This window comes from Equus caballus, chromosome 3 (genome assembly GCF_041296265.1).
Source record: "Equus caballus isolate H_3958 breed thoroughbred chromosome 3, TB-T2T, whole genome shotgun sequence".
Lineage (NCBI taxonomy): Eukaryota > Metazoa > Chordata > Mammalia > Perissodactyla > Equidae > Equus > Equus caballus.
The window spans coordinates 1,760,817-1,813,110 of NC_091686.1; the positions used below are offsets into that span (position 1 = coordinate 1,760,817).

Below are 52,294 nucleotides of genomic sequence, written 5' to 3' on the forward strand. Positions count from 1 at the left end.
GCCTCCTCTCTGAGGATTGCTGGGTGCAGCCTGCAGGCTTCGAGCCAGTGATTTCTCACCAAAGCCACTGGCTCTTGGCTGTAACTTCTGGCCCCTGCAGAGGGCCGAGGATGTGGGCAGAGCCACAGGCAGCTCCAGGGGCCAGGCATTGCACAGAGCTCTGGGGAACCCCTCCTGCCAGCACCTGTGATGCCTGCTGTCTCTTAGCAACCATTAGTGGCATCGACAATCAGGGGCTGTGAAAGTGAGGCTGGATCCTGTTTCAGAGCCTCTGAGGTCTTCAGGAGGGATCTGCCCTTTCTCCTGCCAATTGGGTGCCCGCAGCCCAAGGGCAGCCTTGCAGCGCTCAGGCAGGGGCTCGGCGGCCTTGGCAGACCCTGCCCCTGCAGCAAGACTGGAGCTCTGGGCAGCGGAGGGTGGCCTGCTCCTTTCGGGCCTCTTTGCCAGGCACCGGGGTGTGAGCGGCAGAGCTGGGGCACGCTTGGCATTCTGACCCACCAAGGATTCCGGCAGATGCCAAGTCTCTGGTATCAGGGGAAATGACCTCAGAGCTTTGGCTGAAGCTGGCAGGCCACTGCCCAGACTTAAAGGTCCCTGGCAGGCACCTGTCACCCAAGTTGGATGGTCTCTTGTCCTCCCCCTGCCTCAGACCTTCCAGAAGGGAGCAGAAGATTCTGGGAAAGAAGCCTGGCTTCTAGGACAGGGTGAGACCTCAGAATTTCAAAGCCCCTTTTGTGATTGTTTGGCTCCCAGAAGTCTGAAAACAGTTTTCCTCTTGGACCAGTGGAGGAAAAGGAGACCTGCTGGGTGGGCATGGGCAGCTTGCGGTGGAGAGGCCTGAGCAAGAGCTCTCGCCATCAGAGGGCAATCACCGCCGCCCCGAGGGCGAGACACCGAAGTCACCGAAGTCAGGGTTGCTGTTGGTGCTGGCACACCTTCCAGGGCCCTCACCTCCTGCCTTTCCCTCCCCTGAGAGCAGCGTGGAACAGTTCTGTCACGCCCTCATTTTACAGCTGAGGAAACTCAGGGTCAGAAAGGTGGTTTGTGACCCATCCAGAACCAGAACCAAAGCTAGCCGGGGCAGAGCTTGGCCTCAGATGCGTGTTTTCCAATTTTTCCACCATAACCCTGAGCCCTGAGACAGCCATCAGCCAGTTCCTTTAAAAGAAGTCACACTGTGGGTGTGCTCACTTGTAAATTCTTTCACAGGGCCATTTATGTATTCATTCATTCATCACCAACATTTACTAAGCACTTTCTATGAGCCCAGCTCTTGGCTAAGGCCGAGGAGGACCCAAAGGTGGAGAAGGCCTAGTTTCCACCTCAGGAGGAGAAGAATTTGGGGATTAGGGAAAAAGAGGAATGGGTCCTGAACACACAGCGGAGGCTGATGACGCTGGGATGCAAGTAGGGATAGCCAACCTGTGCCTGGGGAGCTGCCAGGGTCGGGGGGTGTCCAGATGGGCTTCCTGGGGGAAGAAAGGGCTCTGTTTGGGAGCTGTGAAGACCCTTCTTCTTGAGGGATGAATTAGGCAACAGGCCTCAGCTCCCTGTTGGCACCATGCAGGCTGACGCTGGGGCTCTGAGCAGCGCTGCTGGCGCCCAGAGGCGTGTGAAGAGGAAGCCGTGGGCGCTGCTGCAGTGCACACGTACCCTGCTTGGCTGGAGTGGAATCTGTTCCAGTCAGCCCAGGATCGGCTCTGAGGAGCAAAGCATGGTGGGTCCCTGGTCAGGGCCCCGGGTCAGGCCCCTGGCCGGGGGGCAGTCCAGAAGCCTTTTCTTTCCCTGCAGCCATGTGTGGGTTCTCTGCCCAAGGCAGAGGGGAAGCTGGCTGGTTGCTCCAAATGCCTGCCCTGCTGGACCGTCTTTAATGCCCCAGTTTCTTCCTAAATAACATTACTTTGTGAAGGAGGCCAGGAAGCAGTGCATGTACGTATGTGTGTGTGTGCGCGCACCAAGAAGAGCAGGGGCAGACCCACCTCTCCCTTCGAAGATAGTCCTTCCAATGACTGCCTCTAACTCAGCAGACCCTCAGGAGGGACCGTGCGGCCAAACGCAGAGAACGCCGTGGAGGTCAGGCCACCTCTGGGCAAGGCTGGCCCTGCTGCTTACCACCTTTGGGGATTTGGGGAAAGTCACATCTCTCTGAACTTCATTTTCCTCCTCTGTAAAATGGGGATACAGTCATGTCTGCCTCATGGGAAGAGGTGTGAGTTTTTCATGAGATAATGTCCATTAAGTGACTGGCACACAGTAGGTCCTCACAAATGGCAGCAATTACCTGGCCAGGTAGATCACACATTTGAGCACTCAGGAAACGTCTGAAGAATGAACCAAACATTTTTCCTTTTTCTTTGCTTTCTCCGAATATTTGTTCTTTTCCTAAAAAGCTAATTGGGATCGGGAAGCTCTGATGCTTGGAAACAAGCAAGGAGGCCAGACTGGGGGCAGGGAGCGTGGCTGCTGTGTCCTCGGGGGGCTTGATCTGCCCAAGCTAAGCGCAAGGCCTGAGTGCGCAGCTGGGCCTGGAATCCCGGGACAGCTCTCCAGGGGGCCTGGGCTAGTGGGCTTTTCAGTTACTTGCCCTTTCTGATAGCAGCATATCTCATTTAAAAAACAACTTTATTCTGTTTTTATTATAAAAGTAGTTAGGTTCATTAAAATGAAAGCTTATATTGGGCTCATGGTATAACAGGCACTGTTCTAACACGTCTTAATTTATTGAATCTGCACAATAATTTTACAAGGTATCATGATTTTCCCTATTTTGTGGATAAATAAATCGTGACACAGAGAGGGGAAGTAACTTTCCCAGAGCCACTCAGCTAAGAAGGAACAGAGCTAGCTGGCTCCAGAGTCCCCGCTCTTACCCACGATGCTATCATGCCTTACTGTGCACGTGTGTGAAAATGCAGGTAAGTAAAAGTAAGTTAAAAATAACTAATATTCTTAATATCCAGGCATTCTTTCCGTTATTGCTAACCGTATAGTGAGGAGTTACACAACGAGTGAAGCCAGGCAAACACATTCAAATGCTGGCTTCACTGTTTATGGGCAGCACGACGTTAGCTTAGAAAGCAGGGAAAAATACTTTCATAACCTTCGGGATGGGGAAGATGTTTCTTAGCATTGATCCCGAAGACAGAAAACAAAGGGAAAAATGGACAGAGGTTACATATGACAGTTAAGAATGTCTGTGTGACATGGAGCACAAAACAACATGTAAAATCCAATGTCAACAAAAATAATAGTTGCTTCATATTTGATAGAAACACAGTTACTGTCTTTACTGTATATGCACAACTCTTTGAAAATTAGTAAGAAGTTGACCTCACTAAGAATGGGAGATTCTACGAAAGAGCTACAGATGACCAGTAAATGTATGTTCAACCTTACTATGGTCAAAGAAATGATCATTAAAATGATGAAAAGTTATTTTCATACATCAGATTCAGCAAGGATTCAAAAGACGGACAAGAGGCGGTGTTGGCGAGGGTTGGGGGGAGAAGATGCTCGCCTAGATTGCGGCGGGATAAAGGCCCACAGCCTGTCTGCAGACAAGTTGATCACATGTATCCAAATCCTTATCCACATGTGCAGCTTTTGACTTAATATTTTAATGCTAAATAATTTATTCTAAAGAAAAAATGTCAAATGGAAAAGATGTATGTGCTAGAATATGCGCTGGGACATTTTTAATAAAAGCAAAAGTTGAAAACAACTTAAATGCCCTTTAAAAGGTGATTTATTATGAAAAATACTGTAAAGCTACGGAGCAGATTATTATACAACTGCTGAAGAGGATAAGGTGGAGTTATATATGCTGATAAGGGAAAACGTCTAGGATAAACTGGAAACGCAAATTGCAGTATGTGGTCTTCTTTCGGAGTAAGAGGGTCTCCCAGCTGAGCCCTGCCTGGATTTTGATTTTGACTCTTCATTCAGCTGGTTTTCTGGTATTCGCAGAAGTTGAAGTGACTGGCATGCCATCTGGTAAATACGAGAGAGAGGTCCCTTTGGAAACGCCGAGAAAGAGTCGGGGAGGCAGAGGCTTTGAGACAAGGCTCACGTCCCAGCCTGTGTAAGTAAAGGGCAGCAGCAAAGATTTGGGGTGTTTTTGCGCATCTATAACTGTATTTATAGGCTTATTGAAGATTGGTATGTAGAAGCTACATTCATTAAAAAGTAAATACATTGAACATAAACATAGAAAACGTACAACTTGACGAATTTCCACAAAGTGAGCACGCTCATGTAACAGCCATTCAGATAGATTACTAGAAGAGGCGCCCGAAGCCCCTCTCACGCCCCCCTCAGCCACTCTGCTCTCCTCTGAGAGGACCACTCCTCTGACTTCTAATATCAGAAATGAATTTGACCTGTGTTTGAACTGTACATCAACGGAACCATAAAGTATGCACCCTTCTATGTTTAGTTTCTCTCACTCAACATTGTGAGATCCATCTGGGTGAACTAGTGGTTTCTTCGTGCTTGTTTCTGTATAGCATTCTTTTTCGTCTTCTCTCTCCTCTCCTTGATAACTGTTGCGCTGGCTAAGACTTCTACTACAAGGTTAAACAGGAGTGGTGAGAATAGGCATCTTTGTTCTGATCTCTGTAGACTGCTTTTAATATTTCACCATTAAGTACAATATTTGCTGTAGAATTTTAAAATTTGAGGTGAAATTCACGTAACATAAAATTAACTACTTTCAAGTGAACAATTTAGTGACATTTTGTAATTCACCACCACCTCTATGTAGCTCCAAAACATTTCTATTAGTCCAAAATAAAACCCGGTACCCACTAAGCAATTACTCCCCGTTCCCCCAAAACCCCCACCTCTGGCAACCACCACTCTACATTCTGTCTCTAAATCTATGGGTTTATCTGTCCTGAATATTTCATATAAATGAAATCACAAAATATGTTATCTTTTGTGTTTGACTTCTTTCACTTAGCAAGACATTTTCAAGATTGGCCCATGTTGTAGCGTCTATTGGTACTTCATTCCTTTTTATGCTGGAATAATATTCCATTATGTGCTATACCACAATTAATTTTTCCAGTCCTCTGTTGATAGACGTTTGAGTTGTTTTCATCTTTTTGGCCACTGTGAATAGTGCTGCAATGAGCGTTCAGGTATGAGGATGTGTTTGGGTACTATTTTCGAGTTTTTGGGGTATGTACACAGCAGTGGAGTTACTGGGCCATCGGGCAATTCTATGTTTAACCACCAAACAGTCTTTTCTTATTTTTTGAGGAATCATCAACCTGTTTTCTGCAGCAGCTGAAACATTTTACATTCCCCCCAGCAGTGTATTCCAGTTTCTCCACATCCTCATCAACACTTGTTATTTTCCACATTTTTGGTTATAGGCATACTCTTGGGTGTGAAGTGTGCTGTAGATTTTTTTTAACATATTCTTTATCAGATTAAGAGTTCCCCTCTGTCATGACATCACTTCGTAACATTCTTGACAAAACTGTATAACCTCAATCTAATCACGGGAAAATATCAGACAAACGCACGTTGAGGGACGTTTTACAAAATGAACTACTCTTCGAAAGTGTGAAGGTCATGGAAGACAGAGACAGGCTGAGGCACGGTCTCAGAGTGGAGAAGAGTAAGCAGACATGACAAGTAAATGCAGGGCGGGTCCTGGCTTGGATCCTGGATCAGAAGAGGACGTGAATGAGAAAACTAGCAAGATTTGAATAATGTCTATAAACCAGTTAATCATACATGTCAATGTTAATATCCTGGTTTCGATAATTACACTATGGGGATGTAAGATGGTAAGATTGGGGGAAGTTGTGTTCAGAGAATACAGGAACTTCCTGCACTCTTTTTGCAACTTTTCTGTAAGTCTAAAATAATTTTTTTAAGAAAAAAGAAAAAATGTTTCCTTCTATTCCTAATCTGCTATGTGTTTATTGTGAATGGGACTGAATTCTAGCAAGTGCTTTTTCTATATATATCTATGTTTTGTGTGATTTCCTCCTTTGTTTTACTAATACACTGAGTGATAGTGACAGATTTTTAACTGTTGGCCTGACCCTTTGCTCCTGGAATAACCTCACTTGGTCTTGGTCTGTTACCCTTTTTATATGTTGCTAGATTAGATTTGCTATTTTCTTGTTTTAGATTTTTTTTGCCCATCTATGTTTCTGAGAAAGATTGGTGGATAATTTTCCTTTGTTGTAACGTCCCTGTCAGATTTTGGGATTAATTTTATGTGATCTCATAACACATGTTGGGCAATGTTCCTTCACTTATTTTCCAAAAGAGTTTTCGTATGCCTGGTGTTATTTCTTCTTTACATGCTTGGTATATCACCGAGGAAGCCATGTGGGTCTGGAATTGTCACTGTAGGAAGGGTTTTAACTACAGATTTGAATTCTTTGCCCTTTTTTGGTGAGGAACATTGTCCCTGAGCTAACATCTGTGCCCATCTTCCTCCACTTTGTATGTGGGATGCCACCACAACATGGCTTGATGAGCGGTGAGTATGTCCGTGCCCAGGATCTGAACCCATGGACCCAGGGCAGCTGAAGCAGAGTGTGCAAACTTAACCACTACACCACCAGGTCAGCCCCCAGATTTGAATTCTTTAGTAAATATGGTTAAGATATTTTCCTTTCTTCCTTTCTTTTCTGTGTGTGAGGAAGATTGTCGCTGAGCTAACATCTGTGCCAATCTTCCTCTATTTTATGTGGGATGCTGCCACAGCATGGCTTGACAAGCGGTGCTAGGTCTGTGCCCGGGATCCAAATCTGTGAACCCTGGGCTGCTGAAGTGGAATCTGCCAACTTAACCACCATGCCACCAAGGCAGCCCAAGATATTTATATTTTCTTTTTTTTTTATTAACCTTGTGTCATTTTTGTAAATTGTGTTTTTCTAGGAATTTATCTATTTCATTTAAATGTTAAAGTTCACTGTTGTATTGTTTATAATATTCTTCTGCTATCTTTTTAATATACGGAATCTGTAATGATGCTCCCACTTGTTCCTAGTGTTGATATTTTGTGTATTTTGTATTCTTATTCTAGATCAGTTTTGCTAGGGGCTTATAAATTTGAATTTTAAAATGTTTATTGTATATTTGTTTTCAATTTCATTAATCTCTGTTGTTATCTTTATCATTTCCTCCCTTCTACTTTCTTTGCATTTAATTTGCTATTTTCAACTACTTGATCTGTATACTTAGATAATTGACTTTTGGTATTTCTTTTTTTCTGATACATATTTTTGAAGGTATACAATTTTCTCTAAACATGGCCCAAGCAACAGCCTAGAAGTATTGATATGTTGTTTTTATAGTATAATTCTTTTCAAAATACTTTCTGATTTCTATTGCAATTTCTTTTCCGACCCATGGGTTATTGATAAGTATACTGCTTTATTTGAACACTTTTGTAGATTTTCCTAGTTTTCTTTCTGTAATTCATATCTAGCTTATTTTCACTATAGTCAGAGACATACACCCTATATGATTTTAATTCTCTGAAATGTGTTGTGACTTGCTTTATGGCTAAGCATACCTTCACTTTTAAAATTTTTCCACATACGTTTGAAAATGTATATTATGCTGTTGTTGAGTGTAGTGTTCTATACGTGTTAATTGGGTGAAATATGTTAACCATGTTTATCTATAAATATTAATATATTAATATCAGGATATAAATATTCTTATTGACTTTTTGTGTATTTGCTTTATCAATTGAGAAGGTTGTGTTCAAATCTCCCAGTATGATGTGAATTTATTTCTCCTTTAAATTCTGTAGACTGTACTTTATATTTTTAGAGAAGATGTTATTAGGTGCTTGCAGACTTAGAATTGTTATACCTTGCTAGCGAACTGACCCTTTTACTATTACGAAATGCCTCTCTTTGTCTGATAATGCTCCTAGCTTAGAGTTGCCTGTGTCTGACATTAGAATAACCTCTCCAAGTTTCCTTTTGGTTAATGTTTCCTATTGGTTAATATTAATGTTTCTATCTTTTCTTATTCTCTTATATCCAACTTTTGTGTATCCTTATATTTAAGATTCTCTCTAAAAACAACATATAGTTTTTAAAATCCAGACTGACAATCTTTATCTTTTAATTAGCATATTTAGTCCATTTACACTTAATATTGCTATTCATATATTGAGACTTTCAATCTACCGTTTTGCTCTTTACCTGACTGGTTTAATGTTCCTTTTTCTCTTCTCTTCTCTTGGATTAATCAATAATTTTCAAAATGCACTTTCCTTTCCTATTAGTTTGTCAGTTATACCTTATTTTATTCTTTAAGGGGTTACATAGGGATTACAACATGCATCTTTGACTATTGGAATCTAACATAAATTAGTACTTTTATATTTTCTGGACAGTGGAAGGTCCTTAGAACATTTTAACTTCATTTATCTTCCTCACTTCCTTAATGCTATTTTACGTATTTTCTCCTGTATTCTATGTATTTGGGGGCTCTGTTGTTAGGTGCATATGTGTTTATAATTGTTACATCTTCCTAACGGATTGACTCTTTCATCATTTTATAATAGTATTTTATAATACTTTTCTTTGTCTTCAGCAAAAATTTTTGTCTTAATGTTTATTTTGTCTGATATTAGTATAACTACTCCAGCAGGCTTTGGCTAATATTTGCCTGGTATATCTTTTTCCATCCTTTTATTCAACCTATTGCATCTTTGAATCTAAAATATATCTTGTACACAGCATAGAATTGAATCATTAAAAAAAAAATCCATTATGCCAATCTCTGTCTCTTGATGGGAGTATTTAATCCATTTATATTTAATGTAATTACTAATAAGATAGGATTTATGCCTGTCATTTTGGTATTTGTTTTCTACATATCTTATGTCTTTTTTGTTACACTACTTTGCAATTACTGCTGCTTTTGCATTAAATAGATATTTTATTGTCTATCATCTTAATTTCCTTCTTGTTTCTGGTACTATACTTTTTTGAGTTATTTTTTAGTGGTTTCCCTGAAAATTATGATTAACATCTTCATTTAAAACAATTTAGTTTGGATTAATACCAATTTCATTTCAATCTTATACAAAAACTTTGCTTCAGTATAACTCTGTCCTCTCCCCCTCCTTTGTGTTATTATTGTCATGCAAATCACATCTTTGTACAAGACTATTAACATAGTTTTGTAATTATTGCTTTATGTGATTGTCTTTTAAATCAGATAGGAGAAGAAAAGAGTTACAAACAAAAATACTTTTATGCTGTCTTTTATATTTACCTATGTAGTTACTTTCACTGGTGATCTATATTTCTTTGTGTGTATTCATGTTATTGTCTAGTGCCCTTTCATTTCAGCCTGAAAGATTCTATTTAGCATTTATTATAGGGCAGCTCTACTAGTGACGAATTCTCTAGTAATGCCTAAATTTTTGAAATATACTTTTCCTGGAAATATAGTTCTTGGTTGATAGTCTCTCTCCACACCCAGCATATTGGCTATATCATTACACTGTTTTCTGACTTCCATAGTTTCTGATAAGTCAGGTGCTAATCCTATTGTGGATCCCCCTTGTTTGTAATGAGTTTTTTTTTTCTTGCTGCCTTCAAGAATTCCTATTTGTCTTTTGGAAGTTTGGCTGTGATGTGTCTTGATATGGATCTTTTTTAGTTTATTCTACTTGGAATCAGTGAGATTCTTGGAAGCATAGATTAATTTTTTAAATCAAATTTAGGAAGTTTGGGGGCCATTATTTCTTCAAATATTCTTTCTCCCCCTTTCTCTTGCCTCTCTCCTTCAGGGGGTTGCCATTATGTATATGTTGGTACACTTGATTGCATCCTTGGGTCAATGATGCTCTGTTCATTTTTCTTCATTCTTTTTTCTTTTTGTTCCTCGGACTGGATAATCTCATTGACCTATCTTCAAGTATGCTAATTTTTTCTTTTACCAACTCAGATCTATTGTTGAGCCCCTCTAGTGAATTTTTTATTTCAGTTATTATACTTTTCAACTCTAAGAATTCCATTTTTCAAAAATAACTTCTTTCTTTTTGGTGATATTTTCTATTTGGCAAGATGTCATTCTCATACTTTTCTCTAATTCTTTAGACAGGGCCCCCTTTTGTTCTTTAAACATGTTTATAACAGCATAAAGACTTTATCTAGTCAGTCCAACACCTGGACTTCTCTGGGACAGTTTCTATTGATGGTTTTTTCCCCCTATGTATAGGCTATACTTTTCTGTTTCTTTGCATGCCTCATAAATTTTTGTTGAAAACTGGACATTAAAATGATATAATGTGACAACTCCGGAAATCAGATTTCTCTTCTCTCCAGGGTTTGTTGTTGGCTTTGATTGTTTCCTTAGGAACTTTCTGCAGTAATCCTCTATTCTTTGTCATGTGTGGCTGCTGAAGTCTCTGTTCCATTAGCCTAGTGCTCAGCAAATGATTAGAGAGATTTCCTTAAATGCTTGAACCCCAAAAACCTCCTGGTCTTTGCAGAGGGGCTCAGTGTTTGTGTTGGGGCACACCTTCAACACTCAGCCAGAGCCTCAGAATCAGCCCCAGGTGAGAAACGAGGACCTTCTCAGGCCCTAATCTTCTTAGCCCTGTGCATGTACATGGCCTTCTAGATCCCTAGGAATATGTTGGAGCTTTTAAAAGCCCCTTATGGACATCTCATTCCCCAGATTTTCCTTTTACATTTTTTTTAAAGATTTTATTTTTCCTTTTTCTCCCCAAAGTCCCCTGGTACGTAGTTGTGTATTTTTAGTTGTGGGTCCTTCTAGTTGTGGCATGTGGGATGCTGCCTCAGCATGGCCCGATGAGTGGTGCCATGTCTGCGCCCAGGATTTGAACCAGCAAAATCCCGGGTCACTGAAGTGGAGCGTGCAAACTTAACTGCTCGGCCACAGGGCTGGCCCCTTTCTTTTATATTTTGGAGGCCAACTTCTTATTTGCCCTTTCTGGTATGACCTCCTCAGGCAGCTGTGAGTTTAAACAATTACTATTGACTGTTTTCAATAAACACCCTGAGGATAAGGTTTTTCTCATTGAGTGAGCTCTGAGTCAGGACGAATAAAGACAACTCCTGAGAATAGGGTTTTTCCAAGGGACTGTCAGACAAGTCAAATGGAGACAAATCTCGGAGGGGGGCTTTGTCAGGAGCTTCGCACCTGTTCCAACTTCTCCAGTGGCTTCTGGGCTACTGGTTTTAAGAGCCACCATGGTTGCAAGGCTCCTAGTTTTCACGCCAACCATAGAGCTGAGGAGAGGGTATGGGAATAGAGCAAGTTAAAGTGCTGCAAAACTCATTCTTGTTTCTGAGATTCAACATCTTTTCTTGAATAAAAGCTCCTTCATTGTTGTAAGCTTCTGAAAAAGCTGATTTTTAAGAATTTCTCTCAGTGTCCTCATTGCTGTTATGAAGGAGTGGATTTCTGGAGATCACTACTCCACCAGAAGGGCATGCTTCCCTCTATCTTGTGTTTTAACCTCTTGTCTACTTTAAACATCAAGAAACTATTATTATTATTTTATTCAGTTTTCATTTAGATTTAGTCATACGCTTACCTTTCTGCTGCTCATCTTTCCTTCTTGCACTATTGTGCCTCTATCTTTAATAATTTTCCTTCTATTAAAAAACCTTCATCAGTATTTCTTTTATTCTCATCTTCTAGAAAAGCATTCTCTTAGTTTTTGTTTCGCTGAAAATATTTTCATTTTACCTGCATTTTGGAAAGATATTTTCATTGAGAATAGAATTCTAGGTTGGCATTTATTTTGTTTAAGCTCCAAACAGATTCCATTTGAGTCTCCTCAAGGCTTCCATAATTTCTGTTGAAAAATTGTCAGTCTTACTCTTGTTCTTTTGAAAGTTATGTGTCTTTTTCCTCCCGCTGTTTGTAAACGTCTTCTTTGTCTTTGATTTTCAGCAGTCTTACTACGGTGTACTTAGAGTGTTTTCCTTTGTGTTTATTCTCTTGACATTCCTAGAGCTTCTTGCATCTATGGCTTGGTGTCTTTCATTACTTGCCATGTTCTCTTCAAACAGGGCTGCTTCCCCTTCCTCTCTTTTACTCTCATTCTGAAATTCCAACTCCATGTATGTTTGGCCTTTTCATCATATTCCACGTCACTTAAATTTTTCACTGAATACCAGGCATTGTGTATAAAAAATTGTAGAGATAATTTTAGACTCTCATGATGTCACTTTCCTCCAGAGAAGACTGACTTTGGCCTCTGCAGGCAGTTCAAATACATGCAGATGACCTTAGTCTACTTTGAGCCTGAGTTTGTTTGAAACCAAGTTTTAGTCCTTTTAAGGGTCTGACTGTTTCCATTTCACCTTTATTCCTAGAGTGTAGCACTTCTGGGGGCTTTACTACTCCTTGGTAAACACTGAGCTCCAACTTCTGTCTCCCTAGTAGTGTCAGACTGCTGAGAACTCTGCTCAGCTCCCAGGCCTTTGGGTCCAACACTGCTTATGAATCAGCTAAGACCCCAAGGGGAAGGCTCGGAGTCTCAGCCCTTGGCCCTTACCAGCCTAATGGCTACTACCTCAAAGGGGAGCCAGGCATAACGAACACCAGCTCACTTCAATGACCTCCCTTTTCTCCATCTTTTGGGAATTAAGCTCTTTAAGTCCTAGCTATCTTGAAACAACAGCAAAAATGTTAAAGTAAACTTCTTATTTTGGAATAATTTTTTAACAACAGAAAGTTGCAAATTAGTGTAGAGTTCCCATATATCTTTCATCCAGTTTTGCTTAATGTTAACATCTTACTTAACCTTGTTACATTTGCCAAAACTAATACATCAACATCAATACAACACTATTAAACAATCTACAGACTTTATTCAGATTTCATTAGGGTTTTCCTGATGTCCTTTTTCTGTTCCAATATCTAATTCAGGGCACAGCATTATGGTTAGGTGCCATGTCTGTAACACAGTCTGTAGCAGTTTTATCAGTCTTTATTTGTTTTTCGTGACCTTGGTAGCTTTGAAGAGTACTGGTCAGGTATTTTGTAGAGCGTCTCTCAGTTTGGGTTTAACTGATGTTTTCTCATAATTAGACTGGGTTATTGGTTTTGGGGAAGAATGCCGCAGATGCAAAGTACTCTTCTCATTACATCATATTGGGGGTACACGTTGTGGACTGGACGCCTGGGTCCCGCACATTTCTAGGTTGAACCACTAACCCCAGTGTGATGATGTTTGGAGGCGAGACTTTGGGAAGTAATTAGGTTTTGATGAGGTCACGAGGGTGGGACCACCATGATGGGATTAGTGCCTGTACGATTAGATACCAGAGAGCTACCTGCTTCTCCCTCTCTGCTGCGTGAGAACACAGCGAGAAAGCCGTCATCTGCAAGCCAGGACCACGGGTCTCACCAGGAACTATGCCTGCCATCGTCTCAACCCTGGACTTCCAGCTTCCAGAGCTGCAAGAAATAAATGCCCATTGTTTAAGGCACTCAGCTTATGGTATTTTGTTATAGCAGCCTGGACTAAGATAGTACATGATGTCAACATGACTTATGACTGATGATGTTGACCTTGATCATTTAGTTAAAGGAGTCCTTAGATTTCTCCACTGAAAAGTTGCTGTTTTTCCCCTTCAGCACTATATTTTTTGGAAGTGGGTATCTGAAAACAGCCCACACTCACAGAGAATTAAACCCTACCCACCGAAGGGAGAAGTATCTATTTATCTCGTTTGAAATTCTCCCGTATGGAAGATTTGCCCCTCAAATAGGTTTTTACTTTTGGTTTTATTAAACCAGTGTTTCTACTTGTTCTCAGTGCAAAAGTTGGTTTAATACAAGCTAGTCTGTTGTGGCTGGAAAAGAAGTCTGCTGCATTTATTTTTAAGAAATATATACGTTTAGAGAAAATTAGTAACAGTGATTATCGCTGGCATCTGTGGTGAATGGGCGTATGCATGACCATGTGTGTGTGGGGAGTTCACTTTCTATAGTTCTATACATTTATATATTTTCTAATAAGTGTGTGTTTTATTTTACAATCAGTAAAAACAATGATACTTTATGCATTTTGTAAAAATAACAGAATGAAATAGGGGCTCCATCTTCACTCCACTGATCTACAGTGTGTCTCTCAGTGAAGGAAAAAATTGAATTCACCGTCTATTATGCTGTTACACTATTATTACCATTTAGCCCTGAATCACATCTTTTCCTGTAGACTGCACTATTTGGACGTTTCGGGCACAAAGAGCTGCTCTCTTGGGTCAGTATGCATGATGCTAAAAAGCTGGGATCTGGAGTTCAAATTCTGGACCTACCGCTTACTGGCTAAGTGACCTTGACCAATGCTTATCTCTCTGTGCCTCTAGTTTCTTGTGAGAAAACAGAGGTAATCATTATATCTACCTCTGGGCTTGTTTTAAGGAACAAATGAGATAATGTATAACAAGCTGCCTGGTGCCTCACCCACAAAGTGCTCAGGTCGGGTTAACTATGGTTATTATTAGGGACCACGTGTAGGCTCAGAGTGGGGTCAGCCTTAAGCTTAGTCATTCTGGAGCTTTCTCTTTACTGCATCTCTTTTTGGAATCCTGCTTGTTGTCAAGGTCTTTCAGATCTAATTTTCTCTGTAATTTTGGTTGCTTAGCAATAGAGCAATTTTCCATAATGACTAAGCATTATAAGATATGTAAGTGAAATAACAAGCCAGGAACAGGTCCAGGCCCAAGGGGTTTGCTTTCACTCTTGGTGCTGTGACAGTGGAGTTTTTTCTTTTTTTAATCAAGTAAACAAGCCGGCCAACACTCTTCAGTTGCGCTGTGATCTCTCCCAGTGTGGAATCAGGTCTCACCCCCAAGGATCTGGAGCCGAGCCCAGTACCGGAGGGGTGTCAGGCTGAGCTGACTGAGGATGCTGGCACGTCTGAGATCAGCAGATGCTGGGACGGAGGACCCCCCACCTGCTAGGAGCGTGAGGCATCAGGGGCCCAGCCAAACACCACATTGTTGTGGAAAAGCACTGAACAGCGTCTGCAACGCGATTAGCTGGTTAGCTCCCCGGGATCCTCTTTCGTTTGTCTTACGGAGCCCAATCGTGTGGTTCGGATGTGCTGGACGCTCCGGCTCCAATAAAGACATCAGTGACTGTGAATAAATGAACGTTTGCATTTCCAAGTAGTGGATTGAAATTTGATAATTTCCTATTTCCCCAGCAGCATCTCATTATCCCGAAGCATCTCCTATCCTATTTGTTTGATTCTAAGCCCAGCACTTCATTTAAATGAACAGGTTTTAAGGCCGTAAAAGAAAAAGAAAACTGAATGTTGACTGGGAGTCAAGAAACCCGGGTTTCTTCTCTCTGCCTGGGATGACTATGATGACAGGTTTGTCGTGTTCCAGGCATTGTGCTAGTTTTATATACGTCACCTCAATTCCTTCTCCCCCCTAAATAGGCAAGGTCACCGTTATCTTGTACCCGTCCTTGGCCTAACTGCTCAGTCATGGGATCCAGCCCGAACATTTGCCCAGTTGCTGTCCACTCCTGAAGGCACGGGTTTGCTTTTCCTCTTGGCAGTTAATAGAAAGTAAAAATGGTACCTGTCAATATCTATCCCTTACATATGAGATTTCGAACCGTGAAGGCTGTGCTGGCCCACACGTGGGTCTTGCCTGAGACCTCCCTCCCCCTCCACTCTTCTCCTCCTCCTTTCTCTCCTCTCCTCTCCTGGCTGCAGGCCTCAGTGGTTGGTGAGCTGTTTCCACGGACAACACTTCTCACGCTAAATGCATGGTGTCTTGTCCAACACGACCTCTCCAGCTGTGCATCCTACAATTCAATTCAGTTCTGACACTGTCTACCCGGAGTTAGCATCAGATCCCACAAGTTAAGGGCTCAGTCCCACAAGACTGCCACTTGAGATGCCAGTTGCAAGTCCCAGCTTGTTATTGGTACTTCTGACCAACTGGCTATGAATTCACGGGGCTCCCACAACCCCTTCCTCGGGTTTGCTAATTCACTAGAATAACTCACAAAACTCAGGAAAGCACTTTACTTATGATTTCCAGGTTATCATAAGGGAGTCAACACAGAAACAGTCAGTTGGAAGAGACGCACAGGGCAAGGTATGGGGCGGGGGGCACCACCCTCCAAGCACTTTGATATGTTCACCAACCCGGAAGCTCTCCAAACCCCATGGTGTAGGGTTTTTATGGAGGTTCCAGTACATAGGCATGACTGATTTAATCATTGACTCTGGCTGATTAACTCAAGCTCAGCATTCCCCAGGGGTCTGAGGGTGGGACTGAAAGTTCCAACCCTCTCATCATGCCTTGGTCTTTCTGGTGACCAACCCTCATGCCCCCAGCCACTAGTTGTGTCATTAGCATACAAAGGACACTCTTATCACACTGGAGATTCCAACCATTTTAGAAGCTGAATGCCAGCAACAGGATCAAAGACCAAATATTATTTTTCATAGTATCACAGTTGCGCCCCTGCCCCCACCTCCCCTGCCTCCCCCGCCTCCCCCGCCAGCAGAGAGGTTGTCGGAGGCTGGGGCGAGGGGGGCGTGGAGGGCGTGGAGGGCGAGGAGGGCGTGGAGGGCGAGGGGTTGAGGGGGGCGAGGGGGGCATGGGGGGCGAGGGGTTGAGGAGGCTTGGTTGGGCAGCTTAGGTCCTTGTCCAAGCTGTCTTATGCTTCTTTATTTGTGTCAGTCTTCTAGTTTCTCTAGAAATACTCCCTCGCTACTTATTGGTCAGTCCAAGTGTGAGAGAAACTTCTTCACTAATTGCAGTGAGCATGAAGTGGATGGCAACGTCAATTTGGGCAGGGATCAGCGGGAAGAACCTATGACTAGAGCTTGGCTTCTGCAATTTGGGTTGAGACCAGAGCAGGTAGAGGGAGTAATCGATTAAAATGAAAGTTTCAAATAAAGGACACAAGAGGACCATGGCAACAATGCGCCTCTGCCCTTGAGTTAAAATATTCTCCAATATTTCTTCAGACGAAGAACAAGATGTACTTTCCCCATGATCAAGGCAGGTGGACATGTCATCCTGGGTATTTATACTGGCAGATGGCAAGCTTGTATGTACATTGAGTTTCAAACAGCTCTTGCAGACTATCATAACACCTTTTATGTGACGCATTGATCAACACTACATTCCAACAGACAGAAGCTTCAGAAATTCCAAGTGTCGAATCCAACAACCCAAGCAGATCGGGGGGCTGGCAGGGTGCTAGAAGCTGAAGGCGTGTGTCTCTGAAGTTCATCTGCTGAAATCCAGTCCCAGTGGGATGGTATTTGGAAGTGAGGCCTTGGGGAGGTGACTACGTCATGACAGCAGAGCCCTCATGAATGGATTAGTGCCTTTAACAAAGGGACCCCAGAGAGCTCTCTCTTCCCTTCCCCTACATGAGGCCACGGCGAGGAGACTGCTGTGTGTGAGCTGGGAAGCAGTTCTCACCGGACATCGAATCTGCCGGCACCTTCATCTCAGACTCCCCCGCCTCCAGAACTGTAAGAAATTAATTTCTGTTTATAAGCCCCCTGCTCTGTGGTATTCTTGTTATAGCAACCTGAACAGACTAAGGCATAGGGGAAAATAAGCTACTTTGGCACTTTGCTTTTGAACAAAATCTTAATAGAAAACTCTCATACTTTGGTTCAATCAATACATAGCATTTTCTCTAGTAAACAGCACTGAAAACTCTCATGGGCATTACAACTACCTTCTAGAACCTACCATGTTAACATTCCCTTTTCAAGACTTGAGGGTTTTTTGCAGACTCTGCTTCTTCAAAAAGGCTGAGATTATGGATTTTCCTCCCGAGCTCCTCATTCCATGGTCACCCTTCCAAGTGTGACTCCTCTGCACGGGCTGGCCTCCTTCCGTAGCTCCACAGAACCCGCACGTCTTTGAAAGCATCCTTGCTTCCTCACCACAAGGGGTCTCAGGCCTTTGTTTCTGTTGTACCCCCAAGTCCCCTGGCCCACCCACCCCATCAGAGAAGCTTTGGTTCCTTCTGGTGAAAGATGGCAGCAGAGGCCTGAACTCTGGGGCGTGGGGGCACACATCATGTTATGTTTACTGCTCTCATCAGGTGACCCCAGAGAGACCACTCAGTTTTATTTCATTGACAGACCAGGAGCTTCACTAAAGCGCTCTCCCATCACACTTTACACGAGAGCTTTTCAACTTTTACCTCTTCCTTCTGAGTACTGGCTTTCTTCTCTTTCAGATACAACATGCCATGGCATGTCACACCAAGTTCCATGCATGTGATCAGTTGCAAAGCTCTCCAATGATTCTGTGACATCAGCATTAAACACCAATGGCCCAGATTATCAAACCCTTCAGCTAACTTCCCTACCTTACTCAATATGTTAGAAACGGTTTCTAGGGGCCGGCCCGGTGGCATAGTGGTGGAGTCCATGTGCTCCACTTTGGCGGCCTGGGGTTCGCTAGTTCGGATCCTGGGCACAGACTGACACACTGCTCGTCAAGCCATGCTGTGGTGGCATCCCACATAGAAGAACTAGAAGGACTTACAATTAGGATGTACAACTATATACTGGGCTTTGGGGAGAAAAAAAAAGAGGAAGATTGGCAACAGATGTTAGCTCAGGGCCAATCTTCCTCGCCAAAAACTATATCTCCCCAAAAAAGAAACGGTTTCCAGCCTCATGGAACAGTATGACCTGAAACAGTGAAAATTTCTCCCAGAATTCTGAATCTTTCCTTGATAAAAATACCTTATTCTAATGTCCCATAAAGGAACTCTTCAAATATATGTGCATATCACTGCAACTACGCTGACATAAAGCCTGTTTTATAAAAGTAAATATAAACAAACAAGTAAATGTCCTTGACCTCATATTCCTTTCGCTTTCTCATTTCTTTGTTCTTCACGGAAGTATCTTCAAAAGTGATGTCTACACTCACCGTCTTGAATTCACATCCTCCACTCTCTTAAATGTATTCCAATAGGATATTTGCCTCCGCCATTGCGCTAGAACCACCCCAAGGTTACAGTGACCTTCCTGTGGCCACATCCAATGGCTACCCCTCAGTCCTCGTCTTACTTGACCCATCAGGAGCGTTAGACAGTCGACCTGCCCTTTTTCTTGTAAAGCTTTCTTCACTCAGCCTACAGAATGCCACACTCTGCAAGCTTTCCTCCCTTCTCTGGCCGCCCCTTCTCAGTCTCCTTTCTTATTCTCCTCAGATCCCTAACTCCTAAACTTTGGGGTGCCCCAGGGTTCAGTCCTCGGGATGTTTCTCTTCTCCACCTCCACTCCCTTGGTGATGTCAATCAGTTTTATGACTTTAAATACTAATTCTATGCCAATCTCCCCCAGATTTACATCTCCAACTCAGACCTGCCCTTTGACCTCCAGCCTTGAGTATCTGGGCTCCTGATCACTAATCTCCCCTTGGATGTTTAACAGACATCTCACAGCTAAAACGCACCCCAAAGAAACTCCTGATCTTTTCCCCAAACCTGTTTCTCATTCACACTCCCCCGATGATAATAGCTAGCACCTACCCAGGGCTTACTCTGTGCTTTGCGCTGTTTCAAGGGCTTTATGATATGAACTCATTAAGAAAAACAAAAAATCTGATTAAAAAATAGGCAGAGGATCTAAACAGACGTTTTTCCAAAAACATACAGATGGCCAACAGGTACACGAAAAGATGTTTCACGTCACTAATCATCAGGGAAATGCAAATCAAAACCACAGTGAGATACCACCTCACACAATAGTTAGAATGACTAAGAAATAATAAGAGTTGGCAAGGACGTGGAGAAAAGGGTAAACTTGTGCACTGTCGGTGGGAATGCAAATTGGTGCAGCCACTACGGAAAACAGTATGGAGGTTCCTTAAGAAACTAAAAATAGAACTACCATATGATCCAGCAATTCCACTGCTGAGTATTTATCCAAAGAACATGAAAACACTAATTTGAAAAGATATATGCACCTCCACGCTCATTGCAGAATCATTTACTATAGCCAAAATATGGAAATGATCTAATGGAATATTATTTGGCCAGAAAAAAAGAAGAAAATCTTGCCATTTGTGACAACATGGATGGAACTTGAGGGTATTACGCTAAGTCAAATAAATCAGACAGAGCAAGAGAAATACCACACGATCTCACTTATATGTGGAATGAGAAAAACCAAAAACACCCCCAAGCTCATAGGTAGAACAGATTGGTGGCGGCCAGAGGCAGGGGGGTGGGCGGTGGGTGAAATAGGTGAAGGGAGTGAAAAGGTAAAACGTCCAGTTATAAAATAAATAGTGTCTTGGGGATGTCATGCACAGCATGGCAGCTACGGTTAATGATACCCTATTGCTTATCTGAAAGTTGCTAAGAGAGGAGATATTAAAAGTTCTCATCACACACAAAAATTTGTAACTATGTGTGGTGACAGTTGTTAACTAGACTTACTATGATGATTATTTTGCAATATATACAAATATCAAATCATTATGTTGTACACCTGAAACTAACGTAAGGTTATATGTCAAGTATACCTCAATAAAAGCAAACACACAAAAAAGCTCATGACAACTTTATGATAGTATTATTATTATCTCCATTTTATAGATTGGAAAATTGAGGCATAGAGAGGCTCGGTGACAAGAGGTCAGGGACACAGGCATTATGTGGTAAAGCCCTCCGGAATACAAGCGCCAGGCAAGCATCAGCGCTTGTCTGTCTTCTTGTTGCTGTATCCCCGGGTTCTAAAACAGAAGCTGGCACACAGTATGTGATCAATAAATGGTTATCGAGTGAATGAATGACTGCATAAGAGAAACTTCTGTATATTTAAACTTTCCTGCAGACTTAGTACCATCACAAGGCATTCAATCAGCTGGACCGCTTTCACCCCGACTGAACCACAGTGGCTTTTCAGGGCAGGTGTGGCTGTGCAGCAGCTAGGGTTCAGAGACTGGCTTCACTGGTTTCTCTCGGTAGTGGTCCATGATATCTGGGGATCTGGACACACTGTTCCTTCCCACCACCTCTTCCCATCTATGGGCCCGGGCAGTTAATGTCACATCTGGAACGCTGCTGTGCCCTCCCTACTCTGTCAGCAGAACAGTAATTACATTATTTTTTTCACTGATGATATGCTTGACACTCAGCTAAGCACTTTATGTGGATTAACTCAATTCTCTCATTGACCCTAAGTGGTAGGCCCTTTTATTGGCACAATTTTGCTGTTGAGAAAGCTAAAGCTGAGATATGTTACGTAACTTGCCCAAGATCGCACAGCTGGTCCAGACTGTTAAGGAGCCGATCCTACCCCAAGGCAGTCGTGCACAGGTGAAGACAGACCATTTCTGCTTAGCTGACGTACGGGAACGAAAGAAAATGCCTAGCCAAGTCTGTCCCCACATCCCCAGCCTTTCCAGCCTCAGGAACACGGTGCCGAGAGGCTGCTGGTCTGCGACTAGGCCCCAGGTCCATCCACTGTTCGTACTGGCCAAACAGGAGCATTACACTCGGGACTACGCCTCTCTGAGTTCTAGAATTGCCTGGACCCCAAGGGTGGGGGAATCACTGTGGGTTGGAAGTCTGGAGCGCAGTGGGACCTTTGTGGCATTCTAAAGATTAGGGTGCACGCACCCTGGGGAACATTATTCCCGGGTCGGTCCGATTTTCACTCATTCATTCTGCCTTCTCTCCTAAGCCCCGCTCGCTGCGATGCACGGTTAGCCACTGCCAGGACTTCTTGCTGCATAATGATCGCTTTCATTGTTTTTACACATTTCAACCTGACTTGCAACTAGCCACTGAGGAGCCTTCGTAGCTCAAACAAGAATCCTCTTCAGACACAGGCGTGGGCATCAAAACCTCTCACACAAAATGCGGAAAAGTTTGTGATTTTGATAACTAAAACTGCACCAATGGCTCCTTTCTGTTCTCCATTCTGTGATTTTTCACGTTCCTGCGCGCTGGCCAAGGGTGCTGCCAAAAATCATGCAGGGCAGCGTGACCCTTGCGTCTCTTTTTTCCTTGCTGGTTTCACCACTGACTTGCTCTTTTCGTTTTGGTTTAGAACAAACAACAGGCGGCGAGGAAACAAAATAGTAAGTCCCAATGCAGCTCTTATCTTGACGACACTTAGTGGATCTGGGCTGCTCAGGCGAAAAAAGAAAATATCTTTGTAGAATTGAAATAAGTGTTCAAACAAAATTTGTTCACGAATGTTCATAGCAGCACGATTCACAGCAGCCTAAAGGTGGAAACGATCCAAATGTCCATCAGCAGATGGAGGGATAAACAGATCGTGGCATACACATACAATGGAACATTATTCAGTCACCAAAAGAAATGAAGTGTGACACAGGCTACGAAATGGTGAACCTTGAAAACGCACTAAGTTAAAAAAATAAAATGGAAGGCCAGATACAAAAAGCCACATGCTGTGTGATTCCATCTACGTGAAATGTCCAGAACAGGACGATCCATAGCAACAGAAAGCACACTTGCGGTTGCCAGGGGCTTGGGGGTGGGGGGATGGGAAGTGACTGCTTAATGTATGTGGGGATTCCTTTTGCGGTGGATGAAAATACTCTAGAAATAGATAGTGGTGATGATTGCACAACACTGTGAGTGCACTAAATATTATTAATAGTAAAATTTATGTTATGTGTATTTTAGCACAGTTAAAAAAAGCTTTCTTAGAAAGCAACAGAAAAAAACATCTTTTTCAGAGATCTTTGGGCACTATCTCAAATTAACAGTTAGTCTAAACCCCCTAAAGAGAAAATTAACAAATTAAGAGGCTGGTTACATGGGTGTATACATTTGTTAAAACTCCTCGAATTGTACTTAATATCTGTGTGTTTCACCACATGTAAATTTTACCTTAATAAAAATTAGCAATCAAGAGTAACAGAAAATACAACTACAATATATGCAAAAATAATCTGTGGCAATGTGACATTGTGCTGCGTACAGGATAGGGTGAATGACACAGCTCTGGAGTCCAAGTATTCATCTAGACTGCTGTTGGAGCGATAAGAAGCGGATCATAAAGCCATGTGAATTACCACTGAAGTCTCAAAGGGATTCTCACGTGGGGCTGCGATCAGGACAGAAGCTCAGCAGCCTCCAGGTGACACGTGCTCCTGCTGCAGATGTCCCCAAAGGGGGGCCCTCGCTCCCAGTCACGGGAACTCTGACTCTAATTTTACGTAAAGTTCATCGGCTGTAGCACAGTCAATAACGACAAATGTCCATTGCAGATAAGAATGTTGACAATTGTTACACGGCTGGCTAACGCATTGTTAGGTCCCTAGTTCACTATTGCAGGATATATGAAATCACATGAGTGCATCTGACAAATGCACCAGCGAAAGACTTTTCTCCTATTTAAATTAGAAGTATCCAGTGAGACTATCATGAAACAGATGCAAACATTTAACAACATTCATCAAATACTTAGGGAACATAAGGTACATAGGATTACACTAGCATTTGATTCTGTATGCCCAATTTCACATTAATTAGATTCCTCAGTAATTTGTTTAAACCTAATTGGAAGGAGAGGGTGATTGTGAGTTTCCAGTTCCCAAGGAACTTGGTCTAGTTTTAGTGCTTAGACTTTCCTCGCCGATTCTTTTAGACCAGATAGAAATGGGGTTATAAGCAATCCTTTAAAATGGCCTAAGTCAAATAGTGCAAGGGAAAAGTGAAATTACAAACTCCAGGAAAGCAAAAAGCTGATAAATACAGAAAACATAATTAAAAAAACATTTCTTGGCCCTGCAGTGAACATTTATATTGTCATAATATAAATCCTGTTTATTAGATTTCAGCTTTTAGAATTTATAGTTATACAACACACAGATATAACTTTGATTACAGAAGAGGAAATAAGTGCTGTTAACTTTGTCAAGTACAAGTAAAAGTTCAGATTAGAGAAGCTGAAAGGCAGAAGGGAGAAGAATTCAAAATGAACGGGGCCAGGGTGGGGGGGCGGTGGCGGGGCTAATCTCATCTCCAAAGAGAAAACCAAAGACCCTGCATAATTAATGGAATCACAAGTAAAGGGCTCAGTATTTGACTAAAAGTTACTGGGGCAAACATACCACCTGACATATCCACTCCCTCCTACTTCCTAGTAACAGGACCCCAGTTTTGTTCAGGGCATCAGTGTGCCCAGTCAGAGGCAATGGGTCATTCATAACCCAATGATTCTCAATGCAGGATGCACATTGGAACGACCCGGAGGAGATTATAATTTATTTATTTATTTATTTATTTTGGTGAGGAAGATTGGCCCTGAGCTAACATCTGTTGCCAATCTTCCTCTATTTTTTGCATGTGGGACGCCTCCACAGTACAGCTGATGAGTGGAGCAGGTCCGTGCCTGGGATCCAAACCCACGAACCCAAGGCCGTGGAAGCAGAGTGTGTGGAACTTTAAGCATTTGGTCACTGGGCCAGCCCAGGAGGTGATATTTAATTGGTGTAGGGTGAAGTTTCTCAGCTTTGACACTACTGATATTCTGGACTGGATGATTCTTTGCTGTGCATTGTAGGATGTTTGGCAATATCCCAGCCTCTACCCACTGGATGCCAGGAGCACCCTACTGCCACTCATGACAGTAAAAACATGTCCCCAGACGCTGCCAAATGTCCCATGGGGGAGAAAATCACCCCTGGTTGAGAACTCCTGGAATGGGGTAAGACCATGTATAGATCAGTACATTTTAAAATGTCCCTAGGGCCCGCCTGGTGGCATAGTGGTTAAGTTCACATGCTCCGCTTGGGTGGTTTGGGGTTCACGGGTTTGGATCCTGGGCACAGACCTACACATCACTCATCAAGCCATGCTGTGGTGGCATCCCACGTACAAAATAGAGGATGGGCACAGATGTTAGCTCAGGGCCAATCTTCCTCACACACACACACACAAATGTCCCTAGAAAATTCTAATATGCAACCAGGGTTGAGAACCACTTATCTAAGCCAGTGATGCCCATCTTGTTTCTTGCAGATTTCCCCAGCTTCCCTGGCAGCTAGGTGTGGCCGTCTGACTTAGTTCTGGCCAATGAGATTTAAGTAGAAGTTTGCTGGGGGGGGGGGTAGTGGGAGGAGGTCTAAGAAAGCTTACGCTTTCTAGATAAAAGGCAAAAAGCGTAGTCCTGTTTCTTGCCCATTCTCCTCTTCTTCCTCTCTTGTATGCAGATGTGATGTCTGCAGCTGTGCAGCCATCTTGTGATCAGGAGGAGACAAACATGAATAAAAGCTAGTCTGTTAAGGACAGCAGAGGGGAAAAATAACGAAGAGCCTGGGCCTCTGCTGGCAGTTTCTGGCAGCGAACTAACAATAAGCTGGACTTGCTAAGTGAGAACAATGTTTCCATGTGTCTAAGCTGTTGCCATTGGGATGGGTTATCTGAGTGGAAAGCAATCACACTGTTACAGTTACAAACCTGCTAAAGACAGGAGACAAAAACAGGTGATGCTACATGGGTGGGATGGGGTACTGGAGGAGAGAGAGTAGCATAAACAAACTAAATCCTCATCTCTCATAATAGGAAGTCTAAAGAGATAAATAAAATGTTATAAATAACCCAAAGAATTGAAAATATACATTCATACCAATGCTAGTACATGAATGTTCATAGCAGCATTATTTATAATAGCCCCAAAGAGGAAACAACCCAAAAGTTGATGAATGGATTAACAAAATGTGGTGTATCCACACAATGGAATATTATTCAGCTATGAAAAGGAATGAAGTACTTGTACACATTACAACATGGATGAGCCTTGGGAACATTTTGCTCAGCAAAAGAAGCCAGATACAAAAGTTCATGTATTGTGTAATTCCATTTATATAAAATGTCCAGAATAGGCAAATTCATAGAAACATAAAGTAGATTAGTAGTTGCCAGGAGTCAGGGGGAGGAGCAATGGGAAATGATGGCTAATGAGTATGGAGTTTCCTTTTGGGGTGATGAAAATGTCCTAGAATTAGATAGTGGTGATGGTCACATGACTTTATGAAAATAAAAAAACCAACTGAATAGCATTGTTTAAGAGGATGAATTTTATTCCATGTAAATTACACCTCAATATAAGAACTATATAAATGGAATATTAGAGATATGGGAGGACGACCCGAAAGGCAGAGTTGAAAGTGATTCCTTCTCCGGAGCAGAAGCTGGGCTCAGGCGAGGCAGGAAACAGTTTCTTTTCATTGTCAGCCCTTCTGCATCCCCTGATTTCTTGAAAGTGTGTTTGTATAACTTTGGTAAAATTTTCAAAGAAAATTTGAAGGGAAAAAAAAGGGACATAAGAATATTTCTTTCTTTCTAGTCTTTGGGTAGGCCAGCAACTACGGTAAGGAAGAATTTTTCTCTCTCTTATTCCCAGGCAGGTTGCCATTTAAATCCTGCTCCTTTCCTGCTCGTCTCTGCCAACACACTGTCAGACGCTGAAAACTAGCTTTGAAGTGGGAAAGCTTCTCATAAAAATAAAAAGCACATTTGTAACTAAAATCGCCCATTTATAATTCTTCAGGCCCCTGACCAGCACAATGTTTTTCACAGTGGAGAAGAAGTGAGGAGTATCCTGACTCAAAAATACACTCCAAATCCCTTTAAGAGCTTTTCAACAAGAATCAGAAAGGAGCGCGTTGAACAGCAATCACCTGTTACATCAACCCAGATCTCAGTCTCATACCAGTGGGACCAGTGCGCATGGTCATTGAGGACAGAACTTTGCAGATATCAAAGCAGAAGTTTATGCTCCCAACCAGGCGTAAATCTATTCTCCTGGGGAAGGCGCTTTCCTCCCACAAGTGACTATGAAAGGCCTGTTAATCCAGACTTTTAACCAACTGATCCTTAATGAATCCACAGTCCCAATTTCTTACAAGATGAAACTCCAACTTAGAAGAAAAAAATTTAGACACATCTTCCTTAGGGGCCCTCTGGTGTCCCCTGGTTGAATGTTTGATGGCTGCGAGTGAACGTGGAGGAGGGGAGGACTTGCGTGTCACCCCCCACCCCGACTTGAGTCTCCCTGTGGTCCCACCAGATTCATTAGTAGAATCGAAAACAAATGGATTTAGCCTCTTTTGTGTACTTTTGGTGGTTGCCCAAGCCAGAAAATGTTCTTTTTTATGTCCTGTTATTTCACACAAATTATGTCTTGCCTGGAGTAAGGAGCAAAGTGTCTGGCTCCCGACATTGCCCAGCACTCCTATGAAGCCAACCTGTGCATTTTCAATACTTCAGGCCCAGCAGGGTCTTCTCTCGTCCAACCTGCTCTCCATACCACAATCTGACATTTTTTCTCTACTTTCTTAGAGCATCCTGACCCTCATGTGCCCTTGCCACCCGACCCACCCAAATATTCCCAAGGGAATTTTTTTTATATGATCAAGGAGTTACAGGAATGGACAGAGGACTCAGATGCTGTCCATATGTGTCTGATCTTGCTGACATCACTGGATTCTTGGTTCCTGCCTCGGTGTTATTTTCGTCAAGCCCCACAGTAAGGGGGCCCAAATGTGAGGATTCTGATCTATTTCAGTCACTAACTCATACAATGATTTGCAAGGGCACTGCCATTTTGAGTCTGGAAGACCCACCTGAGCCAAAGGAACAATGATGGTGGAACTTCAGATGCTGTGGTAGAGGGTCAGGAAGAACTCAGCTCCCCCTTCACACACCATGCCTCACAATGAGGAAGGATGTGCCTCCAACCTGGGAGCTGGGTGGTGCCACGGCTGCCAACAGGCTCACTTCCTGCTAGCTTCATAACATCCGTGAAAAAGAGTATCTCTTTCCCAATAGTTCCAACAAAAGTCTCAGAACTGAATCCCATTGGCCTGGTTCAAGTCATGTGCTCATCCTTATGCCAATCACTATGGCCAGAAAGGAGGATTCTGATTGGCTGTGCCTAGGTCACGTGCCCACCTGCCTGAAGCACATGGACTGATTGTGGGAGAGGAGGCTGGGTTGTGGTTATCGAAAGAAGGGTGATGAACGTCAGAGAGACAAGAACAGCGGCTTCCTCTATATATGGCTACTTAAAACCAAAAACAACAAAAAGAAGAAAAGACAAGGATGAGCACTGAGAACATGAGTCAGTGCTAATCCCTGGACAGATAGGTCTTTGGTATCAAGCTCTACAAACCATTCTGTAACTTGCTCTTTGTTACTCATTTAGTGAGCAGTTAGGGTAGCCACTGCTCTAGGTTCAGCACGGAGGTTTGTACAGTAAAACTGGGTCAAAAGCAAGCACATTTGAAAAGCTCTTGATGTAAATGACCAAACCGCCCCCAGGAAGAGCTCCCCTACGTGTCCCACTCACGGAGACTGGAGTCCTGCCTCCCTCCCCAGCCCCAGCCCTGCACGCAGGGAGACCGTCTCACAGGAGAGGCCAGAGACCGCTGCTCACCAAGGCGTCTTCAGGAGCCCTCGACCTCCAGCTCGCGTCTCTGAGGCTGACAAACTGGGAAGGCTGGAAAACGTGCCCTCACGCCCTCCGCCTCCGTGCTGGAGGCCCCTCGCGCCCCTTCTGGGGACCCTCCCTCCTGGGCCCCCTCAGGTGTTGGCTGGGGATGGCGTAAGGCAGGACCTTTCCAGGGCCATTTACGTTTTAATCACAGGGTCTGGGAAGATTAAATGGTGGAATTTCAGGCGTGGGAGCTGCAGAGAAGGAAATCCCATCATTTGATGTTGGGCAGGGTTGAGTTTGATTCTCGGCTTCTCTACTTATTAAGTACGTGGCTTTGGGCAAAATACTTAACCTTGTCAAGCCTCCAGTTATTTTGAGGATTAACTTAAAAGAAAGACTATAATTCAAATACCTATCAGGGGAATCTGGTTTAAATTAGGCACCCGGTAGACATAATGTTGCTGTTATCAGTAATAAATATTGTTTACTCATAGTGGAGTTCACTGGGATCTGGGACCTGCTTTGCTGGTTGACCTTTGCCATGTCCCTACCCCTCTTTGGACCACGAGGGTTGTTTTACCTGCTCTGAGAACCTTGGGATTTCCAAGCGCAAGGCATGGTGGAATTCCAATGCCATAGAGTGGCATGGTGTGTGTACATGCATCTGTCCGTGTGCGCGTGTTTGTGTGTGTGTGTGTGTGTGTGTTTAGAGGGGAGCATGAGTATGTGTGTGTCCCTTTGCACTAGGTGGAAATGTACACCCAGAACCCAAACCCCTATGCAGGCAGAGAGGCTGGCAGCTTCCTGCCACTGTGCCCAGCGGCAGTCACTTCCAAGTTCTGGGAAACCTGAGAGGTGGGCGGGGACACCAGTCTGCAGGAGACAAAGGGTGGGTAGCCAGTGAGTGCTAGCACTCTCTCTCCTTCCCAGGCTGCTTGGAAGGCACAAGGGCTGAGTGGGCTCTCATGAGCCCTCAGCAACTCTGTGTCCGTGGAAAAGGGAACGGCAGGCTCACATCCCTCTGTGGGGTGCTGGCTGGTGGCCAGGACTCAAGTTCAATGCTCACAGCTAAATTGGATCCAGCTGTTGCCCAGGACTCTGATATTAACAAACGCGTTCTTGGGGCAGCTGGTCCTTCCTACCGTGGGAAGCCTCAGACTGCCCCCTCAGCCTCGGAGAGGTCACGGAGGGGGCCCTAGGCTCAGGTCATTTCTTGGGTGGGGAGGTCGATGGTGCTCCCTGGCTGGGCTGGTTTATGGCCAGGTTACCATGTTCAGGAAGTATCTGGACAATCTGATGGTGCTGGGTCTCTTTCAAAGGCCTTTGGGGGGCCAGCTCCATGGCCGAGTGGTTAAATTCGCACGCTCTGCTGCAGCGGCCCAGGGTTCAGATCCTGGGCGCAGACATGGCATCACTTGTCAGGCCACGGTGAGGTGGCATCCCACATCCCACAACTAGAAGGACCTGCAACTAAGATATACAACTGTGTACAGGGCGGGTATGGGGAGATAAAGCAGAAAAAAAAAAAAAATGATTGGCAACAATTGTTAGCCCAGGTGCCAATCTTTAAAAAAAAAAAAAAAGGCCTTTGAATCTACCTCTCCATCTTGGGAACCAGCGCTAGACCAGCTTGAATTCTTGTGTGACTAAATGTGCTTTCCTAGGGGTGGCCCAGTGGTGTAGTGGTTAAGTTCATATGTTCTGCTTTGGCAGCCTGAGGTTCTCAGGTTCAGATCCTGGGTGTGGACCTACACACGGCTTATCAAGCCATGCTGTGGTGGCATCCCACATAAAATAGAGGAAGAGGGGCACAGATGTTAGCTCAGGGCCAGTCTTCCTCAGCAAAAAGAAGAGGAGAATCGGCAGTAGATGTTACCTCATGGCTAATCTTCCTCAAAAAAAAAATGCTTTCCTGGGGCTAGCCCTGCAGCCGAGTGGTTAAGTTTGTGCACCCTGCTTCAGTGGCCCAGGGTTTCTCCGGTTCGGATCCTGGGCACAGACATGGCCCTGCTCATCAAGCCACGCTGAGCATGCTGAGGTGGCATCCCACATAGCAGAGTCAGAGGCACCCACAACCAGAATATACAACTGTGCACTGGGGGGCTTTGGGAGAAGAAGAAGGAAAAAAAGAGAAGATTGGTAACAAATATTAACTCAGGTGCCGATCTTTAGGGAAAATAAAAGTGCTTTCCTTTACATGAAGCTCCCTGTCCACCAAGGGAGGGTCAGGCTTCTCTGAGTGGGGGTGGGGAGCGTGGGAGCTCAGAGCAGGTGCGCCCCTGCCCTCTGGGTGTTTGAGCTCTACTTGACGTAGCGGAAAATCCCCCCCTCCCCTCCTCCCTTCCTTTCTTCCTCCCTCTCCGTCTCGGGGATCCTCTTATCTGAAGGCATTTGCTCTCTGCCCGTCCTCCCCAGCAGAGCGTAAGCCCCGTGAGGGCAGCGACTCTGTCCCCATCGATCTCCATCACCTCCTCCCCAGCACGTGTCGGGGCTCAGCATCTTGGCGGGAACGAATGACGGGGTGTGTTTGTTTTCTGGGGTTGCCGTAACAAAGGACCACAGACTGGGGGCTTCAAAGACAGGAATTTATGGCCTCAGTTCTGGAGGCTGGAAGTCCAAGACCAAGGCGGAGGCAGGGCCGGTTCCTTCTGAGGCCATGAGGAAGGACCTGCTCCAGGCCTCTCCCCTGGCCTCAGAGACGGCTGTCTTCTCCTGGTGTCTCTTCACATCGTCTTAACTAGTTACACCTGCAACTACCCCATTTCCAAATCAGACCAGATGCTGAGCTGCGGGGGGTTAGGACTTCAACATGCGAATTTTGCGGGGACACAGTTCAACTCATAATGGGGGGAACAGCAGGGGAAAAGATGGAGGTGGGAGTGCAGCTGGATGGGAGGACAGCAGTGAAGACTGGGCCCTGGGGGGGCGAGGCTGAAGATGCAGCTGAGGCTGTTTGGGGCGGGGCTGGGGGCACACAGGTGAGTGCAGACAGAAGTGACAAAGATCTGCCTGTTCTGTGTGGCCCCAGGGAGTTGAACTAAAACCAAAGGGAGGATTTTTGGTTCAACTGAAGGGAAATCTATATGTTAAGAGATAGAACGGGCCGAGAGCAGAGGACGACACTCTGAAAGTGGGAAGTGAGCGTCTGGCTCTAGGAGAAAGGCGAGACTGACGGCCCAGCAGGCCCGATGCAGCCGGCATTCCAGCCTGAGCCAGCACGGGACTGCCTTACTCGTTCCTCGGTGTTTCTGAGCCCTGCTCGGTGCCAGCCTTGTGGCTGCACTGAGGAAACAGCTGTGGACGGAAGCTCTGAGGCTGTCTGGTGTCCAGTGAGTGCCCATCCTAGAGGACCTCTTCCGTTCCTGTCCTCCTGCTGAGGCCTTGACTGTGAGTGCTGGCTCCCCACGGGCCACCCTGCAGAGAGAGGAGGCACAGGCCCGTGGCCTGGGGAAGGCTCTGCCCGTGCGTGCCTTCTCCCCGGAATGTCCCCTGGCTGGGCTGCTTGCAGAGCACTCCTCAGGCCGCACCCCAGGGCCCCAGCTCTGACCCTGTCCCCAGCTGGCCCTGGGCTGTAGTCCAGGCTCTGTCAGTGGTAATGGCCTGGGCTGCTGTGGGCCAAGGCACATCCCTTCTAGGAGCCTCGGTTTCTCCATTTGTGTAAATGAGAACAGTAGTGGCGCTATAACAGGAGGCCTGGAACTGTCAGGACAGTTCTGGGTTTAAATTTCCATCTTCTCATTCTCAGCCTTGTGCCCAGGCAAGTCGCTTCACCTCAATGAGCCCGTTTCTCATCTATGAAATGGGTGTAATGTGGGCCCCTCAAAGGCTACTAACAACAGCTCGGCACTGGACAGCTTTTAGAGTGATTCACTTTGTTACAGTCATAGTCCTTTGTAAGCTCTGAAGGGCTGCAGACATGTTAGTCATCAGTATTAATAATCAGCTTAAGGCCACGAACTCGAATCGTTTAGGAAGGAGGCCTTGGGTGGACACTCCCCTGGGGCCCCCTAGTCTGGCTGCATGAAGAATCCTCTTTCCTCCGTTCTGCTGGCCTGGGAAATCAGCCATGACCCAGAGGGCCTGTAGGAGCCAGACAAGCCCCTCCAAGTAGGGAAAGGCCCGCACCCTAGGCCCACCTCTTCCAGAGGGGCCCAACCCCTGCCCATAACCTCAGTCTAATCATGAGAGAAGTCTTAATTGAGGGACGTTGTATTATATATGTGATCAGTTCTCAACAGTGTCAAGGTCATCAAAAAAGGGAAGTCTGAGATATCGTCACAGTCAAGAGGAGCCGATGGAGACATGACGACCAAATGCAATGCATCCTGGATGGGGTCCTGGGACAGATAGGGACATTAGGTAGAACGGAGGAAGTCTGAGTCAAGTGTAGGCTTTAGTTAATAATAGTGTGTCCGTATTAGTCACTAGTTGTGACGAATGTAGCGTACATACGTAAGGTGTTAATAATGGGGGAAACTGCTCAAGGGGTTATGCAGACTGAGTGTTTGTGTCGTCCCCCAATTCATATGTTGAAATCCTAACTCCCAACGGGATGGAGGAGGAGGGACGGCCTTTGGGGGTGATGAGGTGATGAAGATGGGGCCTGCACCGATGGAGCCGGAGCCGGGGCTCAGAAGGAGGCATGAGAGCTTCTTCATGCTCTCTGCTCTCCGCCCGGGGAGGACAAAGGAGGAGACACTGTCTGCAAACCAGGAAGCTGGCTCTCCCCCGCCGCTCGCTCTGCCCGCACCTTGAGCTTGGACCTCACCTTGAGCTTGGACCTCCGGCCTCCAGAGCTGCGAGAAATAAACGTTTGTTGTTTAAGCCCCTGATCTATGGTATTTTTGTTATCAGAGCCCAAACTGACCAAGAACCGGGCCTGGGGGAACTCCCTGCACCAGCTTTGCAAATTTTCTGCAAATCTAAATCTATTCTAAGATAAACAGTTTACTTTAAAAAGTGCCTGTTTTCAAAAGAATAAGAAAATTGTCACTAAAATGGTAATTATCTTAGGGAGGGAGGGAGTTAGATGTTTTTATTTTCTTCTTTATTCTTTTGGGTAATTAGTGGTATTTAGTAAATAAAGTTTTAAAATTTGAAAAGAGAAAAGAAGGAGAGTGAGAGAGAGCCAGGAAAGCAGAGATGGAGAGAGAGAGAAAAGAAAGGAAAGAAACAGACATACTGGCAGCAAACGCCACCCAGGCCAGCCCTCAGTTGTAGAGGAGACGGATGCAGAGGCCTGAGTCTTCTTGCCAAACGAGTCCTCAGAGGGGCCTCAGCCTTCCCTCCTCGGCCTGGCTTCTTCTCAAACCCCAGTGCGGGGTCCCCACCACAGCGGCATCGGTGCCTTCCCTGGGAGGCCGCACCCCCGGCGGACAGGGGGCTAGGACCAGCCAGCAGCAGGTGGATGACTGGGGAGCCCTGAGGGGACCAAACCCATCTGTCGTCCTGGTCCAGGGCTTTTCAAGTTTCCCCAAAGCCTCCCCTAAGCCAGAGACTCACCCTCAACACCTCTCCCCCCAGCCCCCGACCCTGCCTGAGAGAGGCAGCTCAGAGCTGTGCCACCTACTGTTGCAGGGGAGAGGAGTCTGGCCTCTGAGGTCCAGACAGGCCAGGTTTGAACTCCAACTCTGCTCTGGGGTGTCCACGGTTCTTCCCGTGGTCTGGGCAGATTCCTCAGAGGTCTCACTGTGTCAAGGTTGGTTTCAGTCTTGGCTCTTTCTTCTGTGTCTGTTGTCTCTATTTTGCACCTTGGGGACCCCTGAAGGAGCTCAGCTGCTTTGTCAGTTTCTATTAAAAAAAATAAAAGGCCATTCTCACCCGGGGTTTACCAGTGAGGGCTTGTCTGAGGCATCAGGAGAAGGGGTCACACTGTGGGGCCGGTGCACCAACCCTAAAATCATCCAGGGCCCTCCTAGTCCTCTCCCTGTTCCACCCCTGCCACGTGTGAGCTCCCTAGGCTCCCCGTGCACGCTGGTGCCCGAGCGGCTCTCCGGAGTCCTGCCCTCAGGTCTCTGTCTGGCAACCACAGCTGGTAGCCGCTCTCTGCAGAGGCAACCGCATTATATTTAACTCTTTGTATGAGATGTGACATGCAGAGTGAAAGGAGCCCGTATCGTATGTGTAAACTTGATGAACTTATACAAACTGAACACCCCATGTAACTAGCACCCTGACCAAGACATGGAGCGCAGCCAGGACCCAGAAGCCCCTCCTGACCTCCTTCCCCAGGAGAGCTGCTCTCCTGACTTCTGATGGCACAGATGGACTTCCCCAGGTCCTGCTCTCCCCTCAGTGGCATCACACCACCTTTGTGTCCGGCCTCCTCTCCTTACCTTAAGGTTTGTTGTGTGTCACTGCTTTCTTCTCACTGCTCCGGAGCATTCCATTATGAATGTATCACAGTTTCTCCATTCTGCTCTTGAGAGGCATTTGGGTTGTTTCTGGTTTGGGGCTGTTATTGATAGCGCTGCCACGAAAGGTCGTGTGTGTGTCTTTGGGTGACCACGTGTGTGGATTTCTATTGGGAGCAGAATAGCTGGCTCATAGGGGATCCATCTGTTTCTCGAGTTTTCCAAAGTGGTTGTGACAGTTTACACTCCTGCCACCGCTCCATGGCAGAGAGTTCTGGTTGTTTGACATCCATGCCAACACTTGATATTTTCTCTTTCATTTTACCCTTTCCGTTGACTATAGCTGTGGTGTGTTTTTTAAATATTTTTTTTCCTTTTCAATTCCTTTTGACCACCTTCACCCATTTTGTCTACCCTCAACCACCTGCCTTTGGCAACCACTAGTCTGTTCTCTATATCCGTGAGTTTGGTTTTTCTTTTTTTAGAGTTCACATAAGCTCATACAGTATTTGTCCTTCTCTGTCTTATTTCATTTAATATAATTCCCCCAAGGTCCATCCATGTGATTACAAATGGCAGGATTTCCTTAATTCTCATGGCTGAATATGTATATATATATGTACACACTACATTTTCTTTATCCATTCACCCTCGATGGGCACTTAGGTTGTTTCCGTGTTTTGGCTAGTGTAGATAATGCTGATATCTGCGGTTTCAAACAACGAACACATTTTTTTGTTCAACAGCACAACGACAGCAAGCCCTGAGTGCCCCGATCACGAGCAGGCGCTGCGTTGGGAAGTATACATGAGTTATCGTCAATATTGCTTTTAGGAACAAGACTGAACTCACCGAGCCGGTGTGGTCTGGCTCCAGCCTGCCTTACACTGTGCTGTCCCAGCTCTGCCCACGGCCTCCCTGGCCCTCTTCTCTTGTCCCTTTGTCCCATTGTCCCATTGTCCCTGCTGCCACAGAGTGTTTCATTCCCCTGGAATAGTCTTCACCTCTCTACCTCCTGGTAAACCCTCTCACCCTTCAGATTGCCGACTATGTGTGGTTTCCTCAGGAACCTTCCATGCCTCTGATGAGGTCAAGTCCCTGGATTGTCCACACTTCCGGCACATTTGTAATTTTTCAGTCCTGCACGTGCTTTTCTGACTGTCTCTTGCCTCCACCAGACCGGAGGCTTCAGGACCAAAGGGGCTGCATCTGGTTTTGCTCACCATTTTATCCCCAGGGCAGATCCAGGGCCTAGCACATAAATGGCTCTTATATCAACTAGGATTTGGTGTATCAGTGAGTGACAGAAAAACCAAAATAATGGTGACTTAAAGAAAGGCACATTTATTTTTGTCTCATGTAAACAAAGTCCAGAGGTAAGGCTTCCCATTGCTCACCCATGATAATGGAATGGGGACTCCACAATGATCAAGACCCAGGCGTCTTCCGCTTTGCTGCTCTGCCATGGGCTACCCTTGGCTTCAATGTCACAGTCCATGATGACTGCTCAGCCATCACTGCCAAATTCCAGCCAGCAAGGAGGAAGGAATGCAGAGCATGCTTCCTTGTCGTAAGGATGCTACCCAGAGTTGCATATACCACTGCCACTTATCTTCCCAAGTCTCATCACCACATACACGAGGAAAATGAGGGAAATGTAATATATTCCAGGGGGCTGTACTCCTAGCTAAAAGTTGGGGTTCTGTTTCCACGAAGAGGAGAATAACAAGCAGTGTCTGCCATAGCCCTCAATGAATATTTCTTGAATGAAGGAATAATCTCATTAAATACTCACAATGATCCTCTGAGGTAGATGTTGTTATCCCCATTTTACAGATGAGTACACTGAGGCCAAGAGAGGTTAAGCAACCTGCCAAAGATAGTAAGTCGTGGCCTGGAACCCTGGGACATCTGGCACCAGGTTCAGGTCGCCTCCTGGCTTCCTCGGGACATTGTCCTACTCACTCCGGGCCTGTTTTCCCATCTGTACAGTGAGCTTCTGGGTCTCTGACCTTCTGCATTCTCACGACAAATTTGAAGTCCTGTAACTGGGAAAAGCCAGAACCTTGTAGTTCCCAGCATGGGGCTCCATCCATGGGATGGCGGATGTCTAAGGCTGGCTCCGTGAGAGCCTGTCCTCCAGCCCTACCACTGAGGGCTCTTACCACCCGGCGAGGACCTGCTCCTGGCATCAGCTTCTCCCACCAGGAGGACCCCCATCCTTACCCGCCCGTAGGCCCCCACGAGGCTCCATCATCCTGCTTGGTTTCCTACAGCCTGCCAACCTGCCTCCCAAACTGCCCAGCAATGCAGGGCCCCAGACCCTGGGTTGGAGGGGTTGTTTCTGCCCCTTGTCCAGAGGCTGTGCGTGAGTCAGGAGCTGCTGGGAACACAGACTGGTTTCTGAGTGTCTGGTCCCAACAAGCGCTCCTCCCACTGGGGCCTGCCCGCTATCTCCCTACCTGTCTTCACATGAGCTGCAGACTGGGGTGAGTTTCCCTTCCCCACCATCCCAGAGCATCCACCAAAGAAACACGCCTTTGCATAATCCACAAGGAATGTGGCCTCCAGGTGCAAGACTCTTGCTGACGGTTTCCCGGGAACACGGTGAGCTCATCCTCCCGGAACAGCGCTTTCCCATAGCTGCTGTCACACACCTGATGCGGGCTAAACATGTTTAAACCCATCTATTGGGTGCAGAACTCAACTCGTATTCTGTCCTCCATTCATCCATTCACTCAATATTTTTTGAGCACCTACTGTATGCCACGTTGTGCTAAGTGTAGGGAATACAATTATGAAAAAATAAATCCTCACGGTCTAGAGGGAAAGATGGACATTATATATAACATCTCAATGAACATTTGATGACAGTGGGAACCACACACGCTCAAGGAAGGGAAGACAGCTCTATGCACTCATCTCTGCCACAAAGACTTATTGAAGTCCTTCTATGTGCCAGGTTCTGTGCCATGGCAGTGTATCAGAAAATCTCAAATAGACTAAGGGTCAGGTTGCTGGAGTTATTCTGTAGGATGAGTAGGGCTGACTAGCAAATTTAGGAGGGAGCCCAGATTGAGTGAGTGGGTTGGGAGAGCACTTTAGACTGAGCATGTACAGGTCCTGGAACTTAGTAGGTGCCTTCAGGAGGAAGGTAGTGGGGCCAAAGGCTGAAGAGTAGAGAGAAGTGGGGGGTGGCATGGTTTCCTGTGCCACCTGCTGGTCCATTTCCACTGGTCAAAGGTAGCCTCTGGCCTTTGGGGCCCCAGTCGCCTGCATGGGCCTGCCCATGAGTGGGGAGGGACTGCTGGAGCATGGGCATCAGAAGGCAGAGGGAGGGAACCCCAGTTTCCAGTCCAGCAAGTAAGGAGCTTAGAACTCACCCCTCCATCCCAACACAAGAAAAAAGTTGAACAGGCTGAAAACTCAACAAGAACTCTTCTTAGATCTGTCAGAGACATGAGGTCACAAGGCCAACTGCTGCCCCCAAACTGCAGAGACAGACAGGGAATCACAACTTGCTGGAGCAGAAACCTCCACAGGAATCAGTGTCAGGGCAGGAAACCCTGAACTGTAGTTGACGAATTGCTGGAGGCTCAGGGTAGACAAGTCTGAGAGTTAAAAACCCTGACGGGACCCTGTCACGAAGGTCCCCCAGGCTTTTGTGAGTTTTACCTCCAGGCGGTCTCCCAGATTCTCACAGTGACAACCAGAGAAACATTTCCTCGTGCTTCTGGCAGAGGGCGGGGAAAAGGAACCATTTGGGGGCGCACCAGAACACTCTGTTCTTATCAACAAGGCCAGGAGAAATTATTTACCAGATCCTAAACTATTGGGGTTTCAGCAAAACCTAACCAACCTCGGGGGAGGGAAACACATAACTCCAACCCCTTCCAGTCATCGTGTCCCACCTAAGAGGTGACAAATGAGAAGCACTCGTGAAGTCCAGGGTCACATGCTCACCAAAAGATTGCGCTCTGATCACAGGACTACAGGGCACTTCCCCACCCTCAGACCTCACCCTACATCCCCAAAGCCCTGTTCACACCGTTTGTTTCACCCAATATATCATGTCTGCCTTTCAACAAAAAAATTACAAGACACACTAACAGACAAAAAACGTAGTTTGAAGAGACTGAACAAACATCAGAACCGGAGTCAGATATAGCAGGAATGTTGGAATTATCAGACCAGGAATTTTTGAAAAACTATGATTAATATGCTAAAGCCTTTAATGCAAAAAATAGGCAACATGCAAGAACAGATGGATAAAGTAAGCAGAAATATAGAATTTCTAAGAAAGAACCAAAAACAAATGCTAGAGTTTAAAAAAAACTGTAACAGAAGTGAAGAATGTCTTTGATGGACTCATTATTGACTGGATATGGCTGAAAAATGAATCTCTGTGCTGGAAAATATGGCAATAGAAACTTCCAAAACTGAAAATCAAAGAGAAAAAACCCTGGAAACTATATGTAATGGGAATAGCAAAAGGAAAAGAAGAGAGAAAAGAGCAGAAGCAATATCTGGAGCAATAATGACCGAGAATTTTCCAAAATTAATGTTAGACACAAAACCACAGATCCAGGAAGCACAAAGAACACCAGGCAGGAAAAATGCCAAAGAAATAAATAAAAAACTACATCTAGGTGTATCATACTTAATCTTCAGAAGAATCAAAGACAAAGAAAAAATTTCAAAAGATGCCAGAGGAAAAAAATATTACGTATAGAGGAGCACCAATAAGAATTACATCTGACTTCTGTCTTCTCCGTGTGAGCAAGAAGAGGGTACAGTGAAATATTTAAAGTGTGGAGAGAAAAAAACCACCAAGCTAAAATTCTGTGCCCTGTAAAATTGTCATTCAAAAGTGAAGGAGAAATTAAGACTTTCTCAGACAAATAAAAATTGAGAGAATTTGTTCTCAGTAGATCTATCTTGCAAGACATATTAAAAGAAGTTCTTCAGAGAGAAGGAAAATTATGTAGGTCAGAAATTGGATTTACTTATGTAAAGGTAGAAAGGGAGAGCAATAGAGAATAAGTGAAGGTAAAAAAGAAACTTTTATTTTTCCTATTCTTCATTGATCTAAGAGACAACATTTTGTTCAAAATAATAATAGCAACAATGTATTTGATCATGTATGCTGATGTATATATCATGTGTATATGTGTGTGTATATATATATATATATATATATATATATGCTTATGTATGCTTTTATATAAGTGAAATGAATGATAGCAATGATACAAGGGAAGGGAGGAAGGAATTAAGAATGTTTTGTTAGGGGACTGGCCCCATGGCCAAGTGGTTAAGTTCACGTGCTCCACTTCAATGGCCTGGGATTTGCCATTTCAGATCCTGGGCATGGACCTAGCACCATTCATCAGGCCATGGGGTGGTGGCATCCCACATAGAGGAACTAAAATGACCTACAACCAGGATATACAACTATGTACGGGGGCTTTGGGGAGGAAAACAAAAAAGGATGGCAAACAGATGTGAGCTCAGGGCCAATGACTTCACACACACACACACAAGAGTGCTTTGTTATAATGTCCTTGCACTACCTGTGAAGCGGCACAGTGTTATTTGAAAGTAGACTTAGTTTTAAATATACATTGAAAATTCTAGGGAAACCACTAAAAAAAGTTAAAAAAAAAAGTACAACTGATATGCTAAGAAAAGAGAGAAAATGGGATCATATAAAATGCTCAACTAAAACCACAAAAGGTAGAGAAAGTGTGGAAGACAAAAATAGGAACAAAAGACAAGGGCAACAAATATAAAACAGTAACAAATATAGCAGATGTTAATGCAACTATATCAATAATCACCTTAAATATCAATGGTCTAAATACGTCAATTAAAAGGCAGAGATTATCAGAGTGGATCAAAAAACAAGACCCAACTATATGTTATCTGCAAGAAATCGACTTTAAATATAGGTTATAAGTGAAGGGGTGGAGAAAGTTCTCCATACTGACACTAATCAAGAGTAATCAGGATTAGCTAAATTAATTTCAGACAGAGCAGACTTTAAAGCAAGGAAAGTTATTAGGGATGAAGAAAGGCTTTACATAATGATAAAAGGGTCAGTTCTCCAAGAAGACATGGCAATCCTTTTGTGTATGCATCTAACAACATAGTGTCAAAATGTAAGGGAAAAACTTATAGAACTGCAAGGAGAAATAGATTAATCCACCATTATAGGTGGAGATTTAACACCCGTCTATCAGAAATGTGCAGACCCAGCAAGCAGAAAATCAATAAGGACATAGTTGAACTCAACAGCACCACCAATCAACTAGATATAATTGACGTATAGACTACTTCATCCAACAACAGCATATTATACATTCTTCTCAACCTCACATGGAACATTCATCAAGATAAACCACATTCTGAACGATAAAACACAACAAATTTAAAAGAATAGAAATCACACATCTGCTGTCAGACCACGGTGGAATTAAACTAGAAATCAACAGCAGAAAGATAGCTGAAAAATCCCAAAGCATTTGGAGATTAAACAACACACTTCTAAATAACACATGAGTCAAAGAAGAAATCTCAAAAGAAATTTAAAAAATATTTTGAACTAAATGCAAATTAAAACACAACTTATGAAAATTTGTGGAATGCAGCAAAAGCAGTACTTAGAGGGAAATTTATAGCATTGATACATGTATTAAAAAAGGAGAAAGATTTAAAATCGATAATGTAAGCTTGCACCTTAGGAAACTAGAAAAGAAAGAGAAAATTACATCCAAAGTAAGCAGTAGAAAATAAATAATAAAAATGAGAGCAGAAATAATGAAATTGAAAACAGGAAAAAAACAGAGAAAAGTCAACAAAATTAAAAGCTGTTTCTTTGAAAAGTTCAATAATTTGATAAGCCTCTAGCCATGCTAACTAAGAAAAATAGAAGTCACAAGTTATTAATATCAGAAATGAAAGAGGGGACATCACTACAGATCCCATGGACATTAAAAAGATAATAAGAGAATATTATTAAGAACATCCTTATGCCCACAAATTTGATAACCTAGACGAAATGTACCAATTCCTTGAAAGATACAATCTACCAAAACTCACACAAGAAGAAATAGACAATCTGAATAGACTTATATCTATTAAAAGGAATTGAATCAATAATTAATAACATTCCAAAACAGAAAACACCAGGCTCAGATGGATTCACTTGTGAATTCTATCAAATATTTAAGGAAGAAGTCATGCTAATTCTCTACAATCTCTTTCAGAACATAGAAGCAGAGGCAATACTTCCTGAGTCATTCTATGAGGCCAGCATCACTACAGCACCCAAACCAGGCAGATGTTACGAAAAAAGAACATCCAAGCAAAAATCCTCAACAAAACATTAGCAAATAAAATCCAACAATGTAGAAAAAGAATCATACACTACAACCAAGTTGTATTTATCCCAGGTATGCAAGAATAGTTCAACACTAGGGTATCAATTAATATAATTCAATACATCAACAAGCTAAAGAAGAAAAATCACATGAGCATATCAATAGATACAGAAAAAGCATTTGACAATATCCAACATTCACTTATGATAAAAACTCTTGGCAAATTAGGAATAGAGTGGAATTTTCTCTACTTAATAAAAAAATCTACAAAAACATATACTTAACATCATACTTAGTGGTAAGAAATTCAAAGCTTTTCTGCTAAGATCAGGAAAAAGGCAAGGAAGTCTCTCACACTATTGCTTTTCAACATTGCACTGGAAGTCCTACCTAATGCAATAAGACAAGAAAAGGAAATAAAAGGAATATAGATTGGGAAGGGAGACATAAAATTTTCTTTGCTTGCAGGTGACGTGATCATCAATGTAGAAAATCTGAAAGAATTAACAAAATATTCTTGAAATTAATAAGTGATTATAGCAAGGTGCAGGATACAAGGTTGATACACAAAAGTTAATTGCTTTCCTATACACCAGCAATGAACAAGTGGAATTTAAAATTAAAAACAAATTTCCATTTATATTAACACCCCTCAAAATTAAATACTTAGGTCTAAATCTAACAAAATATTATACATATTTTGTATATGAGGATCTATATGAGGAAAACTATAAAACTCTGAATAATGAAATCAAAGAAGAACTAAATAAATGGAAAGATATTCCATATTGATGGAAAGAAAGACTCAATATTGTCAAGATATCAGTCCTTCCCAACTTGACCTATATATTCTATGAAATCCCAATCAAAACCCCAGCAAGTTATTTTGTGGATACCGACAAACTGATTCTACAGTTTCTATGGAGAGGCAAAGATCCAGAACAGCTACACAATGTTGAAGAAGAAGAACAAAGTTGGAGGACCGACATGACCCAACTTCAAAACTTACTATAAAACCACAGTAATCAAGACAATGTGGTGTTGATGAAAGGACAGACAGATGGACAAGCGGAACAGAATCGAGAGCCCAGAACTAGACCTACATAAATACTGTCAACTGATCTTTGACAAAAAAGCAAAGGCAGTACAATGGAGCAAAGATAGTCTTTTCAACAAATGGTGCTGAAACAACTGAACATCCACGTGAAAAATACGTAAATCTAGCTCTTACGTTCTTTTGAGTTACAAAAATTAACTCAAAATGGATCCTGAAACTAAATGTAAAATGTAAAACTATTAAACTCCTAGAAGATAAAACAGGATAAAATCTAGATGACCTTGGGTATGGTGATGAATTTTTAGATACACTACCAAAGGCACAATCCATGAAAGAAATAATTGATAAGCTAGACTTCATTTAAATTAAAAATGTCTTCTCTGTGAAAGATAATGTCAGGAGAATGAGAAGACAAGCCACACACTGTGAGAAAATATTTGCAAAAGGTATATCTGATAAAGGACTGTTATACCAAAATAGAAAGAACTCTAAAAATTCAACAATAAGAAAATGAACAACCCAATTAAAAAAATGGGCAAAAGATCTTAACAGACACCTCATCAAAGATGTACAAATGGTAAGTAAGCATATGAAAAGATGTCCAATATCATATGTCATTAGGGAATTACAAATTAAAATGAGATACCACTGCACGCCTATTATTACAATAACCAAAATCCAAAACACTGACAACACGAAATGCTGGTGAGGATGTGGAGCGACAGGAACACTCCTTGCTGATGGGAATGCAAAATGGTCCAGCCACATTGGAAGACGGTTCAGTGTTTTCTTACAAAACTCAACCTGCACTTCTCATAAGATACAGCAGTCGCACTCCTTGGTATTTACCCCAATTAAGTGAAAACTTATGCCCAGACGAGAAGCTACACGAGGATTTTTATAGCAGCTTTATTCATAATTGTCAAAACCTGGAATCAACCAAGATGTCCTTCAGAAGGTGAGTGGATAAATAAACTATGGCACATCCAGACAATGGAATATTATTCAGCCCTAAAAATAAATGAGCTATCAAGTCATGCAAAGACATGGAAGAAACTTAAATGCATATTACTAAGTGAAAGAAACCAATCTGGAAAGTCTACAGACTATGATTCCAACTATACAATGTGCCGGGAAAGGCAAAACTGTGGAGACAGTAAAAAGATCAGTGGGTGGGGAGAGGGGGGGATGAACAGGCAGAGCACAGAGGGATGTCAGGGCAGTGACACTATTCTGTATGACACCGTGATGGTGGATGCATGTCATTATGCATTTGTCCAAACCCCTGGAGTGTCCAACACTGACAGTGACTCTCAATGCAAACTATGAACTTTGGGTGATGGCGTATGTTCACTGGTTGTAACAAATGTACCTCTGGGAGGGATGTGGGCGGGGACAGGGAACTGTCTGTACTTTCTGCTCAATTTTGCTGTGAACTTAAAGGGCTCTAAGAAATCAAGGTAATTAATTAAAGAAGGCAAAGGCAAAGGTGAAGGAGAAGTTAAAGGCAAAGGCGAAGTTAAAGGAGAAGGAGAAGAAGCAGGCTACTGGGAAGGGAAAGGAGCAGGAGAAAGTGAAGCAGGAGGAGAAGGCACGGCGTCAGAGGACGCCCAGGTGGTGGTGCTGTGGCCTCAGGGCACTGGCAGCAGCCACTCTAGCTCCCTGACTGTGTGAGTGCATCTCATTCATCTAACCAGCAATGAGTGAGACCTCCTAAGTCCCAGGCCGGGGGGCCATAGCTAACTGAGGCTCAGCTTCTGACCACAGGCCCCTCACGGTCTAGAGTAGCAGTCCTCCACCCTGGCCGGGGATTACAGTCACACGAGGAGCTTTTAAACTGGCAAGCCCAGGCCACACTCTTGACCACCTCAATCGGAATCTCTGGGAGAGGGAGCCGAGCCTCAGGAGTTTTCAGACTTCCTCAGGTGGTTCTGATGTGCAATACAGGTGAGAAGGACTGTGGGAGACAGCTGTAAACAAGCAGAAACAACCATGGAAAAGTTCCACAGGTGAGTACAGCTAGGGCGGTAAGGTTGTCTGGGGCTCAGGAGAGCCTGGCTGGGGAAAGCGGTCTGAAGGAGGAGTCAGAACATCAGGCAAGGAGGGAGGGGCTTTCAGGCAGAGGGAACAGCATGTACAAAGGCCAGAAGGAGCCGGAAGGGCCTACAGTCTGTGCTAAGGAGTTTGAATTCCACCCTAAAGTAAATGGGAGCCATCGAAGGGTTTTCAGCAGAGGAGAGATAGGACCCTGTGCTTTGGCCTCGGGGTGGAGAGCGGCTTGAGGGGGCCATGAGTAGAGCCTGCATTTATCACTTATCTCCAAACCTAAGTGCAAAGGGAGGGCAGGGCTGTCTGTGTCCTTTGGCACAAAGTAGGTGCTCAATAAACATTTCTTGGTCGATGTCATTTGCTTTACAAGTCAATGTGATGCACACAAATGTCCCAGAGGAAGAGAGGAAGGACATACTAGAGAAGACGCAGTGGAGGTGCCTGAGTCTTCATACGCCTTCAGGCACCAGTCAGGCCGTGGGGAAACACTCACTGTGGGCTGAGTCTGAGACCCCCTTCCTGGGATATGAGAGGGAATATGAGAGAGGACAGAGTGGTAAGGCAAGAGGGCCCCAGCCAGGAGCTTGTACTCCTGGGGACAAATGTCTCTACCATCGGGCCAGCTCTTCTCTAGGAATTAGCAGTCTTCTGGTGGCCTGGGCAAGAGACCAGTTTCCAGATTTGGGGAATGGAAATAAGGAGCAGAGTTTCCTGATGGACAGCAAGTAAAGTGGGGCCCATTTCCCCACCATCAGTTATCCCAAGGGGCAGGTGAGAGGGCACAGCATTCAGAGGGAACCAGAGTACACAGTGGAAAAGTCACCTGGAAAACCCCAACCAGGCCAGGTGGTTGGGAGATATCCGGCTGACAGAGATCTTCTTGGTGGCCTGTCCTAACTTACAGGGCATGCTGGAGGCACCTGGCAATCACAGTAGCCCAAGATGGGGTGGGGAGGGAGGTATGACTCAGCTGAGGCTTCAGGGCTGGGGTTGGGAGTGGAAGTTGGCAAGGGGTGAGTGGTAGGGAGAGTGCACGAACTTTGGGGTCAGGCAGGCCGGAGTTGAGTCCTGACTGTGTGTCCTTGGGTAAAACACCTAACTCTCTGAGCCCGAGTTTCCTCCTTGGTGAAGTGGGGATTCAGTGAGACATATGTGGCTGTCACCTTATTGATCATCAGACACACGGTAGGCGCTTGATAAGTGGGGAGCTGTTATTCGGTCTGATCATGCTGGCCTTGCCCTGCAAACTCAGAGCGCTTCCCAGGTCCCCCAGTGGAAAGACCCCCGGCCCCAGGCAGCAGCTCTGAGGGGAGAGTGTGGCTCTTGGTTGAGGGTAGAGTGGGAGTCACATAGAGAAGCAAGCAGTCCACTAGAGAGAGGGTGACAAGGACAGATGAGAGGTCAAGGAGAGAGAGGCCTTGGGCTCTAAATGTTGACGCTGCTTGGAACCTGAGAGCAGGCTCAGGGCCATGAATCAGTCCTAGAGATGAGGCGTGGCTGGACATCCAGAGCAGAATTCTAGCCTGGGCATTCCCAGGGGCTGGAAAGCCCCGGCTCTTGGCTCTAGACTCATGGAGTAAACAATAGAACAAGCAATTAGCCCTCCCCAACTTCTTCCCTTGAGACATTTCATAATCTCCTCAGTAGGGCCTTCCCTCTACCCATCACCATAGCAACCTACATCTCAGGACAAGCGGACAAGCCTCAGAGGCATCGCAGGAGGCGTGGGTGGCCTGAACCCTTGCCTCCATCGGTCCTTGGAGGTTTCCACCGTCTCTCCTCCCTCCGAGGTCTTCTCCCCAGATCCTCCTGAATTGGCTGGAGGCCTGGCATAGCACCTTGTTTAGGTCAGGGAGAGACCTCTGCCCCTTCGCCTTCTGTAGTCTCAGTTTTTTTATTCTACATTTCTAGCTCGATGAAGATCTTGGCATGTTTGTAGGGCCACAGGATAAAATGAACTCAGACTTGCGCTTTGTGATTCTTGAAACAGCTTTCGTGTCCTTTAGAGCTTCCAGGAGTCATGGTCCACACCCTACTCTGCCGCCACCCACTGCCTGATGGGAGGCTAGCTAACCCTTCTATTGTGTTCTGCCAAGGCTGTGCCGGCATGACGTGAAGTGACTGAAACCCCGAACCACCTGGGGACAGGAGGCAAAGCGTTCTGAGAGCCTGAGAGTTTCACGCCCCTGGGGGCTCTGTGCACAGACGAGAAAATCCAAGAGGGGGCCGTATGGGGGCTTTGTCAGGGACTGATCTGGAGATCAGCCACGGTGGCGTAAGACGCAGCCCTTCTTTGATCTGGACGCCTCGCAGCCTCCGCTTAACTCTAGTTTCATAGGACCCCTTTGCGTCTGCCTCCACAAATGCTGACACTCCATGGGTCACAGCCATTCTGTCCATTTACCTGAGAGTCCTCCCATCTCCTGGCCCCTGCACCGCCCCGGCACGTAAGTGCCTCTGAATTTACGCCCCTGGAGGCCCCTTGGCGCAGGTTGGCAAGGGTGACTCAGGGGCGCGTGGCCGGTCTCCCCGGAGCCTCCTCTTAGAAAGGGACGGCCCTGCACGTCCCAGGTAGCTTTCTGCGCCCTCTTGGCTTCTAACGCCCAGCTTTGGCAGGCTGCTTTCCAGCCTTCGCAAATGGGCTTCTGGGCAGCTGCAACTTGCCTGGGCTTGCTGCCCCATAGCCTGGCAGGTGCCGATGGCGGCAGCCACGGTGTGAGAGGCACCTGAGGGCCACAGGATCCCGGCCTGTGTCAATCTCCAGGGAACCTCAGAACGTGGGCATGGAAGGAACTCAGTCCCTTGGTGGGCAGTAGAGGAGGTCAGGGCACAGAGAGGAGACCGGCTTTCTGATGCGTCAGTCACAGCATCTGTATCATCCACTGTGGCTCCGGGGTTCCACTAGGAGGTGGCAATGGCTGGCTATGAACAGGGGTGGAAACTGATTAGACCTGGGGTGGGCACTGACCCAGGACTGTGCACCCATAGGCTGATCAGCCACTTATGAAGGGACCTGGGGCAAAGGACTCTGTCCCATGGGGAAGGCATTAGCTAAGTCAATCAGATTTGGACCAGACTAGAGAATACAGAGGGACTGTGCAGTTGGGAGTAAGAGGAGACCAGAGGGGACAAGAGATGCCACCAGAGAGATCCTGGAGCCGAGGCTGCTGCTGTTCCCATGCCACCTTGGGCAGCTGTTTTTGTTTTTGGTTTTTTTTGAGGAAGATTAGCCCTGAGCTAACTACTGCCAATCCTCCTCTTTTTGCTCACATCCATGCCCATCTTCCTCCACTTTATACATGGGACGCCTACCACAGCATGGCTTTTGCCAAACGGTGCCATGTCCACACCCGGGATCCAAACCTGCAAACCCTGGGCGGCCAAGAATCGGAATGTACGAACTTAACCGCTGCGCCACCGGGCGGGCCCCTTGGGCAGCTCTGGATCTTGAGTCCTGATGGGCCACAGCTGTCCTCTCCCTGCATCACTGCTCCACCCTGCCCCATGGCTCCTATCTTGGCCACTGCCTGTCCAAATACACCTGTGTTCAGTGCCTTTGTTCTTTAACGTAAGTTTTACGGTTTTGCATATAGACTCATGATACATTTTGAATTAACTTTTGCATCTGGTATGAGGTATGGGTGGAGGTTCATATATTAGTTTTTTATGCTGCATCATAAATTACCACAAATGTATTGGCTTAAAACAGCAACTCTCCATTATTTCAGTTTCTCTGGGTCAGGAGTCTGGGCAGAGCTTAGCTGGGCGTCTTCTTAGGGCCTCACTTGGCTGCAGTCAGGACGTCAGGCGGGCTGCATTCTCCTCTGGAGGTGTGGCTGCCAAAAATCTACTTCCAAGCTCATTCAATGTGTTGGTAAAGTTCATTTCCCTGCAGCTGTAGGGCTCAGGGCCCTGGCTGCTTGCTGGCCACTCTCAGCTCCTAGAGGCCACCCTAGTCCCCAAAAGTCTCCTGCGGTTCCTTGTCATGTGGACTTTCCAAACGCAACTTCTTACTCCATCAAGCCAGCGAGGAGAGTTTCTGGAGCAAGTGGCCGGCAGGAGGAAGTCTCAGGTGACATAACACAATCGTGGGAGTGACAGCCCATCACTTCGCCATATTCTATTGGTTAGAAGGAAGTCACAAGTCCCACCCACGCTCAAGGGAATGAGTTTATACAAAGGTATGAACACCAAGACATGAGGGTTGGGGCTGGCCCGGTGGCGCAGCAGTCAAGTTTGCACATTCCACTTCTCGGCGGCCCGGGGTTCACAGGTTTGGATCCCGGGTGCGGACATGGCACAGCTTGGCAAAAGCCACGCTGTGGTAGGAGTCCCACATATAAAGTAGAGGAAGATGGGCATGGATGTGAGCTCAGGGCCACTCTTCCTCAGCAAAAAGAGGAGGATTGGCAGTAGTTAGCTCAGAGCTATTCTTCCACAAAAAAAAAAAAAAAATGTGAGGGTTATGGGGGCCATCTAAGAGTCTGTCTGTCACACGGACACACCATTTACTGAAAAGACCATCCTTTCTTCATTGAACTGTCTTTGTACTTTTGTGAAAAATCAATTGACCATCTTTGTGTGAGTCTATTTCTGGACACTCTTCTATTCCGTTGACCTATGTGTCTCTCCTATTGCCAATAACATCGTATCCTGATCCTGTAGTTTTATACTAAAGGTAGTAGGAGTCCTCCAACTTTGTTGTTCTTTTGCAAGATTGTTTTTGGATATTCTAGATTCTTTGCTTTTCTACATAAATTGTAGAATCAGCTTGCAAACTTTTACAAAATATCCTGCTGGAATTTTGATTGGGATTGCTTTGAATCTATAGAAGCGATTGAAAGATTTGAGTCAAGAGCCTGGCCCCATGGCCCAGTGGTTAAGTTCACGTGCTCTGCTTCAGCGGCCTGGGGTTTCACCAGTTCGGATCCTGGGCGTGGACATGGCACTGCTCATCAGGCCATGCTGGGCTGGCATCCCACATGCCACAACTAGAAGGATCCACAACTAAAAATACACAACTGTGTACCGGGGGGCTCTGGGGAGAAGAAGAAGAAAAAAAAAATTTGTCAAGATTTAAAGTTGATGTGTTTACATTTTAAAAACTCCAGATTTCTAGGTTTGCTTGAAAAAAATGCGAAGATGGGGCAACACCAGGCCTGCAGGTCTGCAGGGCAGCACTCACCTCCCCTCCTCCCCGAGATGGGCCCTGTGCCTGGCGCTCTGCGGTGGCTGCTGAGGCCCCTGAGGTGCTGGAGCTCGTGATTCTTGTGTCCGGTTCTCTCTGCTCTGGCTTTTGGGGCAGGACGCAAGATGCTGTCACACCCACTCTTCACCTGGGTAATATTTGTTGTCGTTCAGAATCAGTCCTGAACTCAGGGCCCCTGAGAGGTGTTCCCAGACCCAAGAGTGGGGAGGACTCCAGGCTCGCGGCCCGGGGCTCCCTGACCTCCTCCTCCCAGTCCTCTCCCCAGGGTGGAGGTGCTCGCTGCTGTGATGAGCTGTTCCATGTCTCCTCCCAGAATTCTCCGAGAGGGCGGGAGGCCCGTCCTTTGGTTACTGCTATATGTCCAGTGCCTACTGCAGTGTCTGCACATGGCAGCTGCTCAACGAACGTTCAGTCACAGAGTGAATGAGCCCTTCTCCTAGGCTGTGGCTGATGCGTCCCCTCACGCCCTCCCCACCCCCCCACCCCCTTGGTCTTCTCACTTGACGTGCCTGTGAAAATGGCTAGTAGGACCCTCGTGTGCCTGGCCTGGAAACTACTAACCTCTAACAAGCAGGCAAGCTCCTTGCGTGTGGGGGAGCCTTGGCTGGAAACCCACGACACAGCTTCCCTTTGCGGCCTGAGGCTTTGGCTGCTTTTCTTTAATTTTTCTTAGCTTTAGATAATTTATTTTTAAAAGTTAAGGCATTATTTATATACATTAAAACACACAGATCCTAATTGTTCACTCAGTGTTTTGACAATCGTATACATCCACTCAGAACAAGATACAGCCCATTTCCGTCACCCTACAGCATTCCCGCAGGCCCCCCCACCCCCCACGTCGGATTGCTGTTCTGAGAGTCGTGTACCAGTGCACTCTGTGTGTCTGTCCTTTCTTGCTCAGAATGACTGTGAGGGTCACTCGTGCTGCTGCGCCATCTGCCATCGGGGTCGTATGGTCTGAGTGCCTGCTGAGCAGCATCCTGCTGGGCAGACCTTCCGCAGTTAGTGTCCGTTTGTCTGTCAGACACTTGGGTTGCTTCCGGTTTTGCCTGTTAGGAATAAGGCTGCTGTTCGCGTTCTTGTACGAGTTTTTTGTGGACATCTGTTTTCATCCTCTTAGGTAAATTCCTAGGAATGGAATTGCTGGGTCATGGGGTCGATATGTGTCTAACCTTGTGAGAAACTTCTGGCTTGTTTTCTAAGGAAGCCTCCGTTTGTTCTTCATGCTCTTGGCCTCCTATTCTCCAGACGAGAAAGAGAGATTCCAAGAGTGAACAAAGATTAAAGCTGTAAGATCCAGCCCCGATCCAGGTCTGGGGAGAAGTGGGGTTTTCCAAGGAACCTCCGTGAGACCTGACCGCGTCAGACCTGGGGACGGTGTCTGCATGTGGCCCCGTGCCTTACGACACGGGCACCGCGTCTGCCCAAGAGGAAAAAGCTGCCCCATTTCCTGGGACACATCCTGGCCCTGGCCCAGTTGGACGGAATTATATTTCTAACAATATAACATGTAGCAAAATGCCTTCTTGGAGGTTAACCTTGGTGGGGATTCACCCCCTTTTTCCCGTTTAAGACATCAAAGCCAGCTCCTCTTCAGGTGGTGCAGGAGAGGGGAGAGATGGAGACAGCTGGCCCGTTGGGCGTGTGCTGGCTCCCGCCCAGATGGGGTCCACTCCTGGTCCAGGGAAGTGTCTGTCTCTCTTGCCCACAGGGCCGCAGTGAGCAGCACTGCCTGAGGCCCAGAGATCCCTTGTAGGAGACCTCTCCCAGCTCGAGGGACCCACTTGGCCAAGAAGGAGCAAAGAAGGAGCA

The 52,294-nt window shown here is 45.2% G+C and overlaps 1 long non-coding RNA gene across 1 annotated transcript; it reads left to right on the forward strand.

The window, feature by feature from the left end:
- The first annotated feature begins 260 nt into the window (after positions 1-260).
- LOC138923344 (uncharacterized) lies at positions 261-15,158 on the forward strand. Its single transcript, XR_011436829.1, has 3 exons — positions 261-704; positions 3,967-4,081; positions 14,819-15,158. It is a non-coding gene; the product is annotated as an uncharacterized lncRNA (long non-coding RNA).
- The last annotated feature ends 37,136 nt before the right edge of the window (positions 15,159-52,294 follow it).